Source organism: Rhinatrema bivittatum, chromosome 17, assembly GCF_901001135.1.
Source record: "Rhinatrema bivittatum chromosome 17, aRhiBiv1.1, whole genome shotgun sequence".
Taxonomy (NCBI): Eukaryota; Metazoa; Chordata; class Amphibia; order Gymnophiona; family Rhinatrematidae; genus Rhinatrema; species Rhinatrema bivittatum.
This window is the reverse complement of record NC_042631.1, coordinates 46,066,048-46,137,171: the sequence shown is the minus strand read 5'-3', so window position 1 is coordinate 46,137,171 and position 71,124 is coordinate 46,066,048. Positions and strand designations below refer to the sequence as shown.

At 48.0% G+C, this 71,124-nt stretch overlaps 2 protein-coding genes across 3 annotated transcripts in view; one reads left to right on the top strand and one right to left on the bottom strand.

The window, feature by feature from the left end:
• Positions 1–18,043: 18,043 nt before the first annotated feature.
• Positions 18,044–57,823, top strand: CD151 (CD151 molecule (Raph blood group)). Its single transcript, XM_029583210.1, has 7 exons — positions 18,044–18,146; positions 21,029–21,220; positions 31,625–31,699; positions 34,623–34,727; positions 35,903–36,061; positions 40,086–40,172; positions 52,123–57,823. The coding sequence occupies exons 1-7, from the start codon at positions 18,057–18,059 to the stop codon at positions 52,180–52,182; spliced, it is 768 nt and encodes a 255-aa protein (XP_029439070.1). The 5' UTR covers positions 18,044–18,056; the 3' UTR covers positions 52,183–57,823.
• Positions 57,824–69,698: 11,875 nt separating this feature from the next.
• The window catches only part of POLR2L (RNA polymerase II subunit L), a 14,960-nt gene continuing 13,534 nt past the window's right edge, over positions 69,699–71,124 (bottom strand). For both annotated transcript variants that reach the window (XM_029582421.1, XM_029582422.1), the window contains exon 3: positions 69,699–70,105. In XM_029582421.1, coding sequence (XP_029438281.1) covers positions 69,997–70,105 — 109 coding nt within the window. In that variant the 3' untranslated portion in view covers positions 69,699–69,996. The remainder of the gene's footprint in view (positions 70,106–71,124) is intronic.

Genomic DNA, 71,124 nt, shown 5'->3' with positions numbered 1-71,124 from the left:
ATTTTTATTAGTGGCAGCTGATGGCCCGGGAGCAGGAGATCACTCCCAGGACCCCCACTGGACTACCAGGTACCTGTAAAAGGTTTTTGGGGGGGTCGGGATATCTGCCACTCGCTGGTTCTGGTGTTGTTTGAAAGAATAAATAACCATTCCCTATTTACACTTTCCACCTAACTCATGGATACGTTCCCCCCCTAATTTCTCCATAAGGGAGCTTTTCCATCCCCTTTATCATGTTTGTCACCCTTTTCTTTGTCCGCTACGTCTTTTCTGAGATGGGGCAATCAGAACTGCACACAATACTCAAGCTGTAGGCACTATTGTCTCATCTATGCACTGAGACTCTGGAGCTCAGCCTGCCTCTGGGGTCTTGTGCATGGAATGGAGAGCATTTCAGAGAATGGAATCCTAGAAGTTCTGGATTTCAATTTCCTACGTAAGAGCCTGAATTTAACCTCCAGCACCTCCCTCCTGCACCTTTCTATGTCAGTGGTACCCACATGTACCACAACATCCAGCTTCTCCCCAGCACTCTAAAATCTTAGCTAAGTGGTGCAGGAGGTCTGCACATTTGCAACAGGCAAGCACGTTGCCATGCAATCCTCAGGCCCACCAGCCATCCAGGTATCTATTTTCCAAATGATAGAATCACTAGCTACACTGTTCCCTCTTTGGCACGGACTCCTGGAGACCTATCCTTGGTACGAGAGAGTAAAGCATCACCTGGAGGACGGGTCCTAGCTACAGACTCACTTCTTACCACACCAAAGTGATGGTCTCCTGCCAGGTGATCGTACTCTTTCAAAGGGCTGCTTGACTGTAGTTGGGATTGGCCTGCTATGCCCCTGAAGGTCTCCTCTATAAACCTGTTTGTCTGCCTCAGTCCTCCAGGTCTGCCACTCAGGCCTCCAGAGATCGGACTCGTTCTCTGAGAGCCAGGACTCTTCACATCGGATGCACACATACAACCTCTTGCCAACAGCTAGATCATCATACATGTGGTACTTGGTGCTAAAGACTGGATAGTCTCCATCTTACTGTTGGGCTTCTGTCTGCTTCTTAATTTATTGAGTTGTTAAAGTCTTAAAAGCTGATATAGGAGTGGGTATGTCTTAATCTAAGAGTTGTTATATTTGACGTGTATTTTAAAAAGTATTCATTAAGGGGCAGATTTTAAAAGGAGCGTGCGGGCATACATGTGCGCACGCTACCCAGCGCACAAACATTTATGCCCGATTTTATAAAATCAGGGGTCGGCGTGTGTAAGGGGGCGCACAATTGTGCACCTTGTGTGCACCGAGCCACACTGTCTTACCCGTTCCCTCCTAGGCCGCCCCGAAATCAGAGCGGCTTGAAAGGGAACTTCCCTTCCCTCTAACCTAACCTTCCCACCCACCCCCCACCCCCGACCTTTATTTTACCTTTTGAGGCAGGTACAAATTGTATGATCCCCGGCACAGCGGCAAATATGGCCGCTGTGCCAGGAGCCTGACCCCACCCCAAGACCACCCCGCCCCTTTAGTAAAGCCCCGGGACTTACACGCGTCCCAGGGTTTTATGCGCGTCGCCGGGCCTTTTTAAAATAGGCGCGTAAAGCCGGTTACGCTTGTAAATCCTCTGGATTTACAAGCGTAACATTTTGAAAATCCAGCCCTAAGTGTCTTTTAAATCTATGGATTTTAAATTTGATTGACTAATGTCAGTTTCTGAATGACCAGCAACAGACTAAAATGACTAAAATCAGGATTAACCGAATGTTATTCTAAATCACTAATTGACTCCTGATTTGAAGAGTTTCCTCTTAGTGGGGGTAATAATCTGTAAATCAAAAAATGCGACTGTGGTGGGTGGGAGGGTGACAATGAAACCACTGACTAGTTTCCAATACACCAGGCCCTCACCTTCTCAGATCAGTCAAGTACCCTTTTCAAACAAATTCTAACCCTTTACTACCTCACAGACATAATCCAAAGTCTGTTTTCCCAAAACCCATGCAGTCAAATACGAACCTTAAAACTAGCACAGAATGTACACAGCCAGTAATAGCCTAACCATCCAAGAATTATTTTCTCAAGATTTAGGGGCTCTTTTCCAGAGGAAGGTTCTTCTACCAGCCCTCTTTCTTCCACCGCCATTACCCCTCCCCCCCCCCAGCTCTCTCTCATGCTCCTTCACACCTCCTCCGCTCCAGCCCATGCAGAGAAAGAACAGGGCCACGGCTGCCTTGTGGCATGCGCAGCCGAGGTTTCTCTTCTGTCTCCGTGCAGGCCAACACTGCCCCGAGCCTCTTCTGCCGGCCCAAAGCTGCTGCTTCCTCCCCTCCCTCCTCCCTGGGACCTGCCCAGCCCTCTTCCTTCAGTTGACGACTGCTTTCTTCCTCCCCTCCGGGCCCCCAGGCCTCGGTACACTCTTGTACGGCCCGACCCTCCTCTTCCCAGCTGTGCTAATATCGCCGCATCTGGGTCCCTGAGGTAAATTGTGTGCGCTGGAAAGCAAATATTGTACAAGAGGGGAATTCTGTGCGAAATCTGTGCCGAACTCCCCTGGGAGTAAAGTGAGTTTGATACCTAATTTCAGATCATGATGATGAAGGCAGCAACCCATGTGAGCTCTCTGTGACATTCCTTCACTCGTAGGACAGTATTTTCCGTACCTGATTCCCAAGCTTAGCTTACTATATTGGCCCCAGGTCAATAGCAGGGGCTCTGGGGTGAATTAGTTCTTTCCTGTAGCATTCTGGGCTTTGTAGTACTGCCTTGTTTTAATTTAAAGGTGCAGGGGAGCTGGATGTGCAGGTTTACAGACAAAGGCTTGTGTTCATTCTGGGTCTGACGCCTCCCTGGGACGGAGGCTGGGGGTGCTTCACAGGCAGCACCTGTGGCCCCTGGGAAGGAAGACGTTTTGGGAGACTGTGGCACCTGCTGCATGGAATAAAAGCAGTACAAATGTGGCCCATAGTCTCACTGGTCTCACGTTTCATTCTTTATCCTTTTCTAATTTATTTTGGGACTCTTAGAAAGACAAGTTGTGTCCCTGTGCCTGTCTCCTGAATCATCCAGCCTTGGGGACACCGAGCCCGTCACCTCTGATCCATCCAGTCCTCGTCATGACAGGCTCTGTGACCTTGTGCCCATCCTGTCCTACAGGTGACAGGCTCTGTGTCCCTGATCCATCCAGCCCTGCAGGCAACAGCCGATGCATTGATGCATCCTTGTGCCTGCCTCCTGACTCATTCAGTCCCAGTGGTTACAGGCTCTGTGACTCTGTATCCACCTCCTGAGCCATCCAGTCCTAGAGGTGGATGCATTTTATCAGTGCAGATGTGAACAGATGTTTGATTGTTCTGTTTTTTTTTTTCTCAGATCTGCAGTAGCCTGCTTTTGGCGAGGGAGAAGAAGCCAGAAGATCTGTTTACGCTGTGAAAAGGTCTGTGTCCCGGTCAAGCGTTCCCCCTTCTCCTGCAGGTGTCTGATAATGCTTCCTTGCAGCCGTACTTAATGAGGGTCGTTTTATTTATAACAGCCCCCATTGGGCTGAAGTCCGTGCATAGACATTACGCATGGGCTTCATCCTGAATTTTCAAAGCAGATTTACTCGCATAAGTTCGCTTTGAAAAAATGAGTGGGTTGTGCGTTCATTTGAAACAAAATAGGAAATGTCAGTGACGCATGACATATTGAATGAACGCACATCCCTAGTATCCACTATTTCGTTTGATTGCGTTTTGAAATTGAAATGAAAGAAAACAATGACATTTTGTTGGTTTTAATTTTGTTTCGTATTTGAAAAGGAAAGCTGCCAAACAAAAACAGAAAAAAAAATCCCTACAGTTGTTTTAGGCAACCCTGGGTTGATAAGTTGCCAGCCGGCCAGTCCCCTCCCCCCCCCCCCCTTCCTTTGACCCTTTTCCCAAAAAGATACTGGGAGCCCCCACTTACCCCATCCATGGGGGTTCCGTGCTGTGAAAGAGGCCCCTGGGTCCTCCCCTTCCAAACGGCGCTGGCCTCAGTGTATGGCCATAGAGCAAACGATGCCGGCTGGCCTGGAGACTGGTGCCACCTTGAATTCTCTATGGCACTGGTCTCGAGGCTGCCTGGCACCATTTGAGAGGGATGACCCGGGGGCAGAAGGCAAGTGGGTATCCCCTCTTCCCCTTTTACTACAGAAGATCCTCCTAGAGGGGGTAATTGAGGGTCTAGGTGGTTCCTGGCTCCAGCACTGTTTTTGAGGCAGGCAGGGGGGATTGGAGAGCCTGGGAAGGCCCCGGCTCCTTTTTTTGGGGGGGGGAGGAATAATGTTTATTTTGTTTTGGCAAAGGAACGAAAAAGAAAATAAACATTAAACAAAATGATACCCAGAAAAAAAAAAAAAGCACAAATGAAAAAAAAAAAAAGAAATGAAATTTTGGAGGCTGCATCCCATTAGTGGATGTGCGTGCATCTCTGCATGGTATACGCTTTGGAACAGCTAGAAAAATATGTTTGCCGACATTTATGCACTTGCTTTTGGCACTTGAAAGCACGCCTGCAAATGGTTTCCCTGCCCCATCTCTACACCCAGCAGCGCATGTACAAGTTAGAATGACATCACTTCCTCCTGTGCTCTGACTTGTACAAATTCTAGGGCAATTTTCAAAAAGTCCGTTTAGGCTTTTAAAAGCTTTGAAAAATTACCCCAGGAGTATAAATAGAGCATAATTAATAGAGCTCGATTCATTAAGGTCTTTTGCTATAGACAAAGAATGGGAAAAGTCTTAATGAGTCAGCTCCATAATCACTTGAAATTGAGCTAACGCACTCTTTTTCTTCCTGTCTGACACAGAGATTGATCTGTAGGAATTACCACAAATCAGTTGGACAATAGTAATCGAAACCATGTACCAATAACTAACAATGAATGTGTGGAATGAGGACTGAAGGCTGTTATGGGCATGTGTGGAAATTCATGCAGCCACTGCTGCCACCAAGCAAACATCAAAGTCTATTTTTTTCTGCTTGCATGAGTGGACATGTTGTCTTTCTCTTTACTGTATTTTGTAGTTTGTTTTTCTGCCAGTTTTTGCTAGAAAACTCTTTGTTTTCCTTGCTATTGTGTGTAGTTTGCGGACCTCCTCCGTTTTTCTTTTAGCCACACTAGTTAGCTTTTTTTCACTTGGCTTCAGTTGGTACCAAAAATATTGGCGCCAAAACTCCAGAGAGCTGGCGGTCTATCGGCACCAGGGAGGAACCACACTCCTTGGAGAGGAGGCCTTTAAAAATCAGGAAACTATTCTTTTCACCCCACTCATCAGAGGAAAAAGATTCTTCTGAGTTGAGATTAGTCTCAAGAGTTCACAAGGCCAAGCGTCACATGGAGACATCGGAGCATTGGCGCCGTTCTCTTTCAATACTTGAGGTCGAGAGCATGGAGGTACAGGCGGCTTGTCTACCTACTCCAAAGCAGCAGTGGTTGGAGGTGAGATAACCATTGGCATTGGAGTCACAACAGTTTTCAGAAATCCATGCTACCTCGACTATTGGCTCTTCCCCTCTGGCCTCGCAGGAAGACATCTCCACCCCTATTGCATCTCTTGTTTTAGCATCAATTACCTTGGAGAAGAAACTAGACATGAAAATCCTTCAGATCCCAGTGGTAACTTGGGCGATACTTGCTTTGAAACAGGCAGAAGAAGTAAGGAGGCAGAGTCTGGCTGTTTCCTTTTGTATAATTTATTTACAGTGGAAAACAAAATGCAAAGCAAAACAACCAAATGATGCAGCTTACCTTAAAGTTCAGGTAACAAAGAGACATCACACATAACAGATTTGCGCATATAGTGGCTTCCTGCCTGCTCCCCAGGGCCTGCTTGACCCTTCTAGGCCCAAGTTCTTATACTTTGGTGAGGGACTCCTCCCTTTACCCAGGATTCCTTGTAGGTCTAGATCTTAAGAAAGACTTGGCGAGACAACTATGCCCGGTCCCTTAAGGAAGTCTGAGGAGTTTCCCTCACAGTCCCCTGACTATGAGGGAGCTATTGGTGCCAAGTTCCTTATTTCTGACTGAGATGCTGGTATCACTGATCCTTGAGGTCCACGCTCGACCACCAAACATATTGGAATCTTTGCCGAGCATATCTGCACCAAGTGGTAATTGGTCAGTCTCTAAGACAGTTGAAGCCAAGCACCAACTGTCTGTTGGTGCTTGGCTTCAAGCCTGCAGTATCTTCAGGAGCAACCTCATGAAGGTGAAACTGCTATGATAGTCCATCTTTGACGTCTGAAACCCTGATAATCTTAGAGTACAATTTGGAGGAGTCCTGGATCTTGAGTCTGAGCAGGCTAACTCTAAACAAGAGGATTATCTAGGCCTCTCGTCGGATCTCTTTCCATCATAGGCCAGGACTGGGTCCCCTCGAGGATTTTTCCTACTCCAGTTTTGTCAAGGAAATGGCCAAGGTTATCCTGTTGAAATCTGAAAATGATCCCAGGGAAGCTATGATTGATATCCTTCAGTACTTGAATGTCCCACAGGAACTTGTGGTAGTGCCCATCCACTAGGTCCTGAGGGTATGTATGTGGGAGAAATCGCTTACTGTGCTGTTTGTATCTATGAAGGCAGACATACAGAGGCTCTGAGATTCAACAGACTTGGCTACCACAGCAATCTGCATTGGTTGAATCTACAGTGGAAAAGAACAAGAGCTCCAAGGAAAACTCCTTAGCGCCCCAGGTCACGAGCCTAGAACATTGTACCTTTTCAGTAAGAAGGCTTTTCAGAGTGCTATACTATGTTTAGCTCACTTAGCTTTTCACAAGTTCTATTTGAATTAATATGTGCATTCTAAGCTACAGAAGGTATTCGAATTTTGATGATTTTCTCCCTTCAGATAAGAGAAATGAATTTGTTTGCTTAGTGAAAGAAAACATCTGGTCCCCTTGACTATGGTGTTTTGAGATGACATTGAGAGCCTCTGCCATAGCTGTTAGACTCTCAGTTCTGCAGGCCTTTAGGAGAATGCGCATGATAACTTGCAGATGTGCCCTGCACCAGTAAGAACCTTTCTGGAATGAAGGTTAAGAACATAAGAAAATGCCATATTGGGTCAGACCAAGGGTCCATCAAGCCCAGCATCCTGTTTCCAACAGTGGCCAATCCAGGCCATAAGAACCTGACAAGTACCCAAAAACTAAGTCGTCTAAGGTTAAGGAAAGTGGATCAAATAAAAGAGCAGTTGGCCGTATTTCAGACCCTCACTGGTTGCCACCTCCAAACACAATTCTCCTCCAGGAGGAACACAAGTACAATGGCAAGGAAGCCTTTTTTCCCTCGTTTTTCACTCAGCGCCCTGTCAAGCTGTGGAATCTGTTGCTGCAGGATGTGGTGAAAGTGAGTAGCATTCAAGGTTTAAAAGAGGTTTGGACAGGTTCCTGGGGGAAACATCCATAAAACCTTCCTTGGCCAGGTAGACTAAGGAAAGCCATTGCAGTACTTGGGAGAGATTAACAAGAAATAGATTGACTTTTTTTGGGATCCAGACTGGCCACTGTCAGAGACAGGATGCTGGCTAGATGGACCTTAGTCTGACCCAGCATGACTTTTCTTATGTTCTTAAATCATGATACAGAGAGCAGCGCAATGCCCAATGCCAGGTTAAGAGGTACCAGTCCTGGTTTTAAACTCTCAGCTCGCAGCATTGCACCCATGCAGGACAATTGCCAAAATCAGGGATGGTGAACGCCAGTCCTCGAGTGCCACAAATAGGCCAGGTTTTCAGGATATCTTCAATGAATATGCATGAGAAAGATTTGCATGCACTGCCTTCAGTGTTTGCAAATCTATCTCATGCATATTCATTGTGGGTATCCTGAAAACCTGGCCTGTTTATAGCACTTGAGGACTGGCCATTCCTGGTCTAAATAATGGGATCTACTAAAGCAGGACTAGATTGCAATTTCCCGCTGCAGGGGAGTTATATTGACAGCCCTATCAGGGGTGGTGGAGCCCCTTCTGAATTAAAGTGCAGAGAGATCTTTCCCATGGACTCGTAGTATAGGACCGGGTGCTGCCCTTTTCCAGTAATTAAGAATATAAAATAACTTGGCCAGGACGTGAGCCTAGAGAACAAGAGGCTCTTTCTATAAATGCCCATTGTAACAATGTCCTTCTGTTTACATTGCTGTGAGAAGCCAAATGCTCAGCTTCAGCTGGGGCAGAGTAGGATTGCACATCTTACAGTTTTTGACTTTGAGGATGGAGGTACTGTTCTCAGTGAAGGCACTAATGTGGATACTCCAGATTTAATGAATCTGTGTGACCCTCTCATACTGCAGTGGCCTTCAGTGTCCTGTCCTAGGTGCTGACTCCCAATACAGAAGCCAGCGTTGTGCACCTGAGTGCCTCACCTTGCAGATTTCCCCATGAAATTGCAGCTGCCATTCATTTGCCCAGTCTCCTAGTCTCACGAGGTCCTTCTGCAGTTCCTCACAGTCTGCTGCCATTTTAACAACTTTGAATAGTTTCAAGTCATTTGCAAATTTGATCACCTCACTTGGTCCATTTTCCAGATCATTTTTGAATATGTTAAACCGCACAGGTCCCAGTCCAATGGAGGCAGTGTATGCAAATCTATCTCATGGATATTCATTGTGGATATCCTGAAAACCTGACTGGTTAGGTGTATCCTGAGAACTGGGTTGAGAGCCCTGATCTAAAAGACTGGTAAGGCGAGGCCTCCCTATTAAGCCAGGTCTATCTATATGGCCAGTGATTTTGATTTTAAGAATAGCTTCTGCCATTTCACCTGACACTGATGTCACTAGTCTATACCTCAGAACTCTTTTTAAAAACTGGCATTACATTAGCCACCCTTCAGTTGTCAGGTATTGCAGCTGTTTTAAATGATAAGGTACAGATTACTAGCACCAGATTACTTGCAATTTAATAGTTGAGTTTTATGGACTCAAGGGTGGATGCCAAATGGTCCTGGTGATTTGTTAGTCTTTAGTTTGTCAATTTGATTTTTTACATCCTCCATTATCTCAGGGGTTTGTTTTAGTTGCTCAGAATCGTCACCATTAAGAGAATGTTTCACATGTGGCTACGTTCTCAACATTCTCCTCAGTAAAGGCTGAAGCAAAGACTTCATTCAGTTTTTCTGCTCTTTCCTTGTCCTCACTGAGCACCCCTTTTACTTGTCTGTTGTCTAGCAGCCCAGCTGATTCCCTCAAAAGCTTTTTTCTTCAAATATACTTGAAAAAGGTTTTATTAGTAGTTTTTGCCCATCTGGAAAGCTTCTTAAATTCTCTCTTGACTTTCTTGCTCTTGTTTTACATCTAACATACCAGTGCTTAGCTCTTGCCTATTTTTCTCGTTAGGCTCTGCTTTCCATTTTTTACACAATGCTCTTTTGGCTTTAACTGCTTCTATCGCCTCACCATTAAACGATGCTGGCAGTTATTTGGTCTTTCTTTAATCTTTTTTAATACATGGAATATATTTTATCTGGGCTTCCATGATGGTATTTTCACCTTTGCAACTGCTCCTTTTAATTTTTCTCTAAATTCCTCATTCTATACTAACCTCCAATAGTTCTATTTAAAGTCCTCCCTCCTGTGATTATGTCAAATTTGATTTCATTATGATTGCTATTACTGTTGCTCTGGGTATTACCCGTGCGTATTCTTTACCACTATCCTCTGTGCTAAGAAGGTTTCCAGGTGCCAGTCATACAAGCTGAACCCACCTACAGGAGATTTCATATAGAAACATAGAAACAAGATGGCAGAAAAAGACCATACGGCCCATCCAGTCTGCCCATCCATCCAATTAATTTAGCATTATAATTCTCATCACTTCCTTAGAGATCCCCAGGGTTTATCCCATGCTTTTTTGAATTCAAATACTGTTTTTGTTTCTACCACCTGCACTGGTGTAGGCTGTTGCTTACATCTTCTACCCTCTCTGTAAAAAAATATTTCCTAAGATTACTCTTGAGTCTACCATCTTTCAACCTCATCGCATGACCCCCCTTCTTCTAGAGACTCCTTTCCGTTGAAAAAGGCTCACCTCCGGTGCATGGAAACCTTTGAGATATTTGAATGTCTCTTATCGTATCTCCCCTATCTCACCTTTACTCTAGAGTATACATTCCTGGTGTAGAATGTGTTCTACTTCTTTGAAATCACTGTTGGAAATTTTTTTGCAACTGAAAAACGGACTTATTCCCTTCATGGTGCATTTTGTCTGATCACTCATGTTTTCTGAAAATGCTACACATCTTACAAATTTTGCCAGGGGTATGTAAACTTATGAGCACAACTGTATATAATAGATTTCTGAAGTCTGTTTTTCAATTAAGGTATTTCATGTACCTGAGCAAACCAATGAGAGATGGGAGGGACAGATTTCCAGTGGGTTGCAATTGTGAATCTGACTGCATGAATCAATTGATTACATAGCCTCTGCTCGGGCGGATTGCAGGAAAATATTAGCTCGGGGGATTTTTTTCAGAACCAGCCCACAGGGTATCTTACAGCCTTGTGCACTTTTCCTACAGCGCGTGCTTCAACAGCTCTCCAAAGCTCGCCCCTTGAGAGGTGCATCATGGAAACTGGAACCTGGCAGGATTCAGCCAAAAACATTTCAACAGTGATTTCACATTTTCTCTAAGTAACTAAGAAACAGAACACATTCTACACCAGGAGAAAACAAACAGAGCTGCAGTCTCCTTCCATCCTTTCAGTCAGTTGGGCTCCCCACAAGCTTTGATTACATCTCTCGTATATAAATCCTGGATTCCTGATCTGGCATTAGTCATTTGCCAACCAATCAGTTCTTGTATTAGTTGCCAAATAATGAGACAACCCCACTGCCAGTCAGTGTCAGGCACACACACACACACACACACTCTCTTGCTCTGACACAAGGACACATTCTGCTGCTCTCAGTGTGTGTGTCTTTGTCAGAAAGACTTACACCCACACACAGTCTTAACACAAAGTATGAGTGTGGGAGGGGAGAGCCACTGACCCAGAGCAGCACAGCTAAGATGGACTCCTGCTTTCCCATGTGGAGCCAGTGCAGCCAGGGCTGGTGCAAGAGAGTTAGGCACCGCAGATGATCCTTACAGCCTTGCACCCACCCGGCCGCATCCTCACCACACACAATTAATATTTATGCATTTGTAAATTATTTTTCATGAAGGAAGACATTCAAAATAGTCTTCAGAGGGAAAAATATCACAATAAATGCATCTGGGTATTTAAATAGCAAATGAAATTTAATATTCCCTGTACGTACCCGGATCAGTCCAGACACCTGGGTTATGCCTCCGCACCAGCAGATGGAGACAGAGCAAAACTTTGACGGGCTCTGTCCTATACCAGGGTGCCACCCACAGCCTCTCAGTCTTACTCTGTCTCCAGCAGATGGCAGATGCATAACCCACAGTCTCTGGGGGCTCCTGATGGGGTAGTTGTATGGTTTAGTTATAGTCAGGATCTTGTTGTATGGTTTAGTTATAGTCAGGATCTTTTGTTAATTGATCGGTTTAAAAAAAAAAAAAAGAGACAAGTCAGGTTCCTTGTCATTGAGAGCCTCCCAGGGGGTTAGAAGGTCCTGAGGGGACTATCCCCCCTGGTTGAGGCCGCTGCTCAGGGTCGAGGACCCGGTCCCTTCGGGGTAGCAGCATCGGGGGTGATACCGGGGAGCCTGGCTCACTCACCCCCAACTGGAGCAGGAGCTCCAGCACCGAGGACAGCGATCGGCAAGTGCGTCTCTGTGTAAAAAAAAAAAAAAAAAAAAGTGTTGTTTTTCTCCCTTGGCGCATCTGCTCTCTGTTATCGTCGCCGGCTCTCCGCTATCGTTGCTGCTGGTTGGGCAGTTTTATTGCGGTTTTTGCGGGGTGTGGAAGGCGGCAATAGGGATGGATCTCTCGGGGTCCTCGTACGCGCGGGTGTCTCGGCGCGCGCACGCGCATCTCTCGTGCAACGGCCTGTGTTCGGGATGTGCGCGGGGACAAGGGAGCACTCCCGACCTCGGTCGGGGGGGGGGGGGGGTCGTATACGGGCGCCGCGTTCGCCGGTGAGGCAGGGCTGGTAGAGCCGTTCCCGCTGAGCGCGGGAACGGCGGCCATTTTGTCCTCACTTCGGGAAACCATGCGGCCAGCGCTGGGAGAGGGATCGCGGCCCCCCCGAGTCTTTTTCTCCACAAAAGCCCCTGGGGGGGGGGGGAAGCGTTTCAGTGGGGAGGTCTCTCCCTTACAGGAGGGTAGCCCAGGGGAGGGCTTCTCCTCAGAATCGTTTTTTTCCCTAGATTTTGTGCTTTTCCGGACAAAGTTTTAAAGTTAAAAAAAAAAAAAAATGGCTCCTGGGAAGCTGGAGCTTCAGCCGAGGTCCCAGGGGAATCATACATGGAATAAGTCCCGGGGCGGTTTCCGACCTGCCAAAAGGATAGACCATTGCGGTCTGCTACGCTGCGGACTGACACGGATTTCATATCTCAGGACGAGACGGACCCTCCGGTAAGGCTCCTGAGGGGGGCCGAGGAGGTAGATACGGAGGTATCGGCGCAGCGAGGTACCAACAAGGGAGCACAAGCGATGGAAGTGCGACCCACGCGTGGTACGCTTTTTAAAAAAAAAAAAAAAAATTAAGATGGCTAAATGAAATGAAAATGAGTAGGCCCTGCTCTTTCCAGCCATCCTGCAGGTGCTCAGAATAGAAGCTCCACAGGTAGGATCCCGTCTGGCAGTTAGGGACCCGGTCCGGTCTTTCCTTTCTCTTCTCGGCCACACATCTTTCTCCGGGGACTGGGCCATTACGCTTTGGGTCTGAAAGTAGGCAAGGATATAGACAAGCTGTATCCTCCCAGGCGATGCTTTTGGGGATCCTGCGCCTCCCTTGGCTGGACGCAGCGGTGTCCGCTGTCATGAAACAGGTCCATGATTCCAGTGCCAAGGGCTACGGCTCTCAAGGATTTACATGACAGACGCTGAAACTCCACCTCATGAAGGTCTTCAGGCTGTCGGTGCTGGGTGTCCACGCAACGACATGTGGTAATGTTACATTTTGGGCGGGCCTTTTGCTGGGCTTAGCAACTCCAGGTCAATGCCGTTTGGCTGGAGGCGGTACTCGCTTGCAGCGCGAATGTGCTGTGGGATCTCCTGCACAGGTCGTGCACATGTCCGCCAGGTTCATGGTAATCGCTTGCAGCGCGGATGCATTGTATGATCTCCTGCACAAGTCCGCCAGGTTCGTGGTCTCCGCGGTTTCCGCATGCCGTCGTCATTAGCTCCGGAATTGGGCGGCGGAGGAGTCTTCTAAGGCTCATCTGGGGTCTCTGCCCGAATTGGATGATATGATGCACTCCCTGGAAGAGAACAAGGTTTATCAGCTTCTGGAGGGCTGGCCTCAATCTCGGAGCTCATTGTCCGCTACACCTCTGTTTCCCGGGAGAAGCAGGAGGTGTCATCCAGCGAGATCTTCTGGGTCATCCTATCGCTCAGGTTTATCCAGACAGCTTTTAGGGACTCAGTCCTTCGCGGCAGACGATTCGGCACACAACGTACCCCCAATCAGGGGCAGGATCCAAGACTTTGCCATGAGGTACGCCAGGTCCATTTCTCTTTCACGGTTTCTCGCCTAGTACTACACGGGGGGCCAGACTGTCCCTGTTCTTCGAGGTATGGACCATAATAGCGCCGGCTCAGAGGTCCTCATCGTGTTAAGCAAGGCTACAAGTTCCTCGTTTCTCCCTGTGAGTACCCAGAATAGAGAGGAGTGGTGCAGGGCATTCCGCAGCGCCTTTGGGACTTGGGGAGCCACAGTGCCGGCCGAGCGAGAACGCAGGGGTCGCTGCTCCTTTTGCGCCTTGTTCCCAAAAGAGGAGGGGACATTCAGATCGATTTTAGACTTAAAAAGAGTAAACGGGTGTCTTCGGCTACCGAGTTTTAATATGGAGTCTATTCGCTTGGTTGTCGCGTCAGTCGGTCAGGCCAAGTTTCTGGTCTCGTTTGTCCTCACGGGAGTATATCTCCTTGTCGGCATACAGCCGTTTCTGGCAAGAGATTCCTCAGGTTCTGTATTCTGGGCAAGCATGATCAGTTCCGAGCTTTCCCGTTCGGACTCTCCACCGCTCCCCGCACGTTCACCAAGGTATTTATTTATTTTATTTATTTATAGATTCTTTTATACCGAGGTACGTATAGCTATACATCACCTCGGTTTACAGGGAAACAATAAATTAGCAACAGGCTTTACATATAACAGTTTACACAGTAGAACAAATATCAGAAACAGGCTTTATATTAAACAGCAACAGGCCATACAAATAATAAAATAACGGCATTCAATGGAAATCTGCTAACTTCATTAGCAGGTAATGGTGGTGGTGACGGCTCATCTTCGCAGGGGGGTTCGAACTCCGAGCCTCTGTGCCAAATGGTGGTCCGGCGGACTCTTCAACTGCTGCAGTCTCTCGGATGGGTGGTCAACCTTGTCAAAGTCCCCGTCACAGTACCTGGAATTCCTGGGTGCCCTTTTCTGACCAAGGCCGGGCAAGGTATTCCTCACGGCTGACCGAGAGGTCAAGCTACAGAGCCCAGTGGGGACCCTATTGTCTCTACATATGCCATCGGTGAGAGGTTATCTCAAAGTCTTGGGCTCTATGGTGTCCACCTTGGCTTTGGTTCCCTGGGCGTTTGGTGGTTCCGCTGGAATCCTGTGTCAGTGCAGTGTCCTCTACTGCTTCCCCTTATGGACCAGGCGAGAACCAGTATCGAATGGTGGCTGGCCTCGATTCATCGGACTTATGGAGTTTCCTCTGGGAATGACCGACTGGACAGGTGTTTCCGCGGATGTCAGTCTCTCCGGAAGGAGAGCAGTTTGGGATAGTCGGTACTGGGACAGTGATCTGGAACGCAGTCGCTGTGGTCCATCAACCGCATGGAGGCCAGGGTGGTATCTCTGGCCCTGCAAGCATTCCTCCTGATGCTCCGGGGGAAGTCGGTCAGAGTCCTGCCGGACAACGCGACCGCAGTGGTGTACATCAGTCGCTCAGGAGGAACCAGGAGTTGACTAGGCGACGGAGGCACGGCATTTGATAAGCTGGACGGAACAGTATCTCCCATGGCCGGGGTAGACAGCATACAGGCTGACCTCCTCAGTCGGCACCATTAGATCCCAGAGAGTGGGACCTGGCCAAGGAAGGGGTCTAGTCTGCGAGCGATGGAGCACACCCCACACGGATCGGATGACCATTTTTTTTTGTCCAGATTGCAAAGGCTCCATGGTTCTACAGTCGGCGCGGAGAGGGGACAGAGGGAGTTGTTGCTTGGTCCTCCCTGGCCGACAAACGGGTTCCTATGCGTGTTTTCCTCCCTGGCTCCTGATAGGCAGGGTAGAGCTTCGCCTATCGAGGTATTCGGTTTCGGGAGTCCGCGGCTTTATCGTTATCAAGGTCCCGTCTATTTGGAGAAGGCGGATCACTTCTGTCTCGCGGCATGGTTTTCGGATAGGCAGCACTTGTAGAATAAAGGCTATTCCAATGCTGTGGTAGCTTCCTTATTGAGGTCACGGAAGCCGACCACGTCCTTAGCTTATGTTCGGGTATGGACAGTGTTGGGAGACTGGTGCGGCTCGAGTAGTGGATCCTATGCGGGCGTCGGTCTTCGACCTTTTGGGATTCCTTCAGGCAGGTCGTCCTAACGGTCTCTCTCGCAATTCCCTCCAGGTCCAGGTGGTGGCTCTGGCTTGTCTTTGGGGTAAGATCCAAGGGGGTACCCTTAGATTACACCCCTATGGGACGCGGTTTTTTTCGGGGGGCTAAGCATTTGCGTCCTCCACTGCGTCACCCGTGCCCTTCCTGGAACCTAAACTGGCTGTTTTTGGTCCTTTTGGTCCTATCCAGAGGGCGACACTGAAGGTTTTCATGCTGGAAGTGGTATTTCTACTTGCGATCTCTTCGGCTAGGCAGGTATCCGAGTTGCAGGTTGTCTTGTAGGAAGCCGTTTCTGTGGATCTTGGATTCGGAAGTGTTGTAGAGGACGGTTCCCTCGGTTCCCTCCTTTTCGGCCAATGATGGTGTCTTCTTTCCGTTTTGAACCAGTCTTCTCTAAGGGGGAGTGGTCTGATCCGATAGCACGGGTTTTATGGAACCTGGATATTCGCAGAGCGCTGCCGCGATATCTCAAGGTAATGTGCTTCTGACCATCTTTCTTTTGGGGAGTGGTCCGAAGACAGGAAGAGCAGCCTCGAATCCTACGATAGCTCTCTGGCTCAGGGAGGCCATTGGGTCAGCATTTTGCTATGTGAGAAGGCTGTACAATGGGCCTTCGGGCTCCTTCTACACGGTCTCTTGCCGCTTCTTGGGCGGAATCTTTTCAAATGTCCTCTCAGGAAATTTGCAGGGCGGCGACTTAAGCATCGTGGCATACTTTTGCGTGGCATTACCATTTGGATGTCCAACCTTGACTGCAGGTGGATTTGGCGAGGGAGTGTTCCGAGCGGGCCTCTCTGGGTCCCACCCTATGTATCTTAGCTCTGGTACATCCCAGGTGTCTGGACTGATCCGGGTACGTACAGGGAAAGGAAAATTAGTTTCTTACCTGATAATTTTCGTTCCTGTAGTACCACGGATCAGTCCAGGGACCCGCCCATATCTGTATGTTGGTAATTCTGAACTAGCGGAGAGTCCGCTCGGATGTTCTGTTCCTGGATATTGTTATATCATTTGTTCACTCCTTCTGGGTAATTTGTTACAGTTGGGGTTTTTTTGGAGTCGGCTTATACGCAAAGGATAGTTAGTTAGGTAGTTTGGTTGTGTTCCATTCTGCTTTGACATTACGTAAGACTGAGAGGCTGTGGGTGGCACCCTGGTATATGACAGAGCCCGTCAAAGTTTTGCTCTGTCTCCATCTGCTGGTGCGGAGGCATAACCCAGGTGTCTGGACTGATCCGTGGTACTACAGGAACGAAAATTATCAGGTAAGAAACTTATTTTCCTTTATTAATGATATTGTAACCGTTCTTATTTGGCACCTGTTAGAATGTATGATAACTACCTTTATATACCTTACTTTGTGCCTATTTGTAAACCGTTGCGATGGTGCATAACTTAGCGACGGTATAGAAAAGTTTTTAAATAAAATAAAATAAATACATATAGTTGCGATGGAGAAGGTACAGAGAAGCGCGACCAAAATGATAAAGGGGATGGAACAGCTCCCCTATGAGGAAAGACTAAGGAGGTTAGGATTATTCAGCTTGGAGAAGAGACGGCTGGGGGGGATATGATAGAGGTCTTTAAAATCATGAGAAAGTCTAGAACAGATAAATGTGAATCGGTTATTTACTCTTTCAGATAATAGAAAGACTAGGGGGCACTCCATGAAGTTAGCATGTAGCACATATAAAACTAGTCGGAGAAAGTTCTTTTTCACTAAATGCACAATTAAACTCTGGAATTTGTTGCCAGAGGATGTGGTTAGTGCAGTTAGTATAGCTGTGTTTAAAAAAGGATTGGATAAGTTCTTGGAGGAGAAGTCCATTACCTGCTATTAAGTTCACTTAGAGAATAGCCACTGCCATTAGCAATGGTTACATGGAATAGACTTAGTTTTTGGGTAATTGCCAGGTTCTTGTGGCCTGGATTGGCCACTGTTGGAAACAGGACCCTTGGACTGACCCAGTATGGCATGTTCTTATGTTCTTACTTATCTTATGTGTTCGGCGGATCTTTGAAAACGAATCTCATCGTAGCAAACACCTTTGGGTCATGTCATATGAGTGCTACATGGCTTGGTGGATGTAACATGCCCATAAGCCATTGGAAGGCTGAACCAGCTGATACATGAGGTAGGGGATTGTATTAGCTGATTATATAGCATGCTCTATGTGGCTTATAACAGGTTGGAAGAAGTGATAATAGCGGTGGCTGTGGTTTCAGACTTAATGTTAACTAAGACCTGAGCCCTATCAACTGGTAGAGCTCTCACTGCTAATTCTTTGCTGGTGTATTCGTTGGGTGTTCATTACTGATGTCTTCTGCCTCTTCTGTTACTTTCCAGGGCTCATTAACAGATGAAAATGAACGAATACAAAGAAAAGCAGGAAACATGTGGGACTATCTGCTTGAAGTATCTGCTGTTCACCTTCAACTTCTTCTTCTGGGTAAGGCACAAGCACCATGTGTGGCCCGTCTACCTCTCATCCGTGGCACAGCACCCCTTTTCGTCTGTGGAATACCTCTACTCTGTGCCATGTACCCCCTTTCTTTTGTGGGACACCTCTGCCCTTTGGCTTTGCACCCCCCTTTCTTCTGTAGCACACCCTCTACTCTGTGGTATGCACCTCCCTTTCTTTTGTGGAACACTTCCACTCTGTGGCATGGCACTTCCTTTCTTCTGTGGCACACCTCTACTCTGTGGCATTGCACCCCCCCTTTCTTCTGTGGCACACCTCTGTCTGTGGCATGGCAATTCCTTTCTTCTGTTGCACACCTGTGTCCTGTGGCATTGCACCCCCTTTCTTCTGTGGCACACCTCTACTCTGTAGCTTTGCACCCCCTTTCTTCTGTGGCACACCTCTGTCCTGTGGCATTGCACCCCCCTTTCTTCTGTGGCACACCTGTACTCTGTAGCATTGCACCCCCTTTCTTCTGTGGCACACCTCTGCTCTGTGGCATTGCACCCCCTTTCTTCTGTGGCACACCTCTATTCTGTGGCATTGCACCTCCCTTCTTCTGTGGCACACCTCTATTCTGTGGCATTGCACCCCCTTCTTCTGTGGCACACCTCTATTCTGTGGCATTGCACCCCCTTTCTTCTGTGGCACACCTCTACTCTGTGGCATTGCACCCCCCTTCTTCTGTGGCACACCTCTATTCTGTGGCATTGCACCCTCCTTCTTCTGTGGCACACCTCTACTCTGTAGCTTTGCACCCCCTTTCTTCTGTGGCACACCTCTATTCTGTGGCATTGCACCCCCCTTCTTCTGTGGCACACCTCTGCTCTGTGGCATTGCACCCCCTTCTGTGGCACACCTCTACTCTTTAGCTTTGCACCCCCTTTCTTCTGTGGCACACCTCTGCTCTGTGGCATTGCACCCCCTTCTGTGGCACACCTCTACTCTGTGGCATTGCACCCCCTTTCTTCTGTGGCACACCTCTATTCTGTGGCATTGCACCTGCCTTCTTCTGTGGCACACCTCTATTCTGTGGCATTGCACCCCCCTTCTTCTGTGGCACCCCTCTACTCTGTGGCATTGCACCCCCTTTCGTCTGTGGCACACCTCTACTCTGTGGCATTGCACCCCCCTTCTTCTGTGGCACACCTCTATTCTGTGGCATTGCACCCCCCTTCTTCTGTGGCACACCTCTATTCTGTGGCATTGCACCCCCTTTCTTCTGTGGCACACCTCTACTCTGTGGCATTGCACCCTCCTTCTTCTGTGGCACACCTGTACTCTGTGGCATTGCACCCCCCTTCTTCTGTGGCACACCTCTATTCTGTGGCATTGCACCCCCCTTCTTCTGTGGCACACCTCTACTCTGTGGCATTGCACCCCCCTTCTTCTGTGGCACACCTCTACTCTGTGGTATTGCACCCCCCTTCTTCTGTGGCACACTTCTATTCTGTGGCATTGCACGCCCCTTCTTCTGTGGCACACCTCTACTCTGTGGCATTGCACCCCCTTTCTTCTGTGGCACACCTCTACTCTGTGGCATTGCACCCCCTTCTTCTGTAACACACCTCTACTCTGTGGCATTGCACCCCCCTTCTGTGACATACCTCTACTCTGTGGCATTGCACCCCCTTTCTTCTGTGGCACACCTCTACTCTGTAGCTTTGCACCCCCTTTCTTGTGTGGCACACCTCTACTCTGTGGCATTGCACCCCCCTTCTTCTGTGGCACCCCTCTACTCTGTGGCATTGCACCCCCTTTCTTCTGTGGCACACCTCTACTCTGTGGCATTGCACCCCCTTTCTTCTGTGGCACACCTCTACTCTGTGGCATTGCACCCCCCTTCTTCTGTGGCACACCTCTATTCTGTGGCATTGCACCCCCTTTCTTCTGTGGCACACCTCTACTCTGTGGCATTGCACCCTCCTTCTTCTGTGGCACACCTCTACTCTGTGGCATTGCACCCCCCTTCGTCTGTGGCACACCTCTAGTCTGTGGCATTGCACCCCCCTTCTTCTGTGGCACACCTCTACTCTGTGGCATTGCACCCCCCTTCTTCTGTGGCACACCTCTACTCTGTGGCATTGCACCCCCCCTTCTTCTGTGGCACACTTCTATTCTGTGGCATTGCACGCCCCTTCTTCTGTGGCACACCTCTACTCTGTGGCATTGCACCCCCTTTCTTCTGTGGCACACCTCTACTCTGTGGCATTGCACCCCCTTTCTTCTGTGGCACACCTCTACTCTGTGGCATTGCACCCCCTTCTTCTGTAACACACCTCTACTCTGTGGCATTGCACCCCCCTTCTGTGACATACCTCTACTCTGTGGCATTGCACCCCCTTTCTTCTGTGGCACCCCTCTACTCTGTGGCATTGCACCCCCTTCTTCTGTGGCACACCTCTACTCTGTGGCATTGCACCCCCTTTCTTCTGTGGCACACCTCTATTCTGCAGCTTTGCACCCCCTTTCTTCTGTGGCACACCTCTACTCTGTGGCATTGCACCCACATTCTTCAGCAAGGTCCCCAGACCTGCCAGATATCACTAAGGCTCACGTACAACTCATTTGGTTATTCCCATGAGCATATTATGCAGGTTGTCAGCATCCTTATTTTTGGCAGTTGTCCAGTGGATTAAATGTTGGTGTAACACTGAGAACTGAAGCTCTAGTACAGGATATGCACTGACCAGGTCTGGCAGAGGCAGAAGCAGTGCACGCTGCACACACATTCACCCACAAACTACAGCACAGGCAATGTTTCCGAATGCATCTTACTTTCCATCTGCTGTCTGTCTGTCCTTCCGTCTTGACACTGGTTGGAGGCCCTGTTGCGCTGACCCTGTGCGTGCTTGCTTCTCCGCCTCCAGCTGGCAGGTGGCGCTGTGATGGCCGTCGGAATCTGGACTCTCGTGGAGAAGAGCAGCTACATCAGCCTCCTGTCCTCCAGCACCTACGCGGCCACCGCCTACATCCTGGTGATTGCGGGGGTCATCGTCATGATCACAGGCATCCTGGGCTGCTGCGCGACCTTCAAGGAGAGGAGGAACCTGCTGAGAGCCGTAAGTTTGCTTTCTGCAGTGAGCCAGTCTGCTGGCCACCATACCCCCTGCCTCCAGCTCTCTGTCCTGGGATGTCTTGAGCTTGGGAGTGCTTAGCATTGCTTTATTGTTTAAAAACAGGTTAGAAAGCACTTAAGATTCTGAAATTTTGGGTTTGATTATAACGGGGGACCAGGCGCTGCCAGCGGTGCCGTGCAGGGCACAAGGGCACTGTCTCACACAGGGACACATTCAGTTTCATCCAACCAGCAAGAGGTCACATCTCCTGCTCCTCTAAAAGACCTCACTTTCAGCATTCATAATATTAACTGATACTGAAATATTACTGTCTCTCTGGTTTAATTTAACTTTGCTTTTATTACTATTGTAGTTAAGTAACCAGAAAACAACTGGCATAAGCTCCATATATTTAGGCAGAACAGCTTGCTATCATCTGTATGTACAGGACAGGTTTATAACTAGAAGGGTATCACATGCCAGTTGTGTATCCTGTAAAATACTGAAACAGCCAGCTGTGAGGCCAAAACATTTTGGCTGTGATTTCAGGTCAGTAGGTGGAATGAAGCCTGTCTCTCATACCTGGCAGGGCAAGCAGAAGCACCTGTACTGTTACGTGGATGGTAAAACTGGATCTCTTAAACTGAGATGTCTCGGGCTTAAATCCTTGCAGACGCTGATTCCTGTTTGCACCCCTCTAACCTCAGAAGAAGACTCGGAGCAGCCAAGGCTAACATGGCAAGGAGAGTCTGCTGGAAGACTGCTCAGTCAGGGCTGGGTCGAGAATCTTCAGACCAGGAGTGGCCAACTCTGGTCCGGCTTTCAGGATATCCACAATGAATATGCATGAGACAGATTAGCATGCAGTGGAGGCAGAGCGGGCAGATCTAGCTCATGCATGTTCATTGTGGATGTCCTGAAAACCTGGCCGCCCCTGCTTTAGACATTAGGAAACCCTCTCGCCCAGGAAAAGCTAGAAACCGAAAAGTGGTTCTGTCTTTCAGTTTCCATTTTAGAAAGCAGTGTTCCCCTCGGGTGGGAGTGAAATGTCTCTCCTGTGCGTGTGCTCCTCTCTCTCTCTCTCTGTGCTCCTGCCTGTCTCTTTCCTCAGTACTGAGGTGTCCTTGCCGCTTTTCTCTGTATCTTGCGCTCTCCCTGGCGCTCCCAGTCTTTCTCTCTCTCTTTCAGGGCTGCAGGAGCCAGGGTTGATTCAGTTGGGGGAGGGGGCTGGGAAGAGAGACCCCCCCCCCCCCGAGATATTGAGGTGCAGAAGGTGTGCAGAAAGCGGCCTGCCCTGACCTGATGCTGATTTCTGTGCTCGGGTCATGGCTACTCCTGTCCCCCACCCCTCCCTGACCCTCATTGCTCCTAACCGATGTCAGACATTGGGAGGGGGCAGCGACAGCATCTCAGGCCCCCTGGAAGTGCGGGCTCCGGGTAGTCGCCCCGTTTCCCTCCTTAGAACGGCCCTGCTCTCTTCACATATCTCTCATCTGCAGACAGTGTGTTTTCAGTACAGCTCTGTCAGAGAAGCGGGGAATCGGAGGACAGACAAGGACCCGCAGGCCCAGATTACTTCCTGGTGCAATTCCAGAGACCCTGTCCTCAGGGCATGTGCCAGACTGGGTTCAGTTCTCATACAAGTTTAGCCTTCCTCATCTCCTGTTCTGTGCATGAAGACGGGTTTCCTCCGGCGATTGATTTCAGCCGATTATTATTATTTTTCTTAATATTTCAGCATTTATATCTGGCCCTCCACCAGGGAGCTTTACAGCAAATGACATGAAGGCAGAATGAGTCCCTGCCCCAGGGAGGTTACAGCCGACAGATTCACCCCAGGGCCTGCACCCGGCTAAGGTCAGCCCTGGATATGTAGGATGTTTAGTGGACAAGTTATCCGACTAAAGTTAGCCAGATAACTTCTCCTGTATATTCAGCAGGACAGACGTCTTGCTGAAATCGCTTGCTTAAAGTTATCTGGTTACATGTAGCCGGATAACTTGTTTGTATATAGCCGGTAAGGTTTCTAAGTTATCCAGCCTTGTGTGGGTGGATAATTTTCTACTTAATCAGATATCTTCAGACATAGCCAGTTAAGTAGATGTCACTGTCACCCAAAAATGAAAAAATGTTAAGAGCCCACAGCCCAAATGTGAGCCTTTCCTCCACCAAACCTAATCGGCCTCGTTGGTCCCAGCAGCCCCAAGGCGAGCACGATCCCTTCCCTCCCCCGCTGCCACCTTTCCCGGTTTCCTTAAAACCCAACCTTCACCTCTCTTCCCCCAACCAGAAACTGACCCCCCCCCCCCCCGATAACCAGAACAGATCCCTGGCGGGAGGGAGGGTGAGGCTCCTGCTCGCTCCCGGCGGCTCCAGTGCTGCCCTCGTCCCAGAACGCCCGTGCCCCTCCTCATCATTTCTGACGCATGCCCCGGTACACACGCGCGTGCCCCGCTGCTTTTTCAAATCCACATCGCGTGCGCGCGGCCCACGTATCCGCGCAGGTGAGCATTTTGGTGCGAGCTGCGCTTTTAACGTCGACCTCTGAGCGTTGCACCGGTTCAGCTGGAGCCCATACTGGTTCAGATGGCCGCTGCCTGCCGAGAGCAAAGAACAGGGAGGCCAGGCACTGAAGGGGGGTCTGCGGTCTGGGGGTCTCGCTCACCGTGGGTCCTATCACCTGCTGAGCAATCTTGGACAGCTCACTGCAGAGATGAGCAGAAACCGCAACATAACCTGCGTATCGAGAGCATCTCTTCAGTAAGGACATAGAGGCAAAGTTAAGTTTGGGGTAAAAGTATGCCACAAAACGCACCTAAAGCCTGTCAGTCGGGTTCTGAAGCAGCGCATCTTCTGCCCAGGCACCGAACTTCCTGAGGAAGAAAATCTGCTCAGACTGAAAGCATGATGGGACTTCTGTCCAGAGCTAAATGTAAGCGGCGGGTGGGAGTCCAGCAGCTCTCTCCTCGTAAGGCTTTGCCTGATGAAATCCTTGCAGTGCCCGCCCTTTATCTCCTTTCCTTGGGGGCGGGGGCAGTGTTCGGCTCCTGTACAGAGGTGATGCCAGGTTCCCTTCCCCCAGCCTGGTGACAGTGCCAGGCTTCCCCGCCCCCTTCCCCTCCCCCGTTCCGTCTCCTGCCTTCCCTGGGGCAGTGGCAGTACCAGGGGTCCCCTCCCTCTCTCTCTCCCCCTGCCTGGGCCGCAGCGTGTAAAAGTGCTGCATTCATTAGTGTGAGTCAGGGCCTTGCTATGAGGGGGGGGGGGGGGGACTGTGCCTGCGCGTGAGATAAGAGGCAGGGGTGGCAGGGAATGCCTGGAATGCAGTGAGTGCTCTGCTCGGAGGCTGGTTCCTAAAAGCACACCTACGTCTCGGGGCCTGCGCGCACGCCTGCCCGTGTCTTCTCTGCCCCTGTTCTTCCTCCTCGGCGAGACCGTCCCCGTACAGGGCGCCCCGATCTCCCAGACTGCTGCAGTGAGGCCGAGAGCAGGGAAGGAGAGCGTTTGGGAAGCCAAGTGCTGTGATGACTTGGGATGAGGGTTCTAATCCCGACTGTGCCAGCAACCCAAGCCAAGGCCTCTTATCTCCCTGTGCCTGGCTTTAGCCCACTGTATGCAGTGATAATGCACGTGTTTTTCTAAAGATGGGAAGCGTGTAACATGACTTTTCAGTATCATGGCTGACAGAAGTGGTCCTGCTGTGTGTGTCTAGCTGGGGACTGGCAGTGGCAGTGTGCAGGGAGCCCGTCTGCACAGGGCGGGGCTGGCACTGAAGCCCAGGGTGGGGGCGGGGAGGGAATTTTTATAAAAATCAATGTCTCTGTTGTGCTGGGAAGGGGGTGAGGGAGCAGAAAATAATATTGAACTTTGTGTAAAGCGTCCTTTCTAGGGACATATAAAGGCTTCTTTCCAGATCGCTCTGAGTCCAGCTGCATGCCATGTACTGTAATCTGTGGTTATGCCCCTTCTCGGGCAGTCCCGACCTGTAACCCACAATCATTATCATGATAAGGAGCTCTTTTAAAGGCCTCCCCCGCCCCCAGATTATTAAAAAGAAGTTGACTAGAGCTTTCTGCTGTGTTCTGTGACTTGGGGTTTAGCGCCCTGCCTGGGGTGTAGATGGGGAAAACCTTGTGGGATGTGCCCACTAGCCAGTTAGGATGTTCTGTGGGTGTAACCGGGAGGAGTGGGGTTAGCCGGCTAAGGGGCCGATGCAGTACAGAACACTCAGCCGAGCGCATTGTGCAACCGGCAGTCGGACGTGGGTTGGATGGGCGCTGATGGATCCCCTAATTCAATAGGGGGATTAGCGCCTATTCAACGTGCATCCAACGCGGAGTGAGTCTAATAATGCTAATCACATGCAAATGCATGTGACTGAGGCTATTGGCATTCACTCCAGATGCAAAAAAAAAAAAGGTGCATCTAGAACACATATCTAGACTGCTTTTCTGTACTGCCTCCTACTTAATATCATCGCAGTATTAAGTAGGAGGAAAAGTGAAACTAAATAAAATTAAAAAACAGAGAAAAAAACAAAACACAGGCAGTTATGCACAGGGGGTAATTTTCAAAAGGAGTTACATGCGTAAATGTAGCTACTATTGTAGCAATTTTCAAAAGCCATTTACTCAAGTAAAGTACACTTATGTGAGTAAATCCTATAGACAAGTCAATGGCATATATTGTAGCAATTTTCAAAAACCCACTTACTCAAGTAAAGTGAATTTACTCCAGTAAACCTGGTTTTTACTCGAGTAAATGCTTTTTAAAATCAGGCCCTTAGGATGCAAAAACCCAAGGGTCCAGCATTAGAGGTGAAATTCTCCTGAGCAGGATCTGGGGGCGATTGTACCTGATGATCTTGAGGTGGTCACAGGCGGGTCAGGATGCTTGGCTGCATGGGGAGAGGAATGGTCAGCAGAGAGAGGCAGATGGTATTGTCCCGGTAGAGATCGCTCATTGGGAATACCGCGTGCAGTTCTGGAGATCAAATGGATTCAGACCGGTTGGACTCGGTCCAAAGGATGGGCTGCTAATATAGTCGGTGGTCTAAAGCCTATGGGGACAGACTTAAAAATCTAAACATGTACACCCTAGAAGAAAGGTGAGATAGAGGAGATAGGATAGGGGCATATAAGTAACTCCCACATTTCCATGCATAGAAGGTCCTCTTTCAACGGAAAGGCGGCTGTAGAGTGAGGGGTCATGAGATGAGGGTGAAAGGGGGTAGATTCAGGAGTAATCTTTACCGAGAGGGTGGTGGATGTGGGGAACAGCCTCCCAGTAGAGGGTGTGGAGACAAAGGCAGTATCTGAATTCAGGAAAGCATGGGATAAATACAGGGGATCTCTAAGGAAGGGATGAGAATTATAAAGCTGAATTAGTTGGGAGGATGGACTAAGTAGCTTAGCTCATACATTCGTTTTCTGTGTCATGTTTCTATGGGAATTAGGAAAAGAAGGTAGACATTTTGAACGAATGGGACTGAGGTTAGAGGTAGAGAGACGGCTGAAGGGTAAAAGATTAGTGAAAAGCAGAGGAAGAAGAGACGTGAAGAAGAAAGATGAGAAAAGTGAGGTGGATGAAAGTGATGTCTGACATGGAGGGGGAGGAAAGAGGAAAGTCAGAAGGAAAAATAAAGTAGGAAAATGAGTTAAGGAGAACAGTATTTATTTTTATTTTTTTATTTAAAAACATTTCTATACCGTCTTTTAAAAGCGAGAACGCTCACCAAAACGGTTTACAAAAAATTTAAACAAAAAGATAAGATAGTAAGTTAGTAAATTAAATTAAAATAAAAAATTAAATAAATAAAATAAAAAATAATAATAGGAGAAAGAATGAAAAGAAAAAAGAGAAAAAGAGAAATTACAATTGTTTCTTATAAACCCTACCTCTAATAAACTTATCTAATTATTTAAAATTAACTATACTAACTTAGTTAAAAATTTTACCAAAGTAAGAAAAGAAAAAGACAAAGTATAGAAATAAAATAAATACCGATAAAGAACGGCATTTTTGAGGTCTATACAAGAACCTATGCCTAGGTCAACAAGATCTTCTTTAGATATACGCTGACAACGTATAACCTTTCAACTTGAGTGTTTTCCTGTGTCTAAATCCCCAAATGCTTCTTTAAATAGATGTGTTTTTAATAATTTTTTTAACTCAGCATGATTCACGGTTTGTCTTAGTGTATTGGGAAGTGAATTCCACAATAAAGGGCCTGCCACCGAGAAGGCTCTTTCTCTAGTCAAATTCAGCCTCGCTACTCTTACTGTCGGTACATCTAGCAAATTCTTATTTGCTGATCTAAGGCTTCTCGTTGGCTTATAGATTCTTAACGTGGTACATAACCATGAAGAGTCAGAATTATAGATTAAAGAATGAATTAATGATAGAACCTTGTATTTCACTCGATACTTAACAGGGAGCCAATGCAATTCAGCCAAAATAGGTGTAATGTGATGTCTCATTGGCAAGCCTGTTAACAACCGGGCTCCGTATTCAGCCGCTGAATGTCCCGGCTATCTTAAAGTTAAGGACAGCGCTGCGGGTTGACTAGAGTTAGTCGCGTATGTTATCTGACTAACTCTGCTCCTCCCTGGAATGGCTCTCACTTATCCAGCCTAATTTAGCTGAACAAATAGTTATCTGGCTGGCTATCTGGAATTTAGCTGGTTAAGTGGCCGCATTTTCATTTAGCTGGATAAAGGTAAAAAATAAGCCTAGTGATACTCTGTCCTGGTCTCATGTCCTCGCTTCCTCTGGCAGACTCTTCCATATGCCCACCACCTTATTATTTCCCTACACTACTCCCAAGTCACTCTCCTCCTATGACCCTTTCTTCAAGAGCCTCCTTGGAGGTATTTAAATGTCTCCGTCATATCTCCCCTTTCCTCCAGGGCATACGTGTTTAGGTTTGTCCCGTATGCTTTACGATGTAGACCATTGACCATTATAAGCCAGCTTTATTCACTTTATATCCTTTTAGGCTGTGGTTTCCAGAATTCTACACCGTACTCCAAATGAGGTCTCGTCATACAGAGGCAACGTCACCTTTTTTTTTTTTTTACTGTTAGCTTTTCCTCTCCCAAGCATCCTTCTTGCTTTTGTTGTCACCTTGTCTATCTATTTGGCCACCTTAAGATATTCAGATGCAATCGCCCTCCAATCCTACTTCTGTTTTGTGCACAGAAGGACTTCACTCCTATACCGTACTGCTGTTTTGGCTTTAAGAAACTCAAATGCAAAACCCTGCATGTTTTCGTTTTAAAGATTTATTTGGTTTTGCAAAACTTTAAATTATTGTTTGTTTGTTTTTTCTACCATAGTAGTCACACACATATACACTGAGACAGAGGAGAATCAGCAGAGCTACCAAGTTACTAAGCTCCAGGAAGGAGATTTTAGGCCAGGCCTGGATTTCAGAAAACTCTATCCTGTTGCATTATGGGACCTATAGAGCTAAAATCAATGGGTAAGATCAGGAACTCAAATATCTCACTGATATGGAAACCAGGAGTGGCTGAACAGTCTCCCTCCTGGAGATGGGTAACTTGGCAGCTCTGAGTAGGTGGAAAATGCGGAGGAGAGGAAGGTAAGAAGCCTCCACTCTGTGTTTTCTGGCACCCATGACTCGCTGAGCCAGCCGTTGGTGCTCCCAACCTGGAGGTTGAAGGCATCAACAAGAGAAAGCGATGCAGACTCAGGGCAGGTCTACAGCAGTCTTTAGTCTCTTCATTGTGCTGATGGCACTTTCGTCTAACTTGTCCTCTGATGGAGGGTGGGTAATTTGACAGTGTTTGGCATGGTCATGGAGGGAACACCACTGACTTCATCTCCACCAGTTTGAGTGACCAAAATCTCAAAGTTGCCAGATTTGCTAGTGAGACTGCGATAGGGAGCAGGCTTTTGTTATTACCAGGGGGAGGGTGAATCAGGCTGTACAGCCCCTCCCCACAATCCTCATCTCTTGCCACCTTGAAGCAGTCCCCTCCTTTTTCATACCTGGGTTTGATGCCAGCTCCTCTATCGACTTTGATGTGAAGCTTGACTTGCATGGGGCTGATGGGGTCTCACGAGACCGCAGACTTCAGATCGAAGCCAATGGAGGAGGCAGACACAGGGAAGAATCGCAGCTCTCCCGACTCCACCATGGGGCAGAGGTTAGAGGGAGGGTTAAGCCCAGGGTAGGAGACAGAAGATGCTGGCGCTATTATGGACCCTCAGCACCCCAAGGAAGGATTTTTCCGTGGAAATTGCTGCTGTGTGATGGCCCAGAACCCCCAAAGCACAGGGCCTGGGCCCTTTGCTGGATTCACCCAACCCCTAAGACAATTGTGGCCGCTACCACTTTTGGTCGTATCTTGTGGGCCAGGAAATGACTCCGTGATAGATCCGTTTCAGACCCCGCTGTTTTAATCTGTGAGCTTTCCAGGATTCGGATGCCTGAAGACGGGGCTCCGTGTGTCTCAAGGTTCATTTACTATGACATCTTCTTGTTGGGCCAGTAAAAGGTCTCATGGGTGACTAACTCCTCCTGAAAGCTGGTCAAGAAATGTCTGAAGTTAGGCCAGTAAAATGGTAGGGCATTGCACCATTTTATTTTGCTTACTGACCTTTATTTCTGTGCATTCAAGTGGCAGCCACACTACTTTTTTCAATCGACTGGACTGAAATTCCCGGTGTAGTAGGTGAGAGCTGGGGGTTGAATGTACTGCAACCCTCGCTTCTCTCAGCCTGCTTGCCCCATCACTGAAGGCTCCAGTCTGAACTTAGGTTGGGTGCAAGCATAAGCAACCTCCAGACCTGGTGGACCCCAGTCTGCTTGGTTTCTAATGAATATGCATAAGATAAATTTGCTTCAATTGTATGCCAACCTTTTTCATGCATATCCCTTAGGAATAACCTGAAAACTTGAGCAGATGGGTGTCCATGAGAACTGAAAGCTGCCATAAACAGGCCAGATTTTCAGGATATCCACAAGGAATATGCATGAATTATATTTGCATACAACAGCGGCAGGGCCTACATATTTATGATGGATATCCTAAAAATCCAACCTCTTTGTGGCTCTTGGGGACCGGAGTTGGCCAGGGAGTAAGTGCCGTGATTAGCAGTTCCCTGGACTCTCCCTCTATCCCTGTACTGCAAGAGGGAAGCTTGAGCTCTGTGGGAAAATGCTGCCCTCTGCTGGAGGAAGAGTGCATTTCATGCTTTAAATAGGAGGCCAAATATTCTAAGCCTTCTCTTGCGGGAAGAGATGGTAGTGGAGGCCCCTCGGCTCCTGATGCCTGACTCGCAGTGTGAGGGACAACGAGCAGGGGAAGGTACCATTAAAACTCTTATTTAGATTTAGCCCAAGGTAAGTTAGATTCAGGTATTGTATGTATTTCCCTAAGGGCCTCATTTACTAAAGCCGTTTCCCCATTCTGTGTCTCTGCAGGGCAGGATTTAGGCACAGGCAAGGGCGAAGGGCACCAACTTCTGAAGGTGTCCAGAACCTTTGCTTGCTGTTTGATTTCTGGGGACAAAACCCTCCATCCCCAGTCTGCTGCTTATGGGAGCCATAACCTTAAATCTGGCCCTGTGTGTGTGTGTGTGGGGGGGGAATAAAGCTTCGGAAATAAGCCCCCGAGGCAGTGGAAGGTGACGTGTCATGCGCTAGACCACAAGGAGTGCCAGTGGGATTTGAGTCCTGGCTCCCCTGGCTCTCGGCCTGCTGCTGTAACCACGAGGCTGTGCCCTCATTCCTGAAGTCTGATGAGAGAGAGAGGCAGATGATGTCTCGCTGTAAGAGCTAATAGGAGCGAGCTGGCAGGAGAACTGGTTTCCTTCTCTAGTTTAAAGCAGGGAATGCCCCACTGTGTCTCCAGGTGCTGCTCTGGAGCTCGAGAGCCCTGTGTTGTGTGTCTGCCCCCTGGTGGAGAAGCCTCTCCTGCCTCCTTTAGGACTGTAATGTAAGCAGCGCTTAAACGTTTGCCGGGAATGGGGGAGACGGCTGGTTCTGAAGAGGCAGCCCCGGGAGTTCAGAAGGGCAGCGTGAGGCTCTGAGAAGTCGGTGCCTGACCCTGCCAAGGAGTGCCCTTGCCAACCCACTGCGTGCACACGCCTGCCAGCAAGGGGGCACCTTTCAGACAGCCCGGGCGGTGGCAAAGCAGGTGGGGGGTGCGTCTTAGGTATTCTTGAAAGAGGAAGCACCCAAGTCGTCTCTCTGTGAACACAGACACTGACAGCGTTCGTGGACTGTGAGGGGAGGAGGGTAAACTGAAAATCTGATGCATGCCCCAGAAGGCGTGTGTTTAACTAGGCTTTGCAAGTTTGGATGTACTCAGCCAGTTTAGCCGGTGAGATGGCTCTGCAGACGTCCTGTCACTGAGCGCACCATGTCTGCTTGTTTTGCAGTACTTTATCCTGCTGCTCTGCATCTTCCTGCTGGAGATCCTGGCTGGAGTCCTCGCCTACATCTACTACCAGCAGGTAAAGGGATGCAGGAACGGGAAGAGGTTCCCTCTCTGTTTACGGGGAGTGGAGAACCAGACAAAGTGTCCCCACTGTCCTCACAACCATAACCTGTCAGGAGCAGGTGAGAGCTGCACCGATGGCTCCAGCATCCTCAGCAGCACAGGAGGAGAAGGGTGGGGAGGGTGCAGTGTGTGCCGAAGCCTCATTATTCAAAGCACCGAAAGCCACCAGCACAAGGCCCCCCCTCCCCCCTCATATTATGCAGCAGCACCGAGGAGCTCATTGCATCGATGATACTCATCCTTTGCATGGTAATCACCCCCCCCCCATTCAGATTGTACAGCAGCACACGGCATAAATGATCAGCCTCCTTTGCATGCAGATTCTTCCTTCTTTCATAACGTACAGCATCAATGAGTCTCCGCCTATTGACAGATTTATGAATCTGAAAATTTTATTAAATCAACGCAAGTCAAGAATGGAGAAATAGGGTCATCTAGTGATTATCTTTCGTGGCTCCTCTTGCAGATCAGAGTCTGTAGGTATTACCTGCAGTCAGGAGTGGGGGATCGGTTTGAGGCCCGAGCGAGGACGTGTCAAGGCCACCCACTCGGTTTCTAGAACTCGTCTTATTTCTTTGTAGAAATGCTTTTTGCATGAGTGTCTGGGGAGGGCTCTAGGTGAAAGAGGCAAGGTTGGGCTGGGGGTCTGGTGCTGTGAGACTTTAATATCTGACAGCCTCTGTCTTACGTTAGTGTTGAGGCTCAGCGAGAGAGTTTGAAGTCCATATTCAGTCTGTGTTCGGATAGCAAAGTTAACCGGATAAACTTATCCAGCTAATTTGCAGGTATTTCAGTGGTGCAACTGCACTATTGAATGTAACCAACTATCCGGTTAACTTTAGGGCAGCTTTGTCGCCCAACTAGACTTAGGCAGATAACTTATCTGGCTGACTCAGCTCCTGCCAGTTATGCCCCTGGAATGCCCCTAACTTATTAACCGGCTAGAATTGAGCCAGATAAGTTCTGAGTTATCCAGCTAACTGCTTTTGAGTACAGACCCCCACATTTGTGGTACCGCAGCGCTCTCTGGTGTGCATTTTGTGCAGAATTCAGTACGCCTGGTTTGTTTTTGCTAGGCTCCTGGACAGGTGAGGGCTGAGTTTATGAAAAGTCCTAAATGAAAGACCATTCAGGATCTGCGGCCTGCAATCTGGATTTTGTGCAGGGTGTAATCTTATATTGAATGAACATAAGAAGTATCTATTGATGCTATATGAGCTTTGGAGAGCCCACAGGACTGTGCATAGTCCTACCTGGAGTCACCCTAAGATTATCATCAGTTAGCAAGGGGGGGGGGGAGGCAATATTTGTACAAACTTTCTCCTCTCTCATACACACACAGCTCTCATTTTCACACACACACCCCTCTCATTTTGACACACACCTCTCATTTTGACACACACCTCTCTCTCATTTTCACACACACAAGCACTCCCAAATGGCCATACATATGTCCACTCATGCATTCTCTCACACACATTCACATGCCCACTCACACTCTCGCATGCTAATTCTCTTGCCCCACACCCTCCAGCAGCCACACGACTCCTCTTCCTTTTCCTTCAGCTGCACGGGGCACTGGCACTTGGACTCTTCATTCCTGCCCGTGTGGCTGATACTACCGCTGATCCTTCTTGCAGCTGCGTGGGCCAACCACCCATGCAGCTGATGCTACCGCTTTCTGTCTGCCTGTGCAGGTCCAGGTGATTTCCTCTCCTGGGCCTGCATGGGTGCTTCCCTGCTGCCTGGATGTTGTTCCGGAGACCCGGCAGTTCCTATAGAATTCCAGAGTCTCCAGGCCAAATCCGGAGAGTTCCCAGGTATCTGGACAGTAAAAAAAATAAAACTGCTCCAGATGCATTTCCTCGAGGGCTGCCAACAAGCTCCAGGTCATCCGAGCCAGTCCTCGTTTTACCCCATTGCACGTTAGGGATTGGTGGTCCTGCTTTTCCCCAGGTTCCTGAGGTGCACAGTGGGATAGAGCTAGGGCTGGTTGACCTGGAGCTTGTGGGCAGCCTCCGCCCCTGCCTGTTCTCACAGCTGTGGGGAATTGTGGCTGGCATCCCCTGCTCCTGGGGTGAGGAGGGCTGCGCTCGGTTGCTTGTTGCTGTGTCTGTGTATAACCCGTGTCTCTGCTGTCTCTGTTTAATGCTGCAGTGTTCCCTTGCTTGCGCCCAGGTAAATGTTTCTTTTTGGATACGTTTCTCCTCTCCCGCCTGTTCTGAGCTTTCTGCCGCAGGTAACTCCTGGATGCGAAAGGTCGGGTTTCCGGAATGGAGCCCTCCTTTCGAATGTATTGGCGATTTGCTAAAGGTCGAGGTTGAACCCCTCCCCAAGTCACGCTACGCCTTGCGAAAGGTTATACAGACGTGGGTGATGCTGCTTGAATTAAACCCCACCCCACCCCCTCCCGACTTTGCACCAGTTTTCAGAGGGGGAAGTAAGAAAAGGCCTGCACATCCCTTTGCACCTGCCGTGTGCACGTTCTTCAGCACGAATTTCTGTGCGTAAGTTTGACCGCCGTTAGGTGTGTGTCGTTACCCGAAGGTGCGGGAGGCAAGCTTTAAAGATCCCATTTCTCTGGACGACCTGGCTCTTGAAACTTGTCCTCCTAAAAGAAAGAAAAAATGATAGAGCCAAGTACAGAAAAGAGTAAATGTTGCCCCCTTCCCCTGAAAGTGCTTCTGCCCTCCCCAGCTCACCGGCGTGGGCTGCTGAAAGTGACACTGGGCTACTGGCCCGGTACTAAGCCTTGGCGGCCGTCGTGTTCCCTTCCTGATCTGATGAAGCCCGCACTGGTCGCGAACGAGCTAGGGGCAGTTTTATGGGGCTTCTGCCCTCCTGTGCTAAACTGACACCCTGGTCTCCGCTTGCAGCTGAGCGGAGAGCTGAAGCAGAACCTGAAGGACACGATGACCATGAAGTACAAGCAGCCGGACGAGGACAAGGTGACAAACGCCGTGGACAAGCTGCAGCAAGAGGTGGGTGAAAGAGGCAGAGGCGGGGGAGTGTGGGAGAGAAAGAGAGGTGAGCAAGGGATTAATGCATGAGAGGGAAGGAATTAGGGCAGGGGAGCAGTGAGAATCCCTCCAGAGTCCCTGGTTAGGATCGGTTACTGCGGCCTTCCTGCCTAATAGTGTCCTAAGCAGATGGGGGAGTTAAGTGACCTCCCTTAATCCTGCAGCATCTCACCACCCCCACAGGCAAGCCAGGCCCAGGAAGTCTAACCGGCAAATGCTCCGAGGAAGGGACTGCGGCCTGGGCACAGCTTTTGCTCTTTATCCCTGAGGGATATGCCCCTCTGGGCATGAATGTGGCCATTGTCTTGCCTTGCAGTGAGTGCCAGCTAAACTGCCTTGATGAATGAGCCAGGTGATACAACAAATCAAATAAACGAAGAAAACCGCTGCATCCTGCGAGTTACAATTCCAAGAAAAGCAGGAGGGCTCCCAAGAGCTTTAGGGGGTCTTGGAAGGGCACATCTCACATGAGTCCTTTCGTTAGTCTTCTCCCATTTTCTAGGATAGTCCTTAACCTGTATGCGCCCCTCCCTCTAAGCACAAACACAGACTCTCTGTGCAGAGACCGTCACTCATCTGCACACATATACAGTTCCTCGTCACGCATTCATCGACGCCCACGTGCAGCCACGCACCCAGCCTCCTTCCTATACGTGCACGTGGACTCTCTGCAAGGGATGCTCTGTGTACATTCATAGGACTGGGAGACTTGTGGACCGGGCAGGAGAGGAGGGGCGTATTCTGCAGAGCTGATCTGTACCAGGACAGGGCTGCTTCTCACTGCTCCTAGAAAAGGCAAAACATGATAGGGATCATATCAGCAAGCAGTGGAGCTGACGCTCCCGGAGGTCTGTAGGCAGATACCGTTGTGCTCCAGGGAAGGAACGCCTTGGACACTCTGATTGGGGTGGCAGAGAGGGGGTTGTGATGTAAACTGTAGCTGAGAACAGCAAGCGTCCTTCACTGGTGACCCAGGTGAGTTACGCCAAGTGATGGACTGGGGCCTCTTCCTTGCTCTGTACTCGCATTGGCGTTGTCCAGCAAACCCCATCCAAAAGCTGCCCATTGCCTTCCCTTTCTAGCTTATATTTAATATATTACCCTATGCATGGTTAATCATATTCCTTTAATATTAGTTTAAATGCTGCGGAAGTAATAACTCGGATGACTGGAGAGACAGTGCCTGGATCAAATCCTCGGAGGCTGATGGTCGGCAAGTCCCTGACAGCTGCTGTAAGACCATAACAGAGAAATGTGGCAAAAGAGTGCACCCCTCAAACATCTACAAAGTGGAGGTAAGGAGAGCACAGAACCAGGGGAAAATGAGCTGCTGGACATGGCTGAGGTGAGGGGACTGTGCCTCTGGGAGCCTGGCTGAGGTGAGGGGACTGTGCGTCTGGGGACCTGGCTGAGGTGAGGGGATTGTGCCTCTGGGAGCCTGGCTGAGGTGAGGGGATTGTGCCTCTGGTGGCCTGGCTGAGATACCTCTAGGGGCCTGGAAGAGATGAGGGGACTGTGCCTCTGGGAACTTGGCTGGGGAGAGGGGACTGTGCCTCTGGGGACCTGGCTGGGGAGAGGGGAGTGTGCCTCTGGGGGCCTGACTGAGGTGGGAGGGTGCCATTCGGCTGTCGCCCACGGCCCCTGGAGTCAGGGTAAGGCTGAGTCCTGTGCTTTTTATCCTGCACAGCCGCCCAAAGAGCAGGAATGGAACTGCAGAGTGCTGTATCCTGCAATCTGCTATCAGTGCTTTAAATGTAAGAAGGTACATGGAGATAAGCAGTCCCACTAATAGAGGCACTGCTTGCGGGCACCCTGATGACAACTGGATGGGAAGAAGTAAGGAGACAGGTTCCCTGATGAGGAGTGGCCTAGTGGTTGGAGCAGTGAGCTGCGGACTGCGTCTGATCTTGGGCAATTCACTTTGCCTTCCCTTGCTGCAGGCATGAGCTTAGGCTGTAAGCCCTCTGAGACAGGGACGACCTACTCTACCTGAGTGCTGCTCGCCTTGAGCAGGAATTTGGAAAGGCGAGGAATGAAATCCAAATGCAGGACTGTGGGGAGAAGCTGGACAGGAGAGGTATGAGCGGTGAACAAAGACATTAAAGTCCATGTGGTGTTACCGTGTGCAGACCTGGGAGCGACCGCTCCCTCCCACAGTGGGAAATGCGACTGACGGGCCCGCAGCAACGCAGTGAAGGGAAAACCCTCCGCGGAAACAGCGCTTTGGCTGACTGGGCCTGGAATTAGAGGGCCCGGCGCTTAGTTAATCAGGTCCCCGCAGCATGCGCTGGATCCTGTGGAGCCAATATTCAGCTGACTGGTGAGTGGAGAAGTTATCCGGATAACTTGCCCCATGTGTTCAGCGGGAGAAACGTCCCGCTGAATTTACCAGCCTAAAGTTATCCGGCTACATACTGCCAGATAACACGACACCTACGTGGCTATGTTTGAATATAGCCGGGTAGGGTTTTAGTTATCCGGCCTCGTGTGCCCGGATATCTTGAAAAGCTGTCATTATCAAAAGCAACTAAAGTTTCAGAAGGCTAATCCCCTCCCTCCCTCCCTCCCAAAGCTTAATACAGGTCAGGTCGTACTCGCCTACCCCCACCCCCTCCCCCTCCCCACACAAAGCCCTTGTTAGGATGGGGCTGGCACTGTACGCCGGGCCCGGGCCCGATTTTCAATTAAAGAGACTCAGGCTGCCTCCCTTCCTGCCCCTCACCCACCCACACACAAGGAGCCTTAGGGGTGCCTGAGCCTGCATCACCCCCACCCTCCCCAGGCCCTCTGCCCTGCTCCCAGAGCCTCCAGCAGGTTTTAGTCCCAGCCGGATATGCCCTGTCTTTGGCTAGGTGAGACAGCTATGTGATCCCCTCCCAGGAACACCTATGAAACGCCCCCTTTTTTATCTGGCTAAATTATAGCCGGATTACTAGTTATCCAGTTGTAATTTAGTCAGCCGCATTGAATGTCTGCCCCTCTGTGTTTAGTGTGTGAAAGGTGCCCATAACCAGGACGGCTATTTACCCATCAGCCCATCAAAACGCTCTTGTTCTGTTTTTTTTCTGGAAGCCTTCAATCTGTTCCCTGCTGCTCTCCTAACCCCCTGGAAGCAGCCATGCTCAGAGCCGCTGGAGAAACATTTTAAGGCTGCCGGCAGCCTCAGCTCTTCCCCAGCAGGAAGTCTGCCTCCCACAGTGCACTAAGCCACTCCTTAGGCCTCCTCTCTCTCAGTCCTGCTCATCATTCTCGGGTTTCAGGGATTTTGCTGGCGTCTTGCATGTAGTGATCGGTCTCTCGGGGCCTTGGAAATGTTGGAGATTGCAGGAACATGCTTTGTCACTGTCCCAGCCTGTCTGCATCTGCTCTAAGGCAGAGAGACTCTGACGTGGTAATGGTAGGCTTGTGTTACCACCACCACCACCCAGCAGACTGGCATTGCCAGCCACAGAGTGTGACCACCTGCCAGATTTCTCCCATGTTCAGGGCAGATTAATTTTTTTGACTTCCTACTTTGTACTCTACTGTCTTGGGTAGAAGAGCAGGGAAGATTCCTATTAAGCTCTCTCCTGCACCTACTTTTCCCATGCCACGCACCAGCCTGGATACCCCTGTGTGCCCTGCCAGAGGGACCCAGCTGTGTGAACACGTGCGTTTCTGCAAGGGCTTCTAGTTAGTTCACCCAGCACAGCACAATATGTAGGGGGAGTCCCTGACCTCTGTATCTCTTTGCATTACTGTCAGGCTTTACCTGCAGTGGAGCTGCTCCTCTGAGGTAGAGGTGTGCAGGGGTCCTCAGGCTGCTGCCAGAGGTGCAGGAGGGCAGAAACAGCATTCAGAAGGGACAGGGAGCAAGTGTTATTACATGTTGGAGTCCTGCAGAGGGTAAGGGGGAGCAGAACTGTGTGAGCCCTGCTGATAAGCTCTTGGTTCATTCACTTCTTTGGGCCAGATTTCAAGTTTTGAGGAAAAATAGGATTAAAAAAGTGCAAAAGCCTACAAGTCACCTTGTTTGCACCCTTTTGAAATCGCATGTCTTCCGCTCTGGAAAGGAAAAGAAACTCCACAGAAGGACCTTGTGTCAGCAGAGACACCTGCCCATGAATTTGGAAATTTGACCCTTCTGTGCAAAGCTCTGGCTGTTTCTGAAAATTAAAGGTAAAAATGGGGCATACAAACAGATTTTCAGGTGTTTTGCACATTCTCTGCCTGATCCTTCATTCTGGCCCTTTAACGCATTCTGAGAGCAAAATCCAGGGCTTGGCCGAACCTCGCAGGCAAATTCTGCTGGTTTGAGATCTCTCTGCCTTTTCCTTTTGCTGTGCTTTACTGATCCAGCTCCAGGCGGTCTGACCCCCTTGAAGCTAAATAAACAGGAGGCAGAGGAATTCGGAAACCAGGATAGGCCAGGGGGATGGAAAATGAATTGCTTGAAGCTATTTTTCTTGTTTTTAAGATTTTGGTTTACCAGACTCCTTGAAGAGCAGTTCAGTTTGATTTCATGGAAGCCCAGCTATGCCTAAATGTATTGTCACTTTGGATAGGGAGGCGGCAGGCCAGGCATTGGGAGACGTCCCCTCTGCTGTGAAGGAGGACCCCCATGGCAGCTCGGAGAGCACCCCAGCCTTCCCTCCCAGCCCCCAGCGTGCAGGCTGGAAACCAAATTCAGCCTTACAGGAACAGCACTGTTGTCTCAGATCCAGATTAAATGCTTTTTGTTTCGGCAGTCCTTTGTGATGTGTACCTCTTACAGAAATAATAGGGCCATGCTCCAGGGGTGATAAGGGCACTTAGATGACCTTTTCTCTCGTCTTGGTTATGATTAAGGTCATCTATGACCATTCTGATGATCTTTGGGACATCAGTTATATATAACAAAGATATTATACGTCCTGTTGAATCTCATAACACTCACACTAGCACACACTGAAACATACAGCATCCTAATAGCAGGATAAAACCGGACTCTGTACAGCCTGCAGTGCCTTTCATTGGATTCGGAGGTGATGCTGTATGTGAGCTGCAAGACTCAGAGTCACACTTGAAGAGGGAACAAAAGGGTTCCACCCAGTGCTTGCTTTCTGGAAGAAAGGTGTCAGGACTCACATCAGACTGCAAAAGCAAATCAAGCTGGTGGAGGAAAAATGTGCCAGTACTCGGTACTGAAATAAAGGCCCTGATTCCATCAGTTTAACAGGAAAGCTAAAGCTGACCCTGACATAAACATGCAGTGGTAGAATGACCTTGGAGTGCAGGACTGACTTTGGTAACCTGCGTGTGAGTGGGGATTTGCTGATGCTGTGTCTGTCCGTTCCACAGGGTGGCTGCATCACTAAGCTCGAGAACTTCATCCAGGAGCATCTGAGAATCATTGGAGCTGTGGGGCTCGGCATTGCCTGTGTACAGGTAAGGACCCCATGGAGGGTGCTCGGAGGACAAGTCAAGGGACACACAACTACTGCCAGTCAGGCCTGAGAATCTGATACCTCCAGGACAGGCCGGGCTAAGTGCATGTCACTTCTAGGATGATAAATCACTGTCCCCAGTCTCTACATTTCTTACCTCGCCTGCCATTCTGTCTTCTGCCCTCCTGCTCTTGAGCTTCAAAGTTTCCTCTCATCCAGGCATCTCCACTTGCCCTGTCTGTAGCTCATCCTCATCGCTATCATCCCCCCCCTCCACCTCTCATCTCCATAATCTGCTGCTCCTACTCTCAGTCCCAATCCTGACCTTCCAAGGCAACTTTCATCCTATTTGTGCACATTAAACCGTTACCCCTCTGGTCTTATTCCTATTCCCCTTCCACCTCCCTCTTCTCTTCCTTTCTCATGCTCCTTGTGGAACGCCCACTCTATTTCCAACAAGCTTGCTTACATTCATGACCTTGTTATCTCTCATACTCTTCATCGTCTTGCCTTGACTGAACCCGGCCTTCCCCTGAGGACTCTGCTTCAGTTGCTGCTCTCTGTCATGGAGCTTATCTTTTCTCCTGTGTACCTTGCATAGGAGGTCATGGTGACGGTGTTGGACTGCTGCTCTCCCCTTCATTCTTCCTCCTCAGTTCAGTTCCTGAGTGCCGACTCCACTGCCTCTCTGGGTAGTTGTCACTTCCCTGATAAAATCGCCCTCCTTCTTTCTCACCAGCTTTGATTCCTGACTTTCCTTCTTGACCCATCTTCCCCTTCCCTTATTCTTGGGGACTTTAACTTTCACATTTATGACCGCTAATGCCTCAAAACCCCTTTCCTTAACTTCCTCATTTGATTTTCAATCCTGATCTATTGCTCCTACTCACAAGCCTTGACTTAATCCTTTCCACCAGCTGCTCTCGCTCAGTTCTTCTCCTCACAGACCATCATCTGATAAATTTCCCACTAATCCACCATCCCCCACAGCCTCATCCAGTCAAAACTACCACTTCCAGCATCTCCAGGCTGTCAGCCCTTGTATCCTCTCTCTCCTCGCCTTCTCTACATTGTCTGAGGCAGTTTCTTCTTAAAACATTACACTCACCTCTGCTTTAGACACTTGCCTGTCCCCTTACCTGTCTTGTAAGATGCACCAAACCATAGCCTTAGCTCACCCCTAGAACTGCTTCCTACTTTCCTGTGTCTGCTCTGGCTAAAATCTCATACCCATTCGAACTTCATACATTCCAAATTCCTGCTGATCTCCTTCTTACCACGTGAGCCTTCTACATCTATCTGACAAACTCCCTTCCTTCCAACCTTTGCCATCCCTTTCAACACTCAATTCCCTCCTCAAATCTCCTTCACCTCCATCCCCCTTCACTCTCTTCGACTGTGGCCGACTGCTTCCATGACAGGGTTAACAAAATTAGTCTCCAGTTCTCAACCAGGTCACCTCTACCCCATTCTTCCCCACCTCATTCCTCTACTCTTCCCCTGGCTCCTTCCACCCTCTCCTCCTTTTCTGAAATCGCAGTGAAGGAAACTGCCCATCTTCTCTCCTCCTCCAGATGCACTCCTTGTACTTCTGGCCCCATTCCCACCTACCTCCTCAGCAATATTTCCCCTGCAGTCATCCCTTCCATCTGTCGCATCCTCACTCTTTTCACTGTCCACTGCTACTCTTCCCTCTGACTTTAGACATGCTGTGATCACACCGCTCCCCCAAAATCCCTCAATGGACCTCCTACCAACTATCCGCCAATCTTCCCCCTCCCTTTTGCTTCCAAACTACTTGAATGCGCTGCTCACTACCACTGTCTTGTCTTTTATTCATCTCAAGGCAATCTCAACCATTCCATTCTGGTTTTCGCCCTCTCCATTCCACAGAAACAGCTTTTGCCAAAGTCTCCAAAGACCTGTATATGGCGAAAACCAAAGGCCTTTACTCAGTCCTTATCCTGCTTGACCTATCTTATGTTTGACACTGTTGATCACCACCTGATACTCTGTTCTCACATGGATTTCGGGACTTCATAACATAGAAACACAAAAATAACGGCAGAAAAGGACAAAATGATCCACCCAGTCCGCTCAGCAAGCTTATGCCAGTATCTACCACACTATGCAGGTTACCCCCATGCTTATCCGTTTCCCAGACTGTAAAAGTCAGGAACCTTGTTGGATGCTGTTTAAATCCAATTTCCCTTAACCCTTGCAGTGGAAGCAGAGATCAATGTTGGAGCTGCATCAAAAGTATCAGGCTTATTGGTTAAGGGTAGTAAAAGCTGCATCAACAAGTTACAACATGCTTATTTGTTCCCGAAACCGTAAAAGTCGCGGCCCTCATTAGTTGCTGCCTGAATCCAGTTCCCCTTTTCCCACTGCCGTTGAAGCAGAGAGCAATGATGGAGTTGCATTAACAGTATCAAGGCTTATTAATTAAGGGTAGTAACCACCACACAAGCAAGTTGCCCCCAGTTTCGCCCATGCACTCTTGTTTTCATTTCCCTCCTCTAGTCTTTAGGGATCCACAGTATATATCCCATGCCCCTTTGAATTCCTTCACTGTTTTCAACTTCACCACCTCCAAAGGAAGAGCATTCCAGGCATTTACTACCTTCTCCATAAAGAAATATTTCCTGCCTTGGTTGTCTTCTTACCTCTCCTATTACACTTTTAGCATGTCCTCTGGTGGATCCTCAATTGTCATCTCAGTATCAATTGGTTTGCCTTTTTTCTCTGTATACTAATTGCTTTGGTGCTCTGATTTCCTCTTATGGCTTTCAGTACCATCTTTATGTTGATGATTCCCTGATTTACTTCTCTACACCAGAAATTGAATCAGATCCAGTCCCAAATATCAGCTTGCTCTTCTCTTTGCTACCTTGATGTCCCATTGACACCTTAAACTCAACATGGCCAAGAAGGAACTCCTTTTCTCCAAGCCCACGTACCCTCTTCCTCCTTACTCAAAAAAGTTAGTTTTTCGAAGGACAAGCACATGGGTGACATCATCAGATGGAGCCCCAATGTGAAAAATTATGTCAAAGTTTCTAGAAGTTTGACTAGGCACACTGAGCATGCCCAGTATGTTCTATACCACACGTCCATATAGGGTCCCTTTCCAGTCTCTCTTTTTCTGCGGAGCTGTAAGCCTTGCAGTGTTAGTGAACTCACTTTGGCTATTTTTGGCCTTCCGCAAAACTTTTGAGCTGCTGCGTACCTATGATCTGAAGTACCTGCCCTAGAATGTCATATTTTTGGTGTAGTCACTTCTGCACGCAGGGTCAGTGAGCTCCAGGCCTTAGTGACTTATCCATCTTATGCTAAGTTTTATCGTGACAGCGTGTTCTTGCGTACGCACCCTAAGTTCCTGCCTAAGGTGGTAACGGACTTCCATCTTAACCAGTCTATCATCCTGCCAACTTTCATTCCCAGGCCCCGTTCGCACCAAGGTGAACGAGTACTGCACAGTTTGGACTGCAAGCGAGCCTTAGCCTCTGTCTAAAGTGGATAGAAACCCATAGACAGTCCACCCAACTTTTTATTTCTTTCGATAACAATAGGTTGGGAGTTGCTGTTGCCAAACAGCCACTATCCAGTTGGCTGGCAGATTGCATCTCTATCTGTTATACCCATGCAGGACTGCATCTTGGGAGTCATGTCAAGGCTCATTCTGTCAGAATCACGGCAATGTCAGTGGCACACTTGCGAGCAGTTCCCAAGGAGAAGGATTCGCAAGGCTGCAACGTGGAGTTCTCTCCACACATTCACATCTCGCTATTGTCTGGATAGGGATGGCCAATGTGACAGTAAGTTCGGCCAGTCTGTCCTTCGTACCTGTTTGAGGTGTAGAACCCAACTCTCCCTGCCTAAGGCCCGTGTTCGGGCTCAGGCTGTCTCCCCCCGCTATTACCAACAGCACCGGTGGTGTTGTGCCCGTTGGCACCTGATTGGGTGTCTGTTGGTCCCCTTTTGTGTGGGGGCAGCCTGAAGCTAGGGATTCACCCATGTGTGAGGATTACCATCCTGCTTGTCCTCGGAGAAAGCAGAGTTGCTTACCTGTAACAGATGTTCTCTGAGGACAGCAGAATATTAGTGCTCACGAAACCCGCTTACCAACCCGTAGAGTTGGGTTTCTCCTATTTTTGGTATTTTAAATCTAATTCTAAGTTATAAGACTGAAGAAGGGACCCTGTGTGGACGTGTGGTATAGGGCATGCTGGGTATGCTTAGTGTGCCTAGTCAAAGTTCTAGAAACTTTGAGATAAGTTTTACGCATCGGGGCTCCATCTGATGATGTCACCCATTTGTGTGAGGACTAACATCCTGCTGTCCTCGGAGAACACTTGTTACAGTTAAGCAACTCTGCTTTCTCCAAATGGCTATGTTTTGCGCATACCTTGACAGAAATGAACCTCATTCGTAAGCCATGTTATGTTGGGGATCATCTCAATTTCTCAAATTTACCACTAATGCCCTTCTTAATACTTGCATTGTCCGAAACAGAGACACATTCTGGAGTTTATAGGATATAATTTTTATAGGCAAGTGTGCTTGGAAATTCCTCTTAATCAGGCCCGTGGCACCCAATATAATTTAGACTATTTCTGTATTTTTCTGCCACATTGCATCTCTTGGTAGTTAAGGATCTTCACTTTCTCCGTATGATCCACAATAGTTACTGGGTACTGACACCTCTAGCGGCAATACCAGTTTTGTGTTTTTCTCCTTCAGAATATCTGGGTTTCTAGCCTTGATCTTCCTGTTGGTGGGAACAGGTGTGCCCCGGATGATCACAACTTCTTAGTTCTCATCTTTTCTATTAGGAGTGTGTTCCCAGTATTTGTTTGGCACAGTGATGTTATAGAGGCCAATATTCAGTAGGCCTTTTAGTGGATAAGTTGTCCAGCTAGTTAGCTGGATATCTTTTCCTGTAGATTCAGCGGGATAAACGTCCCGCTGGTTATACTTGCTTAAAGTTATCTGGTATATGGAGCCGGATAACTTTAAAACCTAACTGGCTATGTTAGATATATATAGTTAAGTAGAGATCTGTAAAAAGATATAGAAGTAAAGGGGCCTGTGGCCTGTTTCTTTTGATCCCATGGCAAAAGTATGAATGAGGCCCTGCCAGCCTTCCATTCCCTCCCCCCAAACCCAATAAAGTATATTTAAATGCCCCAGGCCTGCCAGCCCCATTAGCTATTTAAAGAAATTGTAAATGTTTCTCTCCCCCACAAACCCTCCCCACCCACCCATGACTTAAAATGTGGCCAGTCAAGCCTCCCCCAGACCCCCTCCTCCATTCCCCCGAGTCATCAAAGTCCGTGCCGGGAGCGGGGTAAGATCTTACCCGCTTCCAGTGCTCCAGCATGGAGGCTGTCAGATTCAGCGCTGAATAATACCCCGCTCCCGGCATGATGTCTCAGGGGGGATGGAGGATGGAGGAGGGGGTCCGGGGGAAGCCTGACTGGCCACATTTTAAGCCATGGGTGCAGGGGCAGTTCTATAATGAGGCTGGGTGAGGCGGCCGCTTCAGGAGGCAAGATTTTGAAGCGGCAAAATTGCCCCCTGAAACCTTCCTGCCACAGCCGCCTCACCCTGACTTTATTATTCCTGCTCTAGGAATTTGAAAATGGGGGGGGGGCAGGGTGCCCTATCGGGAGATTGGGCTTCCCCCAGTGGGCCGGTGGTTTCCAGCTGAAGAAAAGATGAGAGGCTGCTGGCGTTGTGGCCCGAAGAGAAACCTGCGAGGCCGAGGCAGATCCATCCTGCCGGGCAGGGCCGGAAGAGAGGCCTTCAGGGCTGCAGCAGAGCCCATCCTGCCACAGCTAGAAGAAAGCCGAGGGGGCCGCGAGCCGCTGCTGGAGCCCAAGCTGGTGGCAGCTGAATAAGTGGAAGAGAGGCCGCCACCAGAGCTCAAGCCGGCAGCAGCTAGAGAAACGGCAGTGCGGAGCCACACGCCGGAGCCCAAGCCGGCGCCGGCTGAAGAAAGTGAAGAGAAGCCAGAGTGACGGCCGAGAGTAAAAAATAGGCTGCAAGCCGCCACTGGAACCCAAAGTAATAGAAAGAAGACCATGGGTCGCTGCCAGAGCCCAGGCCGGTGATGGTGAAAGAATGGGAAAAGGCACAATTTGTGCATGTGTTGTGTGTGAGGCAGCCTGCTTGTGTGTGTGTTGTGTATGAGAGGATGGTGGGGTGTATGTGTATATATGAGAGGGTTTTTGTGTGTGTATACAGTTATGTGTGTATCCATGAGGGAGAGTGCCTACGCACGTGTGCATAAGTGAGAATACCTGCATATATGTGTGTGTGAGAGAGGTTAAACTTTGTGCACCCTTCTCCAATCTATGACAATCTCAGGAGGAGATTTCCAATCCCCAGGTATGGGGATTGGAAATTTTTTTTTTTATCATTGTTAGTTTTAATTATTGGATGTGATGTATTCGCTGTTTTGAAATATTTTATTAGTGTTTGGTAATTTAAACATTTTTATACGTATTTTTAATTGGCTAAATTTATCAGTGGATTTGACATTCTTTTTATTTGTTTAATGTTTTGTATTTCTTGATTGTGTTTGCATTGCTTACAGAGTTTGGCTTCTTGTGATTTCCAGTTCAGGTTTTTGTCTGCACGCTTCAATTTATATTTTATGATTTCTTTATTCTGTATTTGGTGAGAGTCTATCTGTGTTCTGCTGGTGTGACTGTGGCTTTAGGTATTCTGCTAGCATGTAGTTTATGTGTAGGGATTTACAACAACCTGGCTTTAATCTGTTTTCCTAATAGGAGATGTATTGCTGTTTAAGGACTGATGTAATATTTGCAGTATGGCTTTTTCATAGGTTGAGTGCTGGCAGTTATGATATGGAAGGCTTACTATACTGGAATTGTAGTTCAGTTTATTCCTGGCTTTCTGTGGGCCACATCCACCCCCAGTGCACTTTACCATAGGCCTAACACCATATGGGATCCAGTAAACCGCCTTGATTGCTATGAGAAAGGTAGTTTATTAAGTTTATTGAACTATAATTAGTGAAAGTGTATTTTTTTGCAGTGTGTGCCTTTATAATATATATGTTATTGTAAGTGATATTTTTACTTCAGCGGATTGTACTGTGAATGTCTATTTTCCATATGCAATCTGCCTTTTTAGGTTGGGGAAGTTAATACATTTTAAAATGGAAAAGAATGAGTAAGTTTTAATTATGTGGGGAGGGGAGGGAAGGGGGAATGAAAGGCTGTAAGGTTTGTCTAGGGCACTAATACCCTTGTATCAGCCCTAAGAGAGAGTGCGTCACAAACACACAGACTCCCACCGTTCACCAACCTCTCACACCCCCAGGGGGCAGATCCTGGAGAAGGATGGGAGGCAGGCAATAGGGAATGGAGGGGTCCTATTTCTAGACCCAGGAGGTGGGGCAGCCAAAGGTTACCCCGCCCCATTAAACATTTCTCTGGCGCCCCCTAGTGCAGATGCTGAAGACTGAGAACAAAAAAATAACCTGCCCAAAAACTGAGTGGTTAGAGTAATGGGCTCTAAACAAGGGAAGCCAGGGTTCAAATCCTATTGCCACTCCTTGTGACCTTGGGCAAGTCACTTCCCCCTGCCCTGGTCCTCGGTGATTTCACCTGCAGCAGACCATGGGGGGAGGGGCACCATTTCATCCTTCACCTCAGGCAGCAGATTGCCTTGAGCTGCCCCTGCATGGGTGGGTGGGAGGGTCCGGAGGGAGAGAAAAATGTACGATTTCTTTAAATAGCTAATGGGGCAGGCAGGCCTGGGGCATTTAAATATACTTTATTGGGTTTGGGGAGAGGGAATGGAAGGCTCTCTCTCTCTCTCTCACATATTGCAGTTTGTGCTAAGTTAGGTATTAGCTCAAATTGCGATAAACTGCCTATTAGCATAAAACACACCGCTTTTCCTATCGCATGAGATATTTAGTGCATTTTGGTAAATCCAGGCCTAAGGTTTGCTTAATTTCCCTTTAAGGAAAGTTGCTTAGCACATTTATCAGGCCAAATGTAATTTGAGAAACTCTTCACTATGCAGAGTCTTTCTGCTAAATGATCATCACAGGAGCTGTAGAGTTTCATGTCATCAGCACATAGTAAGTGAGGTATCCTTGGTAAGGGATTGGACGAGCTAAGATCAGGGCTAATTCTATAACCCAAGAAGTTAATAAGAGCATTCAGCGGATTTAATGCCAGAGAAAACAAAAGCAGTGACAGGGGGTCTCCTTGAAATACTCCTCGCTGGATCTTAATGTTAGGAATGATGCATTCTCCAGCCTCCTAATTCACATGATGTGTAGTTGCCACATTTTCATAGTCAACCTGATGTATTCTGTCAGTACAGGAGTGGGATATACATTTTTGAAATAAATAAATGTATTATCTAAGAGCGTGGGCTTTGCTGTAGTCGATCCGGCTGCCCGGATAACTACCTCACGTGAAAGTTCCTTTTCCATCCACGGTCCCTTGCTTTGGAATTCCCTCCCACTTTCATTGCGGCTCTCAAAGGACCACAAGCAATTCAAGAAATTATTAAACCACATTTTTATTCTCTGAAGCATTCCAGCAATAAAGTTCTCTGCTGCCTTCCAGCCTGTAACTTCTTTTAGTCACACAGATATATGTTCTCAGTACATTTTTGTTAGTCTGATTTTATGAATGTTGAATTGTACCTTGCCTTATACTGCTTCGGAGGGGCAGGGTATGAATATTTTCAAATAAATAAATAAATATACTGAGGTTCTGGCTATTTATACAGCTGGTTACAATGATTTATTCAGCATCAGCTGGTCTTTGCTTCCAGATGCTTCTCTTTTGTTACTTTTCTATTCTGTCGCCAAGATTTTATTATTTGTTTACATATTGACATTTGATATTCTGCTTTTTACCATGAATGGTTTCAGAGTGGATTGCAAAATATTTAAAGCAGGTTACAATAGTATTAGATCAACAAACAGTGTTGGTTGAGCATCTGTATATCTAAAGGCAGAATCATAGTTATGTTATTTTGTTGCTGCTGTAGCAATATGAATTCTTCTGTGGTAACGAGGTTGTTGGACAGAAAGTCTCTGTTGAGATTGCTTGGCTAAAAAGCCATGTTTTAGCTTTCTTCCTGAAGGCATAGGGATAATGGAAGCATGCTCCAGATCTTTGGGGAGTAACAGATAAAGGCCCGAAGCCTGGTGCAGGGCAATCTAGCAGAGGTGGGGTGGAAAGTAGAGCCAGTTGGGAAGATCTGCATTCTCTCTTGGGGGCATAAGGGAGAAGGCGTTGCGAGAGATATTCTGGGGCCTGTTGGTTCATTCACTTGTAGATGAAGCAGTGTTTTGAACTTGATCCTGCTCTCTATTGGAAGCCAGTGTAGCCTAGACAGAATAGGTTTCATGTGGTCAGATGCTTTTGCTCTTACTAGCATTCTTGCTGCTGTGCTATGTAGGAGCTGGAGGCATTTGGTCGTATATTCTGTCTGCATCGATTGCAGCGAATAGCTTTACACATTGTTATTGGTCAGTAGTTTTGGGGGACACTTTTTGGCTCTCCCTTTAGCAGGAGGAGAGTTCTTCCTGTTAGTCACTGTGGAGTTAATTCAGTTGGGTTTTGCAGTTAGCCAGGTCTTGGCGAAGAGAGATGAAATATTTGAGCTAAATGTTGGGTGCTCCATCAGGGCCAAGGCACTTTCATCTTGGGGCTCGATTCAACCTGGCTTCCAGCTCCGTCATTGTAACTTCAGGCCATGCCATGGTTTGATGTTTGCCTGTTCTTTATTCCCTGTGAGCTGGGCATCCATTCTGCTCCTCTGGTATGCTCTATAGGATACAAATCTCTCCAAAACTGTTCGGTTTCTTCTTTTGCTGGTGGTGTTTTAACCTCATTAATGCTCTTTTTTAGTTCCCTGTAGAACTGCTTAGGGTTCTTTCTAAATGTTTTAATTTGGTGCCTCCTCTTTCTATTTTCTTCATATCTTTGCAGCTTATTTTCAATTTATTGTTGAAAGATATGAATTTGGGATCTTCTTCTGTTAGCTTTATGTTTTGGATTTTTCTCGGCACGTTCAGCGTCCTGGATCCTTTGAGGTATGCGTCTATCAACGCCACCTCTGCACGCAGTAATCTAATTTTCTCTTCTACATGGTTTCCCAAGGGGGAGCTGTCGTCTTTCTCTTATTCTTGTTGGTAAGATTCTCTTGGTAATAAGTTTTGCTGCATGGTACTGTACCGCTCTTTCGTTATGGCCTGTTCGTGTCACCTATCATGCTTCCAACCTTTGGCAATCTTTCCTCTCCGTATAGGCCAGAAGCTTGACCGCCCGTGCCTTTCTTCGCCCCGTCTCCTGATCTGTCCCACCCTGCTCAGGAGCTCTTTATTTGCTTGGCTGCCTCCTCCTCCTGTTCCCTCTTCTTCCTGGCTGCTCTGCACTGATCTCCGGTGCCCTTACATCCTCTGACGATTCTGCCCTGGGCCTCCTTTCTGCAGTCCCCTCTTTTTCAGCTCTCCCTCTGTCCGCATCCCCCTTCAGCTGTTGTCACTTCAGCATTTCTGCTCTGTGATCTGTCCGAATGAAGATCTTACATCTCTATCAGTCGTCTTTCGCAGCTTCTCCTTTGCTTTCTTCCGTCTTTTCCTGGGCTCTCTCTGTGCACCCCAGAGGTAGAAATATAGGGGTTCCCGCATAAAATTAGCAGTGCATCATCTCCTTTTTATTTTCAGGGGTGAGAGGGAGATCAGAGAGGAGGCTTCACTGCAGCTCCTCACTACCGCTCTTGTCTCTCTCTCTACCCCTCCTCCTGCCAGACAGGTCACTCCTGTCCGTGTCCGCCTCCTTCACCACCAACTCCCTACACCCTGTGCTTGGATCAGACTTCCTGAGCTGGGGTGTCTTGCTCCCTTTCTTTCCTTATGTTCTTATGTTCCTAAATCCCATCTAAACACCCACCTTTTTGAGCTACTTTTAAATCTTAATCCATGATTATACCATTTGTATCCTTATTAATTTTTAACCATTTTCTTAACAAAAAAACAATTCCCACAGTCTCTTTTTTTCTTTGTTCGTTTGATTAGATTGTAAGCTCTATTGAGCAGGGACTGTCTTTTTTATATGTATTTGTACAGCGCTGTATACGTCAAGGAGCATTATAGAAGTGAAAGTAGTAGTACAAACCCATTTAGTGAGGCCAGTATGAGAGGAAGTTTGCACTGCTTCTGCCAGGAATGGCCCTGGTCTGTGGTGCGGCAGTGTGTGTGCAAGAGGAAAGCTTGCACTGCGGCTACCTGCGCTGCACTTGGGCTCTGGTGGGGCAGTGGGTGTGTGTATGCATGAGGGAAGTGTGCCCTGCTACTGCCTGGGCTATACCTCGTCTATGATGGGACACTGTGTGTGTGTGTGTGAGAGGGAAGCGTGCCCTGCTACTGCCTGGGCTATACCTGGTCTGTGATGGGGCTGTGTGTGTGTGTGTGTGGGAAGCTTGCACTACTGCTGCCTGTGCTATACTCGGGCTGTGGTAGGGCAGTGTGTGTGTGTCTTTGTGTGAGTGAAGCTTGCACTGCTGCTGCCTGTGTTTTACCTGAGGTGTGACTGTAGAGGAAGCTTCTCCAACCCTCACAAGGACCAGCGCTACCTGATTCCATGCAGCATTGCCATCTCTTAGTTGCCATAGTAAATGTGGACCCCAGCGCATTGCACACCCCCTTCCCTTCATAATTCTCTGTGCTCTTGCTGTTTGGCAGGTTGTGAGTGTGAGTTTGTGAGATGCTTGTGAGCAGGGAAGCTCTGGGTAGAGTGAAAGGAGCTAGCGAGGGGCAGGGGGAATGTAAAGGGAAAAGCAGCCCGTCGGCATGAGGAGCGAGAGAGGGGGGGTTTGCAGAGAGTAGGAGATGTGGCGGCTGGAACTCACAGCTTTTGTTTTCTTGTTCTCTTTCCTTTCTTTAGATTTTTGGGATGATTTTCACCTGCTGCTTGTACAGGAGTTTAAAGGCCGAGCCGTACTAGGACTTGCAGGCCCTCGCCGGCTCCTCTTGCCCCAGCTCCCGTCCTCTCTGCTGCCACCTCCTGCAGGTCCCCTCTCTCCCAAGCACTGACTGCCTAAATCTCTCCCGCCACGCATTTAAGAAACGGTTTCCTCTTTGCTGATGCCAGAGCTTGGCCATTCCCTTTACGCTCCTCGGCAGACGGGAACTTTCTGGCTACGAGCTTCGCACCGCTGGGGAGAGTCCTGGAGGTGGCCGGAGCTCAGCACTGACAGAGAAGAACTTCAGCCCCCCCCCCCCCGGCTTCTGGGCTGACCCAGTCCTATCCCCTCGCTGCCCCCATCCCCTGCTGCAAGGTCTCCAGCATTGCACCCTCATCTGAGGCAAAAACTAGGATCTTTTTTTTTTTTTAAAGAATGAATAAAGGAAGGGACTGGACGCTCTACTCCAGGGTCCTGTTTTGTGCACAACCAGGCCCACAGGGAGCCCCATCTGGCAAACTTTATAGTTCCAGGAAATGGTCTGAATCTTCTACAGCCCGTAGCACTGACTTTGAAAGTTTCCCCTTGTCTTTTTTTTTTTTTTCATTTGAAATTGGCATTTTATTATTAACTGGACAGCCAAAAGCATGAGCATCTGTTCAAGTTTAGATAGGCAGGGTTTTAGTACTACTGGCAGGCGGCTGGGCCCCTTGCGCGAAAGATGCAGCCCTGCTGCAGCAGACGAGCACCTCGCGAGGGAAGCGGAAAGCGGATGGAGGAGTTTGCTGGTTGTGTTCAGCTTTCTGGCAAGAGTACAGGCTGGTCCCATCCTCTGGGCCACAGCTGGGTGGGATGTGTCCCCGGGACACCCACATCTTCCTGCACCAGTGCTGTGGCTGTAAATGATGATTTTCTCTGTGGCACTAATGGAAACCTGAGTTGAGCTATTTGCTGTAAACATCATCTGACTGATAAATGCCATTGGCCAAAACAGTGAAATGTATTTTTACAGGGTAAACTGGATGGCTTGGGATGGGCACAGAGACACTGGATGGCAGCTCTAGGACTGGATGGCAGCTCTAGGGCACTGGTTAAGATTAGCTCAGGTTGGTAGTGATAGCTTCCCTAGGATAATTATTAGTTTTCTTGACGTCTATAGGATGAGGTTGTGGTTTCCTAGTGGGCATGTGTCCATGTGCCCAAACAAGCTAGAATGGCAGTAATGGTCTAAATTGCAGCCGAGCCGTGAGTCCTGGTGACTGGCACGTGGTGCCACAGCAGGCTGAAGGGGCAACGATAAGGTGCACCTATGAGCAGCTCTTAAATAATAGAAGTACATTATTGCCCATGTGTTTTATAAAGTGTTGATGAGAGTTGAAGCCAAGGAACACCTGCTCCTTCCCTTCCATACAGAACTGCCAAAGGATCCAGTTTCTGGAGAGATTTTAGGCCAGTGCTTGCATCCCAGTACATTGCGATAACTATTGTAGCCCTGTGTCTTCCATTTGAAATCAGCACTACAGGTCCCAGAATGCATTAGGAGCAGGATGTCAGAAAGCCAGAAGCAGACTGGTGACAGGCCAGTTCTGAGCAGGGAGGACAGTTACTTCCCTACAGCCGTCACTTCCAATGGCTTGAAGCATTGTTAAAGGACACTGAAAAAGCTGGGAACTAATCGAGTTGTATCTATCTTGAGTTTCTTTCCCTTTCCTTCCACAGAACAAACAAGTACCCTAAGCCGGCAGGGAGCTGTGCTGTTTGCTTACTTTGGGAAGCTGCGTCAGTACGTTTGGGAATATTCTCTGAATCTATCATTGGGATTCTCAGCGGACCTGGACCAATTGTGGAGAATTTTCCACAGCCCTCCAAAAAGCTGTGTGTGTCACCTGTGCACACCCATGGGTTTTTCTGTGTCTACAATGTATGTACACATTCTCAGAACCGACATGCAGAGTATAAAGAAGGAAGCTCATAGGCACCTACCTCCCAAGGGGCCAGGGGTGCTCTGCAGAGGAGCCTGGGCTATACCTGCTCTGATTACGTAAGAGAGGAACTTACTTCGCCATAGTTCTCTGTCACTGTAAGCCCTGCTGAATCCTGACCACACTCCATGGAGTAGCTGTTGTCTCCTGAATCAGCCATCGCTGCAGAGTGGGAGAATAGCTGATAGCAGAATCCAAGACTGGGCTGATATCTTCTGCTCTACCTTTTTGAAATACAAACATTTGGGGGATCAAAATAATAGTTTTTAAATCCCAGCATTTCTACATGTGAGACCCAGAAGCCAGAGGAAAGCCATAGAGCACGGTGTCAGGAGTTGGTACGGGCTGGTCACCATACTAGAGAGGTTGTATGGGGAGCAGGAGTTCGGTAGTGCGTACATGTCCTTGCTTGCCCTCGGTGCTGGAACTGTCTCTCAGTTTCTGCCTGTGCTCTTAGCACATTCTGGGACTTTTCGCTACCCATGTGATGGTTTAAAGCCAGGCTGGGCGGTGAGGTTTGGTGAGCCCTGCTGACTTGGGCAGACAGTGACCCCCTACCTCTGATCAGTCTTATGTGGATTAGTTGTAGCGCTGAAAGGCAAGCCCCAGCTGAGGGAGAAGCCACTGCTGGGAGTAAGTATCTTAGTCTTTCTTCTCTGTTACTAGCCAAAAGGCATGGGGGAGAATGGGTAAATGCATGGGGGGGGGGGGGGAGGCCTGTTCTGTGGGGCCGAGGGCCCCAGTTTGGCCCTTGAGGGTTCCAGTGCAGTTGAGCTTTTGGAATTTCCACAGTGAACATGCATGAGATGGGTTTGTGTTCACCTACTCCACTGTATGGAAATACGTCTCATGCATACTCATTGTGAAAATCCCAGAAACCCAACTGGGTTACAGCCTTCAAGGACGGGATTTGAGAACACCTGCTGTAGATGGAAAGTACAGCAAATGAAGCTTCTCAGCACTCAGTGACATCTCCAGAAAGCTGAAGAACAGAAGGCCTCAGGATGTTTAGTTGCTGCAATAAAGGGATGCAGATGTTTGAACCAGATGTGCCATAGGAGCTTAAGTACATGATCATTTTTTGGTGCCTTTAACCCTTGTAAGCCACTGAGTGCCGCTGTGAATTCACAAACCTGCAGTGCCTCCTATGTAGCAGGATACTAAATGCTCACACTGAAGAAACAAGTTAAAACACTGAACCTAGCACTATAGTGAAGTAAAGTGCGGCTGTGCTCTTATTCTGCTGTTTGCTTAGTGTGTGCCAGGCTCTGCTGTGAGCTTGATGGACCCTGGACTCTGGCATCTCACAGGATGCTGCACGGTCAACTTATGTCCATCGAGGTTACAAGCTGGTTCCAGGTCTTCGCGGACAGGCTCTGCTGCTCCTGATTTTCCCTTATTGTATGGAGGAGTGAAGGGACTTTGTAGCCTCGAAGCTTAGATCTTAAATCCTTTCTTTTTTCAACATTGTTTTGGTGTGCCTGCTTGCTTTCTGTTTTTCACTTGGCAGTTTTCCTTCTGCTATGGGTTTCTGGTCTTATGGCTGTAATCTGGGCTGTGAGCCTTCATTTGCATCTCCCTGATGATTTTCCCATTTTTTTCCCAGCTCATTTGGAATTGGTTCTGGGATCTGGTGCTGAGCCTTCATCAGTTTGTGAATTGAAGCAGGAACCTTCGCTATGGAAGTGCACAGCACTTGCCACTGAGTTATTGTGATCGCCTACTTTTTCCCCTGTTTCATATCTTCTGCCCACTTATTTTATTCCAGCTGCAGCAGTGGATGGTTAGGGGCCAGGGGCCAGGCAGTAGGGATCCTCCTGGAATCCTTTAGTCATATACCCTACATATGGCCACTAGGTTTCACTCTTACTCAATAACTATCACACCCTCTCCACCAGGAGCTGTGAGTGCTGCCTCTGCAGCACGCGTTCTGAACCAGGAAGTGAGCTTGGCACTGCTCTTACACTGGCCCAAGCCTCCTGTACTTTTTATCATCATCTGGCTGATGTGAGGCAGTGTCTTGAATATAACATTAATTTATTAAGTGTCAGTTTTTCATTTTACTTGTATGGTTGGAGACTTGACCCTTCATGTGGGGGCTGAGGATGTCATGACTTTCAGAAGAACAACTGGTGGGACATCAGCATCTGATAAGGAGCCACTCACCAGATATAAAAATGAAGGTGAAAGCATGAGTAAGTGAATAGAACTGATCTACGTACTTAACAAGCCAAATAAAAATCCTTTGTTTCTTACTGTTCACTTTTAAAACAGCAGCAGGCCAAGGTGAGCATTCACGGTGGGAGGATTTCATCTGTTATTAGCGTCCACTGCTGCTGTGAAGCCCTGAGTGACCTCTTTCCTTTTCAGGAGCACCAGCTCAAATGGGGCAATGAATCAGACACATTGTTCGGGGCTGGTAGAAAGCAATAGCAGGGTGTTCTCTCGGCAGCGATAATCAATAAAATTGGGTGCTAGTGATTTTTCACATTCTTTTTTTAAATAGTCCCAGATTCAGATGGATCTTAGGGGGCCTTAAAGAATCGTCCTCTTCCATTGTCCACCCGCTGTCAGCAGAGGCTTCCACTCACTTAGAAGTTTAGAGATCAAAGTTCCTCACAATCTGCAAGCAACTGCAATCAAGTACAGAGAAAACCCAACCCCCATGCCCATCAGAGCATAAAAAACATGAGCAGTGGGGGCTGGCGAAGAACTGGGTTCAAGTCCCAGGTTGATGGTGCTGTGGAGGCAGCATTCAGAGCCCCTGGGGGAAGGGAGTTCCAATCATTGTGCAATGGCGACACCTACTGTCTGGACTTAGCATGCATGCGTATGAGCTTCCAGAGGAGCCAAGGACTGTCGCTACAATGGCTGGGCTAGGGAAGGTTACAGAAGTAGGGAAAGTTCCTTGAGTAGTTGCAAATGAAGGTTCCTGGCACTGTTGCACCATAGAGGCCAGTTCACATTGAGCTAGAAGCACAAAGGAGTGGGATGAGTACAATAAGTCAGTATTTGCATGTGTCCTACATGCACAGAAGTGGAAATGCCAAGACCTGGTACTCTCAGCCACTCATGGAGCTCCCACAGAGCAGTGTAATATAGTCTGAAAGTGAAAGGGCTCAGTACATTTACTTGGTATTTCCTAGAATGTGAGCTACATTCACAGAGCAATTATACATGACGGATGCTTACTTAGCTAACCAGCTTTCACCTCACCCCTAACGAATGCAGGTACATTTTCAGCTGCTTTTGAAGTCTTGTTAACAGAGGTTGCAGCAACTGCACTGTATGGTTAACACAACGGGCAGGGGGAGTTTTAGTGCTGCTTTACTCTTCTTAGCTTTTGCCCTATGGGATGGAGGAGCCCACTTAACCCTCCCATTCCTCCTTCACCTCAATACTCTTCTACACCCAGCACTGTAGCGTCACTAGCATTCTTGATGGAGGATGTAATTTTGCAGTATCCCTGGCCACATGCTTGCTCTCTGCATCATTCTGATGTTTTTTTGTGGAATGCTTTCTATTGACATGTACAAAATGAGTGTTATGTAAGTCAGGACATGTCCTCTGCCGCTCTCTGAATGTCCAGGCCGCAGTCACACGACCACTCGAGGAGGTCATTCAGAAGATGTTTGTCTTTCACACTACTAATTGTAAACTGATATATTTGTTCAACATTAAAGTATAACTGTTTACACTTCTTCTTTGTGAGCAAGTATTTTGACCAGGAAATCTAGATTATTTTAGTCTGCTCTGCAGTAAGAAGTTTTGTAGCTGTAAAAGTTAAGAGACCAACAGTGATGCTTGGATGCCTCACTGGTCTTTTCATCATAGGCTCTTCCTTCACCCTTTCACATATACACAAGTCCTGCAGTATTTTTGAGAGCAGGCTGGACCTCCAATGCCGGTCTTTGGCCACCAAGTGTTGCTGGAAGGTTAACACTTGGTTACCACCTAACAGCACCTCCAGATCTTGGCTGGTTCTAAGAGCTGCAGCTTGAGCTGGGAATGGAACCCAAAGCACTGAGCACTCTGCAGTCGTGCTGGCCCCAGGGGCGGTTTCTTACAGTCAGAGGTCATGTTATTCAGTCACAACAAGACAGGCACAATGCGCTCTCTCATCCTCATTGGAAGCATAGAACATGACAGCAGATAAAGACCACCAGGCCCATCTGGTCTGTGCTGATGAACCTCTTCAGTTTTCTAGCTGACCAAGCCCATGGGGCTTCCCAAAGGTATCCTGGATCTCCTACATATGCAGATTTATCTCATGCCTATTCATTATGGATATCCTGCAAACTTGACTGGCTGTGGTGTGGGAAGCCTTGTTATACAGGGTGGTCCATGGAAAAGTAGCCTGCCTCTAATGCACTGGTATTGGAGGTGGGCTTCTTTTCCATGGGCCACCCTGTAGAAGACACCTAGTTCCTTGTGTACTGTTTTCCAGTCTTAAAGCTTTAAACCCCAGTTCTGAAGTAACTCATTTCCATAGCTAGGCACCCTTGTGGTCTTTATTGCAATTACGCTGGCTTGGTGGAGATACGGACAAAATCTGCAGCTGCCAGCTAATAACACGAGGCAAGCCTGCACGTTCCTCCAGCATCTGCTGGAGGACAAATACAACTAATGGTGCCTCTCCTTGCATCACAAATATTACTGCTGATCTTTCCATCTCACCAGTTGCTGTTCCATGCCTGAAAATGTCACCAGTGTTGCCCGCCTTTATTTATCCCCTTTGGTCATCAACTTTGCAACCATGATCATCATTGCTGAAAAATATTGAGGTCAGTATTCAAAAGCCATTTAGACGGATAACTCAGAAGGTTTTCTATATTCAGCCACTTATCTGGCTAAATGATGCCGGATAAAAAAAAAAAGAGGCGTTCCAGAGGCATTTCCATGAGGGGTTTAGTTATCTGACTAACTTAGCCAATTTCGAAATATAACCAGCTAAGTTAGCCGGATAACTTTAGACCAGGACTAAAGTTATCTGGCCTTGTGTGGCCGAATAACCTGCCACATAACTGGACATCTTCAAAAGATATCAGGTAAAGTGGCAATCCTTAAAAAAAACAAACAAAAAAAACCCCACAATTGTGGGCCGATGCAACACCCCCTCCCCCAATGGTCAAAAAGCCCCATGAAATTAAAAAAATAAGTCATAGATTAGAGTCGGTTGGGCTTGGCCCTCCATCCCTTCCCGCTAAATATACAATCAATAGGGGCTTCTTGTCCCCTCCCAAACAAAAGCTCCCTCACTGCCACCTTCCCCCTTGAAGCCCTCCCACACACCCAGTACCTTAAACGCAGCCCCCTTTATCTCCGCAGGCTCTCAGTACATAGCGATCCTGGGCTGCTTCCAGCTTTACTACAGTGCTACAACCAGAAGCAAACACTATCAGAGTATATGTTCGGCCCAGCGCACCGATAGCATACGCTTCCAGCGCTAGTAAGCGTCCCAGGATCGCTATGTACTGTGATACCGGGGAAATAAAGGAGGCCGCAATTAAGGTATCAGGTAGGTGGAAGGTTTTCAGAGGGAGGATGGTGGTGTGGAGGGGGTTGTTGAGGGGCCAAGAAACCCATATTGTATATTTAGTGGGGAGGCAGAAGGGCCGGGCCTGGCTGGCTCCAATATGTAAATTTATTTTTTAATTTCGGGGGGGGTCTTGTCAGTCCAGGAGGCCCATAATTTTGTGTATGTGGGTTTTTTTTTAAGGATTGTCACTTTTTGGGTACTTGCAAGGTTCTTATGGCCTGGATTGGCCACTGTTGGAAACAGGATGCTGGGCTTGATGGACCCTTGGTCTGACCCAGTATGGCAATTTCTTATGTTCTTAACATCCAGTTAAGTGAAAGGTTATATGGTCACACAAGGCCAGATGACTATAGGCCTAACCAGCCCTATTCAAACACTGGACAGTTAGAGTTAAAAGTTACCGGACCTGAAGTGGACCGAGCCCAGGTTCCTTTCGGAGAGCAGCTGTCCACTGCACAGATAGCTGACTTAAAGCAACTGATAGACGAATAAGGAAATCTTCTTGAACCTGCCAGCCTTACCCACCTGATGCAGCATGACTTCAATATGCCTCCAGGAGTTCTTGTGTAGCAACGACCCTATCGGACTCTCGAGGCCAGGTGCTTTGACATTGAGACCAAAGTGCTCTGGTTTGGGGATTTTAGAGTAGTCTAACAGTGATTGGTCCTCACCCATAGGGGCAGATTTTAGAATCTATGTGCGGGTGTAGATTTGTTCGTGTAACCCGGCGCGAACAAATTACGCCTTATTTTATAACATGCGTGCGGTAGCGCGCGCATGTTATAAAAATCCAGCATTGGCAACCTGCGCACACTGAGCCATGCAGCCTGCCTCTGTTCCAAGGCCGCTCCGAAATCGGAGCGGCCTCGGAGGGAACTTTCCTTCCTCCCCCAGCCCTACCGGAACCCCCCCCCCCTTACCTTTGTTGCAGAAGTTACGCCTGCCTCCGGGCAGGTGTAACTTATGCGCGCCGGCAATGGCCGGCCAGCGATCCCAGGCACAGTGGCAAATGGCCGCTGTGCCTAGAGGCTCAGGCCCCGGACCGCCCATACCCTGCCCCTTTTTGCAAGCCCCGGGACATATGCGCGTGCCGCCGAGCCTATGCAAAATAGGCTTGGCGCGCACAGGGAGTATTTTAAAGGGTTACGCGCGTAACTTATGCACGTAACCCTTTTAAAATCCGCCCCATAGTGTTGATGGTGTCGTAGCATAGTGACCTGCCACAAGGATGCCAGCGGGAGCCATGCCATGTCGGAAGTCAGCGAGAAAGGCCCAACCTGGAGGATGAGTGCGGCAGTTCGTGGGAGCAGCCTGCTCTGCCACAAAAAGGCTATGCAGCTGCCCTCTTGGATGACATCATGGTGTACAGCCCAGATTAGAAGACGCGTCTAAGCCTAATCCAGGCCATGCTAACCAGTCTGAGGCTAACCCTAAGAAGTGCTTATTGGGAGGGACTTGGCTGCACCCTGGGAAAGGGCAAGGTCCATTTGCAGACCCAGATCATCGCGGCGATCACCTGGGTGCCAGTTCCACAAACAAAAGCGAAAGTGAGAGCATTCCTAGGCCTTACAGGGCACTACAGAAGGTTTATCCCCAATTACTCGAAGGTAGAGCTTTTCACAAGGCTGTTGTTAAAGAAAGCACAGAGAAACTCCAGTGGTTAGCTGAAGCAGAAAAGTCTTTCTGGGTTCTGAAAGAGGTGATATGCTCCTAACCTATCCTTATAATCCAGACTTCACCGAACCCTTCACAGTGCAGACTGGCGAGTGGAGGAACTTTCTCGAAGCTGCTGCCATATATGGCTGGATAGGCCATAAGGTCCTTTTCTGCCGTCACTTCTATGTTTCTATGAAGCTCAGCAGCAGCAGGCTACCAACAGAATTGCATGCCCAGGACAAATCAGCCTATGAGAGTCCTCCCAATGCAGCACAATCAGCCCATCTGGCCCACAGATCAAGAGCAATGCTTCTTCGCTGGGGCTGCCGCTTCCTCTTCCTGAAATTTGAACTGCCTAAGGCTGGTGAACACCATAAAATTACAGGGCCCTACTCAGTCAGGGCCACACTTCCATTAGGTGAATTTGGCAGTCACCTAGATAACCACAGGTCGGAGGGGACAGCAAAATCCCACCAGCATCCCTGGCCACCAGTAAAGCCAATCCTGTCAGCCAAAGAATGTGCGAGAAGTCACAGGGCTGCTAGTTGAGGCTAACGAGTGCAGGAGCTACCGCCCCATAGGGAAATCTTAGTGGGATGTAGGGAAGATGCAAGACCAAAAATTGCCCTGTGCCCAGTTTAAACATCAGACTAAGTTGGCAGCAACTGTACAGAGGACACACTATTCTCCTCCTTTAGGCTTGGAAGGGATTATGCAAGGGCCAGAGGAGATGGAAGGGGGGGGTCTATAAAATCTTGAGTGTGGTGTAACACGTAAACTGGGAACAGTTATTTACCCGTTCAAAAAGTACTAGGATTAGTGGTTAATCGATAAAATAATAAATAGTACAAAATGCATTTAAAACAAATTCAAGAAAGTATTTTTTTTACTCGGTGAAGAATTAAACTTTGGAATTTGTTGCAAGAGAATGTGGTGAAAGCAATTGAAAGCTAGGTTGAAAAAAGGTTTAGATAAGTTCCTGGAGGAAAAGTCCATAAACCATTATTAACCATGTAGACATGGGAGAGCTACTGCTTATCCCTGGTTATGAGCAAGGATTTATTCTTTGGGATGTTGCTGGGTACTTGTGATGGGGAGTGGCCATAGAATGCTATGCTTTATGGATCTTTGGTCTGTCCCAATATGGCATTTCTCATGTTTCTAAGAGGCTGCCAGAAGCTGCAGTGGTGTGGAGTCCAGGGTGGTCTCCTCAATGTTTTCCTGCTCTCCCTGCCCCCAGCAAGGACAACACTGTTTGGGTCAATCCCCTGCAGTTATTTGCACAGGCTGGGATATGTCTTTGCAGGCCAGCAGTTGCTCACTTACCAGAGTCTAAGCTGCCACAGAAAGCTCCTCTCGAGCCTAGATCAGCACCATGTTCTGCTGTAAAGTGTTCCAACTGGAGACCATGACAAAGGCATCAGTCAAGTAAATATCTTCCTCGCCTTGTGCAGGAAACTATCTTAATTCGATAAGGGGAAAAGCAAGTTTGCTTACCGTAAACAGTGTTTCCGTAGATAGCAGGATGAATTAGCCATGCTGATTGGGAACTGTCAATCAGGGCCCGGGAGGCGGAGCTTCCTAGCAGAGTTAAGACTTTTTTTTTTTTTATCCTCTGCGGCTGCGCGTGGGTTCCCGCGCAGTAGTAACGGTTCTCCTCAGTCTGTAATTAAGCTTGAGCGTAGCGGGAAAAACCACGACTGACAGGGAGGTGGGCGGGTCAGCATGGCTAATTCATCCTGCTATCTACGGAAACACCGTTTACGGTAAGCAAACTTGCTTTTTCCCATCAATAGCAGGGCTGAATTAGCCATGCTGTATGGGAGTCCCAAGCTCCCCTATACGTTGTATATAAATGTTTGTTAGCGTGCCTAATAGTGTGGCAGTCGTGGAGATTACCCAGAAATGGTGCGTAGAACTGACTGTCCCAGTGTAGCATCTCCTGCAGATTGTTTATCTATGCAATAGTGGGACGTGAAGGTATGCAGCGAAGACCAAGTGGCTGCTTTACAGATATCCACTGGCTGAACGTTCTGTAGATGAGCTATCGATGTTGCCATAGCTCTTAGTTGATGGGCCTTCGGCATCGAAGAAAGCTCGGTTCCTTTCTTAGAATAGCAGTACTGGATACATTGTGCAATCCAACTGGAGATTGTACGTTTTGCTACTGGTAAGCCAGGAGCATTTGGGTTGAATGAGATATAAACAGTTGAGAAGACCTATTGAGGGAATGTGTTCTTCTCTTATAGTATGCTAACGCTCTCTTGCAGTCTAGGGTATGCAATAAGCGTTCCCTATCATTTGAATGAGGTTTGGGGAAAAATATAGGTAAGTCAATGGTTTGATTGAGATGGAACGAAGTTTTTTATTAGTTTTTATCCCTTTTATTTGATATTTGTAAACCGTTTTGATTAAACACTGTTTGTAAAGACGGTATAGAAATATTTTTAAATAAATAAATAAATAATCTTTGGAAGGAACGATGGATGAGTTCGTAGGACAACTTTATCATGATGAAATTGTAGATATGGTTCGTAATGAACTAGAGCTTGCAATTCACTAACCCTGCGCGCAGACGTTACCGCAACTAAAAACACTGTCTTCCAGGTGAGATATTTCATGTGTGCGGATTCCATGGGTTCAAATGGATATAGCATAAGTTGTTCAAGAAGTAAGTTAAGATTCCACAGTATCAGTGGTTTAGCCACCGGTGGGCGTAAATGCAGGAGACCCTTGAAGAATCTAGATAGAAGCGGATGTTCTGCCACCGAGTGGTTATCTAGTGGTCTATGATAAGCTGCAATCGCACTAAATGCACTCGGATAGAAGAGGTGGCCAACCCTGATTCATAAAGAGACTGCAAATAATCTAGCAAGGATGCTGGTGAACAGTCTATGGGTGAAATATTCTTTTCTCCACACCAGGCAGAGTAGCGTTTCCATTTGAAGGAATAACTTCTTCTGGTGGACGGCTTCCTAGATTCGAGAAGAATAGTTTGCACCGTGTGGGAAACACCTTGTTCGGTTAATAATGCCCGTTCAATCTCCACGCAGTCAGATGGAGTGATGAGAGAAGTGGGTGAATGAGAAGGCCGTTGTCTTGGAGTAGAAGGTCCGGACGGTCTGGGAAGCGGATCGGCTCTTCTACTGATAGGCGTAGGAGATAGCTGTACCATGGTTGTCGAGGCCAAGCCGACGCAATGAGAATGAGTTGGCTGCAGTCTGTGATGCATTTTTGTATCGTTTTCGTGATTAATGGAATTGGCGGAAAAGCATATAGAAGAGTTGGCGCCCAAGGAATCAGGAAGGCATCCTGAGATAACCTGTGTGGGCTGGGTCGGATGGAACAAAACTGAGGAAGTTGAGTGTTGGTTTCCGTGGCAAACAGATCTATTGTTGGTGTACCCCAACTGTTGAAGATTTCCTGCAGTACTTCGGGATTTATTCTCCACTCGTGAGGATGAAATATACGGCTCAGTCTGTCCGCTCTTGTGTTCGCTATCCCGGGTAAGTAAGAGGCTTGTAGGTGAATTGAGTGTCTGTGAGCGTGAGCGAAAATCTGTAGTGTCTCTCTGCAGAGGGACCATGAACCGGACCCGCCTTGTTTGTTTATATAGAACATGGCGACTTGGTTGTCCGTGTAAATCATGACCCTCCGACCTCGTAGGTATTCCTGAAAGGTGAGCAGGGCGTTTCGAATCGCTCTGAGCTCCAAAAGATTGATCTGCAATTGCTGTTCGGTTGGCGACCATAGGCCTTGTGTCTCTAGGAGATCCAGATGAGCTCCCCAGCCCCTCCGCGAGGCGTCTGTTGTGAGGACTGCATTGTGTGGCTGAGGGTTGAATGGAGCTCCCTTGCTCATCGTTGGTATCTTGAGCCACCAAGTGATGTCCTGTCTCATCTGGTTGGTTACACACACCCTTTTGTTTAACGGTTGAGTGTGTTGTGTCCATTGACGTTTCAGACCCCACTGTAGGCGTCGCATGTGTAGTCTTGTGTTTGGAACTGTGAAGTTCGCAGCCGCCAAGTGGCCCAGAACTTGTAGTATCGTCCGAGCCGTAGTTGTTCGCATGCTCTGTAGGGCTAGGAGCAACAAACAGATTACTAGCTTCCTTTCTTCCGGTAGGAATGCTCTGGTTTGACACGTGTCTAGACGCGCCCCTATGAATTGTAGAATTTGTGAGGGTTGTAACTTGGATTTTGGGTAATTGATGATCAATCCTAGTCATTGTAGACAGGTTATTGCTATGTTGAGATGCGATTCCAAGAGGATTGGGTCCGACGCTACTAGTAACCAGTCGTCTAGGTAAGGGAATATTGTTAGTCCCTGTAAGCGAAGATGGGCCACCACTACCACCATGCACTTGGTGAATACCCTGGGTGCTGCCGACAGTCCAAAGGGTAGCACCCTGTATTGGTAATGTTGGTTGTGATACTGGAAACATAGGTATTGCCAACATGATTTGTGGATCGGAATGTGTGTATACGCATCCTTGAGGTCTATAGAACACATCCCATCTTTGTGTTGAAGTAAGGGTAGGATGGATTTTAGGGATACCATCTTGAATTTCTCCCGGACTAGGTACTTGTTGAGCTCCCTGAGGTCCAGAATGGGCCGAGTGCCCCCAGACTTCTTTGGAATGAGGAAATATGGGGAGTAAAACCCCTGGCTCTTTGCTTCCCGAGGGATCGGGTGAATTGCCCTTTGATGAAGCAGCGTGGTCAATTCCTGGGCCAGTTGGGGTTGAAAGGGTTTTCCTTTTTTTAGGGGAAAATGTGGAATGATGGGTTTGGATAGGAAATGTAACTGATATCCGTCTTGAATTATATCTAGAACCCACTGATCTGTAGTGATGGATTGCCATGCAGCGTAACAAGCAGTTATCCTGCCCGGGGGATGTTCTGGTATGGATGGTGGCAGAGGTGGCAGTGGAGTCAAAAAGACTGAACAGTTTTAGCTGGGACTGTTGTCTGTTGTTGTGGTTGCCGTTGTGCTCGTGGTTTTCCCCTTCTCTGCTGTTGTTGAGGAGGAGTATTGTTTGTTTGTCTATGGTAAGGGGTAAAGGACTGTGCTCTGAAGTTCTGGTAAGACCTATACGGTCTCCTGGCGTAAGGCTGTCTGCGTGAGGATGGAAAGTATCGTTTCGCAGACGCTGGAGCTGCTAGTGATTGGACTGCCAGAGCCTGATCCTTGAGTTTACTCACTGTATCGTGCAGACGGTTTACCCGAGCATGGTAAATTAGCCAATTTTTCATGTAGATCTTCTCTGATGGCACTAGCTTTAAGCCATGCTAGGCGTCTGGCAGCTATCGCTATAGCTGAAGCTCTTGATGAATTCTCAAATCCTTCATACACTGCTCTCAGCATATGACGCGTGCATTCCTCCATATCTGATATCGGGGACGGAATGCTTTCCCCTGCTGCCGTGAACATGCCCTTGGTGGCTTGTAGACATTCGTATAAATACTGCACCATGTAGAAATGGTGGCGATTAATCCGAGACGTAAGCATTGCGTTCTGATAGATCCTTTTTGCAAAGTCGTCTAGGCATTTATTATCCTTTCCCGGAGGAGCAGATATATGCGACTTTGTTTTCCGATACTTTTGTAGTGCCTACTCTACCACTATAGATTCATGTGGTAACTGAGGGATGGAATACATAGATGGCTTTTGCAGTTTAAATTTTAAGTCCGTCTTCCTCGATACTGCTGATAAGAGTATAGGGTGTGTCCCATGACTTCTGTAGAACTCCATGTAACACCGCGTGTGGCGGCAGGGCTGACGGTTCCCCAGGGGCATCGAAAATTTTGAGTAACCCAAATGTCTCTGCCCTTGGTTCCGGCAATTTCTGAATATCTAGTTTTAAGATATTACCCATTTTGTCCACAAATTTAGGATACGTGAGATCCTCCGGGGGGGGGGGGGGGGGGGGGGGGGGGGGGGAGTATGGTTCCGCTGGTTGTTCAGGCGGATCAGAAGGATAACCAGTAGATGAAGCAGGCGAGGAACGTGCTGATATAGAATCTGTGTGTTGGGACGGGGAGATGGGATATATTGGTGGAGAGTGGGATAAAGAGGAAGGCATATCCTGTTGAGCTTGCGGTGGAGTGTGTGCTGACCCCTCCGGGATAGCAGACTCTGGTGGAAGGGTGTATGTTGATTGCAGGGATTCGAAGAATCCTGCTAAGGATTGTGTAAGGTCCCAAAATGCCTTAGAAGTGTGTTGTGGCATTGATGGACGTTGAACCCCTTTAGGTGACTGCGACGGGAGAGGATTGGTATCCTTATCCCGATCTGAGTGATCACTCCAATTCGCTTCACTATGACCCCTGGACTGCACCGAGTCGATAGTGCTGGGGGACTGAAACAAGGAAATAGGAATCATTCTGTGAGAGGACGAGGCAGAACGATTGGAACTACTCTTATAGTGAGAGGATGAAGAGGGAGAAGATTTCCCTCTCTGGAGATGTGATCTGTGATGCTTCTTCGCTTCCCCATGGTGTCGACTCGGGGAGGGCGATGAGGTCGAATGATGATGACGTCTCTTTCTTGAAGAGGATGTTCTGCTGTCTTTCGAATCTTTGTCTGAACTTGGCATCCGGATTGAGTGTTTTCCTACTTTCGGAGATTCTTCTCTTCCTGAGTGGGCATATGCCGACCCATGGAGAGGGTTTGCTGTTGTGATAGGCTGTGGGTCTGGAGTGGATTGTGTCTGATTTCGATTGGCTGCCTCTGGACGCGTCGAATTGCTTATTTTACGTTGCTTATGGTCCCCGGATTTGGTAGATATAATTTCCGGACCGTGATGTAGTGTTGACATTTTTGATGATTCGGGTTTAGAAGTTGACTTTGATTTACCCTTTTCAGAGTCCTTTGTTGGCGGCGCCGAATGTATCTTCGGTGCCGAATGCGCCTTCGGCTTCGGGTCTTTTTTCTGCTCCGGCTGCTTCGGCGCCGGTTGCATTCTCGGCTCCGGATGCCTCGGCGCCGGTCTCAGCTCCGGGCGAGCTTTCGGCTCCGGCTGTGTTGGCGCCGTGTAAGTGTCCGGCTCCGGATGCTTTCTTGGCGCCGAGAGTGTCTTCGGCACCGGTTGTGTCTTCGGCGCCGATTTTGACGTACTGGGCGCTGATGATTTTCTCTGCGCCGATAGTGTTTCCCCCTCCGGGTGCGTTTTCTTCGGTGCCGATGACTGCTTCGGATCCGCGGCTTTGGAAAGTAACAAGGCTCTTACCGGATTTTCTCCTTGAGGTCTTTGGGAATAGGGCTCAGTCAACTTGAAAGGCTCCTGTTTCCTGTCCTCCATTCTTTTGGACTGAAGACCAGGTCCCTGGCCATCATTGTCTCTGGGTTTTCCTTTTCGTCTCCCTTACCTTCGGGGACTGAGGGTCCCAGGACGCCGCTCGCTTCGTGGAAGTTGAAGATTTGGACTTGGGTCCCGGCGAAGAATGTGTGGTGGATGCCTTTTCTTCTAATTCCAGCCATTGGTAGCTTCTATGACGACAAGCACTGAGCAACATTCTTTCGCAGTGCTCGCAGACTGATTGGGGATGCTCGCGCCCAAGACATCGGTAGCAGCGATCATGCCCGTCGGTGACGGACATGATCTTGCCGCAAGGGCACGGCTTGAACCCCGACTGTTTTTTGGACATTTTCTGTTCTTCTGAGGAGAAGGGCTCCGCATGCGCTCCCGCGCACGGAAAAAAGCAGACTGAGGAGAACCATTACTACTGCGCGGGAACCCACGCGCAGCCGCAGAGGATAAAAAAAAAAAAGTCTTAACTCTGCTAGGAAGCTCCGCCTCCCGGGCCCTGATTGACAGTTCCCATACAGCATGGCTAATTCAGCCCTGCTATCGACGGGAAAATTTATATACCTTTTATTATTATTGGTTAGCAGGAAAACTCAAATGAATATCAGAGAGCCTGATTTATTAAATCTTCCACCCACCCATGCCCCAGACAAAATGGGAAAAAAGGCTTAGTAAATCAGGCCCATGAATACCCCTTTCATTGTTCCTGGATGTTTGTCCTCATGTCAAACCTGAAACCTCTTCAAAGAGTATTTTCATAACAGTCATCATGAAGGGTTATTTAATTTGATAATCCCAGTGGTAAAGATGGCACCAGCACTGTTCTTTTGTCTACAGGAGGTCACTGGCTGTTCCGACTAGCAGCTACTGAAGTGCTATCCAAAATGTTTTCCAGCAGGGTTGATGATTCATTTTAAAAGTTTATTATTTCAATGGCAGATATTTTAGAGGGAGCCTCACCCTTTCTGTTAACAGTATATCATGAACATTCATGCAGTTCTGATCGTTACAGCAAAATTTATATCACAGATATGTAGACAGATTTTAAAATCATCATGTAAACCTGTACAATGTGTTTTATAGCATGGTCTTTATTAAATAGTTTTTATAGTTTGAAAAAGAATGTACAGACTGTAAAGTATAGTCAAAGTGATCATCTCAAGCAGGAGTCAGTAAGCCTGAGAAACATTAGGACACACTGAAAGCAACTTCTGTCCAGTTTTTGTTTGAAGTAGATGAGCAGGGCACTCTGTTTAGAAATTCATTCTTACATATGGCGACACTCTTGAACTCTAACCTCTATAAGTTTACATTAAACTCTGTTTTAGATTGGTTGACAGTAACTGGTCTACATGGCTGCTGTACATGCTCATTTCTCCAAAGGAGCATAGTTCAGGAGTTTTTCAATCAGATCCACATGTGCCAGAAGCATTCGACGGCAGCAATATCTCTTCAAACCCAGGGCATCCAGGGCATCACTACAAAGAGCAGAGACACATAATGAAACGAAAGTTGTAGAAAACATGAAGTAGCAACAGGGATACAGACTACTAAAAAGTCGCCATCATTGTAGAATACCAAAGCTCCTATTAATTAAATATTTTACCCATTACTGAAGTGAAGTGTTCTGCACTTCCCAAATGGTAAAAAGGATGAGAGAACATTAGCACATACAAATATTGCTAACATTAATAGGATGACTGATTATCTGTAGGGCTCTTTGTTTTCATTTTAATTTTTCCTGGGAATATATTAGTGTTTATTATAACAAACAAAAGGCCTCATTTACTAAACATTTTTTCCATAGATACAGAATGGGAGAAAAGCCTTAGTAAATTAGGCCCAAAAATAGGAGACAAATTGGTGAAAAAATTGAAACTTTCACCAATTTTATCCCATTATGTTCATTATAATAAATGCAAATAAATTCCCATGGAAAATAAAATAAAAACTGAAAATAAAGGTCCCTAATTATCTGAAATAATATTCTATCAGCAAAAAATGTATCACCTCATTTACTCCCTTTTCTAGATTGTTTATGAATTAAACAGCATTGGTCCCTGCCGCGATTCCTGTAGGATACCACCACTTGCCTTTCTCCATTGTAAAAAAAAAGGAGACATTTTTATCTGTTAATTTTCTTTTCATGAATCCTGCTACATCGGTCCAGTCAAGACAAGTGAATTATGTCCTCTTACCAGCAGATGGAGGCAGAGAACACAGTTTTCCTTGACAACACTGCCACTACTTTGAGGTGGTGCAGTATAGCAACCACTCATTATTTCTATAACAAAGCAAGGAACAGATTGTAAACATCCAAACTGAGAACAAAATTCAAAAACTTCAGAATGTTTGATTTTGGAGAAAAGATCCACTGCACAGAACCTGGCAGAAATGACACATCATAGAAAAGAAGAGAGGCGTGTAAAAATAAATAAAGGCTGATCACAAGATCTATCCTTCTGTAATAAATTTGTACATGACTGGCACGCCAAAA

Coding starts and splice junctions, on each gene's coding strand:
- CD151 (XM_029583210.1), top strand. CDS start 18,057: ATGAAAATGAACGAATACAAAGAAAAGCAGGAAACATGTGGGACTATC. Junction 34,728..35,902: donor TGGACAAGCTGCAGCAAGAG/GTGGGTGAAAGA, acceptor CTTTAATATTAG/TTTAAATGCTGCGGAAGTAA. Junction 40,173..52,122: donor TCGGCATTGCCTGTGTACAG/GTAAGGACCCCA, acceptor TCCTTTCTTTAG/ATTTTTGGGATGATTTTCAC.